General features: G+C 39.7%; 1 protein-coding gene and 5 long non-coding RNA genes across 10 annotated transcripts; 5 read left to right on the top strand and 1 right to left on the bottom strand.

The window, feature by feature from the left end:
• Positions 1–6,232: 6,232 nt before the first annotated feature.
• Positions 6,233–6,857, top strand: LOC124265330. The gene is made up of 3 exons (XR_006895424.1): positions 6,233–6,313; positions 6,489–6,494; positions 6,827–6,857. It is a non-coding gene; the product is annotated as an uncharacterized LOC124265330 (long non-coding RNA).
• Positions 6,858–11,615: 4,758 nt separating this feature from the next.
• On the top strand, positions 11,616–14,362 carry LOC124265328. Of its 4 annotated transcripts, XR_006895421.1 has the most exons (5): positions 11,616–11,752; positions 11,899–12,008; positions 12,587–12,690; positions 13,167–13,326; positions 13,473–13,705. It is a non-coding gene; the product is annotated as an uncharacterized LOC124265328 (long non-coding RNA). The 4 variants fall into 4 exon arrangements; XR_006895419.1 differs by lacking the exon at positions 11,616–11,752 and having other exon boundaries at positions 11,800–12,008; XR_006895420.1 differs by lacking the exons at positions 11,616–11,752; positions 11,899–12,008 and adding an exon at positions 14,157–14,362 and having other exon boundaries at positions 12,340–12,690; positions 13,473–13,636.
• Positions 14,363–14,394: 32 nt separating this feature from the next.
• LOC124265329 lies at positions 14,395–16,393 on the top strand. 2 transcript variants are annotated; one of them, XR_006895423.1, is made up of 4 exons: positions 14,395–14,896; positions 15,043–15,206; positions 15,728–15,831; positions 16,308–16,393. It is a non-coding gene; the product is annotated as an uncharacterized LOC124265329 (long non-coding RNA). The 2 variants fall into 2 exon arrangements; XR_006895422.1 differs by lacking the exon at positions 14,395–14,896 and having other exon boundaries at positions 14,944–15,206.
• Positions 16,394–31,202: 14,809 nt separating this feature from the next.
• On the top strand, positions 31,203–32,336 carry LOC124265321. The gene is made up of 4 exons (XR_006895412.1): positions 31,203–31,264; positions 31,364–31,486; positions 32,007–32,141; positions 32,274–32,336. It is a non-coding gene; the product is annotated as an uncharacterized LOC124265321 (long non-coding RNA).
• Positions 32,337–33,886: 1,550 nt separating this feature from the next.
• Positions 33,887–36,629, bottom strand: LOC124265318 (nuclear apoptosis-inducing factor 1-like). Its single transcript, XM_046700110.1, has 6 exons — positions 36,463–36,629; positions 35,902–35,967; positions 34,979–35,075; positions 34,734–34,803; positions 34,349–34,414; positions 33,887–34,080 (listed from the first exon to the last, which is right to left on the bottom strand). The coding sequence occupies exons 1-6, from the start codon at positions 36,627–36,629 to the stop codon at positions 33,887–33,889; spliced, it is 660 nt and encodes a 219-aa protein (XP_046556066.1).
• Positions 36,630–45,029: 8,400 nt separating this feature from the next.
• On the top strand, positions 45,030–46,617 carry LOC124265320. The gene is made up of 2 exons (XR_006895411.1): positions 45,030–45,261; positions 46,539–46,617. It is a non-coding gene; the product is annotated as an uncharacterized LOC124265320 (long non-coding RNA).
• Positions 46,618–51,097: the final 4,480 nt, after the last annotated feature.

Below are 51,097 nucleotides of genomic sequence, written 5' to 3'. Positions count from 1 at the left end.
TTTATGGTCAAAGGGAAATAAACCCTCGCTTTTTCATTGTTGCATTTTGCATGATGTGAGTATAGGTTCTGGGGTTTAAACATCATAGCTTATCCCAGCCAAGTTGCAAACAAAAAGTAATTCGTGTTGACATCTAGCTCGAATTGAGAGTACTAATCATTGACATTATTCAAGGGAACCCTTTACTTGCATTTATTTTCAATACATGCTGGAAACGCACCATGTTTGCTAACCAATAACTCAATTAGTTCAATGGTCAGCAAAGTCCTTAAGCATTTTGTGTACGAAACAAAGTTGGTGCCTCACTCTGCAGATATGTGGGCTCCTATCCCTGATGGAACTCATTCCCAAAGTACTAGAAAATGCTAAAAACATTATATTTAGCATCACTTAGTTGCCAGGACCAAGCTGCTTGAGAACACACTTGATGGTGTAAAGAAACCCCATGCTTGTGTCAAAGTGAAACCCTCATGCTGTATTGAGATCTGCTGCTGTTGGTGCGAAGGGGTACTTCCCTCCTGCTGCTGAGAACATCCCTCCTGCTAAAGGCCGAGTGGTGTCAAAGGTAAGCTTGTCGATGCAGGCTACGGTAGGTGGCATTAACGGTTTGCATAATTTCCACTCATCATAGTGAAGAGGCCTTGTCATCCAAGTCCCCCTACTTCTCGGCTTAGCAGGCTTTTCTGTTAGAGGTATTCGCTTTATCACATGATTGTCAGGTCCCTGCTGGTTATTGGATACCTCCTGCTGCTGTGAAGGGAAACTTGCTGCCTATGTAGACTGAACCATCCTGCTAAATTTAAGGGTAACCTCCTGCTGGTGTGAACTGAAAGTATGCTGCTTGTGTGAAGCTGGACATCCTGCTAGAATCAGGGGATAATCTCCTGGTTGTTTCTTACCTGCTTGCAATATTTACTTGAGGAAGTATTTGGATTGCCTTTCCAGGTTATCTCGGACTACGGGGGTTAGGGTTAAGAACAGCTGTTTGTTGAAAGACTGGTTTGATGAGTTTTATTCAACTGATGGAAAAGAAGTTTGTTTTCTACCGTTCTCGACAAATATTTAAAATACCAGAACATCCCTGGCTGGTTAATATGGATTCTGATATTTCTTCAATTTGTATGTTTGTTTTGACCTCATGGTGGATGTAAACTCATGATTTTGATTCTTTGATCGTCTGATACTTTCATATTCTCTCATGTGATCTGGTGTGAACTAGTGGCCTCTATTTAACGTTGTTTCAATAGACGTGAAGCATAATTCAGTAGAGATCTCCATTTGGTTCTTTCATTTGGTTGATTATCCTTTTTTTGTTTGTTCAATCCATACATGACACTTTAAAGGGGTATCCAGCATGTTCGTTTAATGTTCTGAAGGTGTGAGAAAAGAATCTGTTATGTGTCTGCAAATTGTGCCTCAAGGTGCTGAGAGAATCCCAAGAGTGCTGAGAGGTGTTTTCCTTCCTGTGTGCTTCACGTCTTCAGTTGCAGTGAAAGAGAATCTTCGGAGTACAGATATGTAGTGAAGTGTAAGTCTACATTCTCTTTCTATAGTCACCACTTGTTCCGAGGCTTATATACATACATTGGTGCCAGTTATGGGTCCATGACAGAATCTTTGTTGATGGTCAAGAGGAAATAGGCTCCCATATTTTTCATTGTTGCATTTTGCATGATGTGAGTATATAGGTTATTGAGATTTAAACATCATAACTATCAGCCATGTTTGCAAACAAAAAAGTAATTCGTGTTGACATCTAACTCGAATTAATCCTAATCATTGACATTATTCAAGGGGAACCCTTTTCTTGCATTATTTTCTAATCACATGCACAAACATACCATGTTTGCTAACCAGCAGCTCAATTAGTTAATGGTCAGCAAGTCATAAGCATTTTGTGTACGAGCAAGTTGGTGCCTCACTCTGCGAATGTGGGCTCTAATCCTGATGGAACTCATTCCCAAAGTACTAGAAAATGCTACAGAAACCGATATCATTGTATCGCTTGTTTTGCCAGGACCATGCTGGCGAGAGAACACACTTGATGGTGTAAAGGGAAACCCCATGCTTGTGTCAAGTGTGAAACCTCATGCTGTGATGAGAGATCTGCTGTTGGTGCGAAGGGTACTTCCTCCTGCTGCTGAGAACATCCTCCTGCTAAAGGCCAGTAGTGTCAAATGGTAAGCTTGTCGATGCAAGCTCCTGGTAGGTGGAATTAACGGTTTGCATAATTTCCACTCATAGAAAGGAGCCTTGTCCTCAAGTCCCCTACTTCTCGACTTAGCAAACTTTTCTGTTAAGGTATTCCTTTATCACACTTGATTGTCCAGGTCCCTGCTGGTGTGGATACCTCCTGCTGCTGTGAAGACACTTGCTGCCTATGTGAACTGAACCATCCTGCTAAATTTAAGGGTAACCTCCTGCTGGTGTGAACTGAAGTATGCTAGCTTGTGTGAAGCTGGACATCCTGCTGAGAATCAGGGGATAATCTCCTGGTTGTTTCTTACCTGCTTGCAATATTTACTTGAGGAAAGTATTTGGATTGCCTTTCAGGTTATCTCAGACACAGGGGTAGGGTTAAACAGCTGTTTGTTGAAAGACTGGTTTGATGAGTTTTATTCAACTGATGGAAAGAAGTTTGTTTTCTACCAGATTCTCGACAAATGTTTAAAATACCAGAACATCCCTGGCTGGTTAATATGGATTTCTGATATTTCAATTTGTATGTTTGTTTGGCCTCATGGTGGATGTAAACTCATGATTTTTGATTCTTTGATCGTCTGATACTTTCATATTCTCATGTGATCTGGTGTGAACTAGTGGCCTCTGTTTAACGTTGTTTCAATAGACGTAGAAGCATAATTCGAGTAGAATCTCCATTTGGTTCTTTCATTTGGTTGATTATCCTTTTTGTTTGTTCAATCCATACATGACACTTTAAAGGGAGTATCCAGCATGTTCGTTTAATGTTCTGAAGGTGTAGAGGAAGAATCTGTTATGTGTCTGCAAATTGTGCCTCAGGTGCTGAGAAGAATCCCAAAAGAGTGCTGAGAGGTGTTTTCCTTCTGTGTGCTTCGTCTTCAGTTGCAGTGAAGAGAATCTTCGGAGAAGTACAGATATGTAGTGAAGTGTAAGTCTACATTCTCTTTCTATAGTCACCACTTGTTCCAGGCTTATACATACATTGGTGCCAGTTATGGGTCATGACAGAATCTTTTGTTGATGGTGAAGGAAATAACTCCCTATTTTTCATTGTTGCATTTTGCATGATGTAAGAGTATAGGTTCTGAGATTTAAACATCATAACTATCCCAGCCGTATTTGCAAACAAAAAGTAATTCGTGTTGACATCTAACTCGAATTAATCCTAATCATTGACATTATTCAAGGGAACCCTTTTCTTTGCATTATTTTCCTAATCACATGCACAAAACATACCATGTTTGCTAACCAACAGCTCAATTAGTTAATGGTCAGCAAAGTCATAAGCATTTTGTGTACGAGCAAGTTGGTGCCTCACTCTGCGAATGTGGGCTCTAATCCTGATGGAACTCATTCCCAAAGTACTAGAAAATGCTAAAACCATTATCATTTGTATCCACTTGTTTGCCAGGGACCATGCTGGCGAGAACACTTGATGGTGTAAAGGGGAAACCCCATGCTTGTGTCAAGTGAAACCTCATGTAACTGTGATGAGAGATCTGCTGTTGTTTGTGCGAAGGGAATTTGCTTCCTCCTGCTGCTGAGAACATCCTCCTGCTAAAGGCCAGTAGTGTCAAAGGTAAGCTTGTCGATGCAAGCTCCTGGTAGAGTGGAATTAACGGTTTGCATAATTTCCCCACTCATAGAAAGGAGCCTTGTCCTCAAGTCCCCTACTTCTCGACTTAGCAAACTTTCTGTTAAAAGTATTCCTTTATCACATGATTGTCAGGTCCTGCTGGTGTGGATACCTCCTGCTGTTGTGAAGGAAACTTGCTGCCTATGTGAACTGAACCATCCCTGCTAAATTTAAGGGTAACCTCCTGCTGTGTGTGAACTGAAGTATGCTGCTTGTGTGAAGCTGGACATCCTGCTAGAATCAGGATAATCTCCTGGTTGTTTCTTACCTGCTTGCAATATTTACTTGAGGAAAGTATTTGGATTGCCTTTCCAGGTTATCTCAGACACGAGGTAGGGTTAAACAGCTGTTTGTTGAAGACTGGTTTGATGAGTTTTATTCAACTGATGGAAAGAAGTTTGTTTTTCTACCGTTCTCGACAAATATTTAAAATACCAGAACATCCCTGGCTGGTTAATATAGTCGCCAAGGATTTCTGATATTTCAATTTGTATGTTTGTTTTACCTCATGGTGGATATAAAACTAATGATTTTGATTGTTTGATCGTCTGATACTTTCATATTCTCATGTGATCTAGTATGAACTAGTGGCCTCTGTTTAACGTTGTTTCAATAGACGTAGAAGCATAATTCAAGTAGAATCTCCATTTTGAAGTTCTTTCATTTGGTTGATTATCCTTTTGTTTGTTCAAATCCATACATGACACTTTAAAGGGGTATCCAGCATGTTCGTTTCCAATGTTCTGAAGGTGTGAGAAGAATCTGTTATGTGTCTGCAAATTGGCTGCCTCCAGAATTTGCTGAGGGAATCCTAAGAGTGCTGAGAGGTGTTTTCCTTCTGTGTGCTTCGTCTTCAGGTTGCAGTGAGAGAATCTTCGGAAGTACAGATATGTAGTGAAGTGTAAGTCTACATTCTCTTTCTATAGTCACCACTTGTTCAAAGGCTTATACATACATTGGTGCCAGTTATGGGTCCAACTGACAGAATCTTTGTTGATGGTCAAGGGAAATAACTTCCCGATTTTCATTGTTTACATTTTGCATGATGTGAGGTATAGGTTGTGAGATTTAAACATCATAACTATCCAGCCATGTTGCAAACAAAAGTAATTCGTGTTGACATCTAACTCGAATTAATCCTAATCATTGACATTATTCAAGGGAACCCTTTTCTTGCATTATTTTCTAATCACATGCACAAGAAGCATACCATGTTTGCTAACCAGCACAACTCAATTAGTTAATGGTCAGCAAGTCATAAGCATTTTGTGTACGAGCAAGTTGGTGCCTCACTCTCTGCGAATGTGGGCTCTAATCCCTGATGGAACTCATTCCCAAAGTACTAGAAAATGCTAAAACCATTATCATTGTATCCTTGTTTGCCAGGACCAAGCTGGCGAGAACACACTTGATGGTGTAAAAGGGGAAACCCCATGCTTGTGTCAAGTGAGGAGCCTGTATGCTGTGATGAGAGATCTGCTGTTGGTGCGAAGGGGATGCTTCCTCCTGCTGCTGAGAACATCCTCCTGCTAAAGGCCAGTAAGTGTCAAAGGTAAGCTTGTCGATGCAAGCTCCTGGTAGGTGGAATTAACGGTTTGCATAATTTCCACTCATTAGAAAGGAGCCTTGTCCTCAAGTCCCCTACTTCTCGACTTAGCAAACTTTCATTTAGAAGTATTCCTTTATCACACATGATTGTCAGGTCCCTGCTTGGTGTGGATACCTCCTGCTGCTGTGAAGGAAACTTGCTGCCTATGTGAACTGAACCATCCTGCTAAATTTAGATGGCTAACCTCCTGCTGGTGTGAACTGAAGTATGCTGCTTGTGAAGCTGGACATCCTGCTAGAATCAGGGGATAATCTCACTGGTTGTTTTTCTTACCTGCTTGCAATATTTTACTTGAGGGAAAGTGTTGGATTGCCTTTCAGGTTATCTCAGACACGGGGGTAGGGTTAAACGGCTGTTTGTTGAAAACTGGTTTGATGAGTTTTATTCAACTGATGGAAAGAAGTTTGTTTTTCTACCGTTCTCGACAAATGTTAAAATACCAGAACATCCCTGGCTGGTTAATATGGATTTCTGATATTTCAATTTGTATGTTTGTTTGGCCTCATGGTGGATGTAAACTAATGATTTTGATTCTTTGATCGTCTGATGCTTTCATATTCTCATGTGATCTGAGTGTGAACTAGTGGCCTCTGTTTAACGTTGTTTCAATAGACGTAGAAGCATAATTCCAGTAGAATCTCCATTTGGTTCTTTCATTTGGTTGATTATCCTTTTTGTTGTTCAATCCATACATGACACTTTAAAGGGGTATCAAGCATGTTCGTTTAATGTTCTGAAGGTGTGAGAAGAATCTGTTATGTGTCTGCAAATTGTGCCTCAAGGTGCTGAGAGAATCCCAAGAGTGCTGAGAGGTGTTTTCCTTCTGTGTGCTTCGTCTTCAGTTGCAGTGAAGAGAATCTTCGGAAGTACAGATATGTAGTGAAGTGTAAAGTCTACATTCTCTTTCTATAGTCACCACTTGTTCAGGCTTATACAGACATTGGTTACCAGTTATGGGTCCCACGACAGAATCTTTTGTTGATGGTCAAAGGAAATAACTCCCTATTTTTTCATTGTTGCAGGCATTTTGCATGATGTGAGGTATAGGTTGTGGTAATTTAAATATCATAGCTATCCCAGCCATGTTACCCAAACAAAAGTAATTCGTGTTGACATCTAACTCGAATTAATCCTAATCATTGACATTATTCAAGGGAACCCCTTTTCTTGCATTATTTTTCTAATCCGTGATGCACAAACATAGGCCATGTTTGCTAACCAACAACTCAATTAGTTAATGGTCAGCAAGTCATTAAGCATTTTGTGTACGAACAAGTTAGTGCCTCACTCTACAGATGTAGGCTCTAATCCTGATGGAACTCATTCCCAAAGTACTAGAAAATGCTAAAACCATTATCATTGTATCACTTGTTTGCCAGGACCATGCTGGCGAGAACACACTTGATGGTGTAAAGAAACCCCATGCTTGTGTCAAGTGTGAAACCTCATGCTGTGATGAGAGATCTGCTGTTTTGGTGCGAAGGGGGTACTTCCTCCTGCTGCTGAGAACATCCTCCTGCTAAGGCCAGTAGTGTCAAGGTAAAGCTTGTCGATGCAAGCTCCTGGTAGATGGAATTAACGGTTTGCATAATTTCCACTCATAGAAAAGAACCTTGTCCTCAAGTCCCTACTTCTCGACTTAGCAAACTTTCTGTTAAGTATTCCTTTATCACATGATTGTCAGGTCCCTGCTGGTGTGGATACCTCCTGCTGCTGTGAAGAGGGAAACTTGCTGCCTATGTGAACTGAACCATCCTGCTAAATTTAGGGAGTAACCTCCTGCTGGTGTGAACTGAGAATGTATGCTTGTGTGAAGCTGGACATCCTGCTAGAATCAGGGGATAATCTCCTGGTTGTTTCTTACCTGCTTGCAATATTTACTTGAGGAAAGTATTTGGATTGCCTTTCCAGGTTATCTCAGACACGGGGGTAGGGTTAAACAGCTGTTTGTTGAAAAACTGGTTTGATGAGTTTTATTCAACTGATGGAAAGAAGTTTGTTTTCTACCGTTCTCGACAAATATTTAAAATACCAGAACATCCCTGGCTGGGTTATTATGGATTTCTGAATATTTCAATTTGTATGTTTGTTTTGGCCTCATGGTGGATGTAAACTAATGATTTTGATTCTTTGATCGTCTGATACTTTCATATTCTCATGTGATCTGGTGTGAACTAGTGGCCTCTGTTTAACGTTGTTTCAATAGACGTAGAAGCATAATTCAGTAGAATCTCCATTTGGTTCTTTCATTTGGTTGATTATCCTTTTTGTTTGTTCAATCCATACATTTACATCTTTAAAGGGGTATCCAGCATGTTCGTTTAATGTTCTGAAGGTGTGAGAAGAATCTGTTATGTGTCTCTGCAAATTGTGCCTCCAGGTGCTGAGAGAATCCCAAAGGTGCTGAGAGAGTGTTTTCCTTCTGTTGTGCTTCGTCTTCAGTTGCAGTGAAGAGAATCTTCGGAAGTACAGATATGTAGTGAAGTGTAAGTCTACATTCTCTTTCTATAGTCACCACTTGTTCAGGCTTATACAGACATTGAGGTGCCAGTTATGGGTCCACGACAGAATCTTTTGTTGATGGTCAAAGGAAATAACTCCTATTTTTTCATTGTTGCATTTTGCATGATGTGAGTATAGGTTGTGAGATTTTAAATATCATAACTATCCAACCATGTTGCAAACAAAAGTAATTCGTGTTGACATCTAACTCGAATTAATCCCTAATCATTGACATTATTCAAGGAACCCTTTTCTTGCATTATTTTCTAATCACATGCACAAACATACCATGTTTGCTAACCAACTTTAAGCTCAATTAGTTAATGGTCAGCCAAGTCATAAAGCATTTTGTGTACGAGGCAAGTTGGTGCCTCACTCTACGAATGTGGGCTCTAATCCCTGATGGAACTCATTCCCAAGAGTGCTAGAAAATGCTAAAACCATTATCATTGTATCACTTGTTTGCCAGGACCATGCTGGCGAGAACACACTTGATGGTGTAAAGGGAAACCCCATGCTTGTGTCAAAGTGAAACCTCATGCTGTGATGAGAGATCTGCTGTTGGTGCGAAGGGGTACTTCCTCCTGCTGCTGAGAACATCCTCCTGCTAAAGGCCAGTAGTGTCAAAAGGTAAGCTTGTCGATGCAAGCTCCTGGTAGAATGGAATTAACGGTTTGCATAATTTCCACTCATAGTAAAGAAGCCTTGTCCTCAAGTCCCCTACTTCTCGACTTAGCAAACTTTTCTGGTAGGAGTATTCCTTTATCACATGATTGTCAGGGTCCCCTGCTGGTGTGGATACCTCCTGCTGCTGTGAAGGGAAACTTGCTGCCTATGTGAACTGAACCATCCTGCTAGAATTTAAGGGTAACCTCCTGCTGGTGTGAACTGAAGTATGCTGCTTGTGTGTGAAGCTGGACATCCTGCTAGAATCAGGGATAATCTCCTGGTTGTTTCTTACCTGCTTGCAATATTTACTTGAGGGAAAGTATTTGGATTGCCTTTTCAGGTTATCTCAGACACACGGGGTAGGGTTAAACAGCTGTTTGTTGAAAGACTGGTTTGATGAGTTTTATTCAACTGATGGAAAGAAGTTTGTTTTCTACCGTTCTCGACAAATATTTAAAATACCAGAACATCCCTGGCTGGTTAATATGGATTTCTGATATTTCAATTTGTATGTTTGTTTGGCCTCATGGTGGATGTAAACTAATGATTTTGATTGTTTGATCGTCTGATGCTTTCATATTCTCATGTGATCTGAGTGTGAACTAGTGGCCTCTGTTTAACGTTGTTTCAATAGGCGTAGAAGCATAATTCAGTAGAATCTCCATTTGGTTCTTTCATTTGGTTGATTATCCTTTTTGTTTGTTCAATCCATACATGACACTTTAAAGGGGTATCCAGCATGTTCGTTTAATGTTCTGAAGGGTGTTGAAAAGAATCTGTTATGTGTCTGCAAATTGTGCCTCCAGATTGCTGAGAGAATCCCAAAAGAGTGCTGAAGGTGTTTTCCTTCTGTGTGCTTCGTCTTCAGTTGCAGTGAAGAGAATCTTCGGAAGTACAGATATGTAAGTGAAGTGTAAGTCTACATTCTCTTTCTATAGTCACCCTTGTTCAGGCTTATACAGACATTGGTGCCAGTTATGGGTCCATGACAAAGAATCTTTGTTGATGGTCAAAGGGAAATAACTCCTATTTTTCATTGTTGCATTTTGCATGATGTGAGTATAGGTTGTGAGATTTAAATATCATAACTATCCCAGCCATGTTGCAAACAAAAGTAATTCGTGTTGACATCTAACTCGAATTAATCCTAATCATTGACATTATTCAAGGGAACCCTTTTCTTGCATTATTTTCTAATTGCATGCACAAGCATGCCATGTTTGCTAACCAGCAGCTCAATTAGTTAATGGTCAGCAAGTCATAAGCATTTTTTGTGTACGAGCAAGTTGGTGCCTCACACTCTACGAATGTGGGCTCTAATCCCTGATGGAACTCATTCCCAAAGTACTAGAAAATGCTAAAAAACATTATCATTGTATCCTTGTTTGCCAGGACCAAGCTGGCGAGAACACACTTGATGGTGTAAAGGAAACCCATGCTTGTGTCAAGTGAAACCTCATGCTGTGATGAGAGATCTGCTTTTGGTGCGAAGGGTGCTTCCTCCTGCTGCTGAGAACATCCTCCTGCTAAAGGCCAGTAGTGTCAAAAGGTAAGCTTGTCGATGCAAGCTCCTGGTAGGTGGAATTAACGGTTTGCATAATTTCCACTCATAGTAAAGGAGCCTTGTCCTCAAGTCCCCTACTTCTCGACTTAGCAAACTTTCTGTTAAGTATTCCTTTATCACATGATTGTCAGAAGGTCCCTGCTGGTGTGGATACCTCCTGCTGCTGTGAAGGGAAACTTGCTGCCTATGTGAACTGAACCATCCTGCTAAATTTAAAGGGTAACCTCCTGCTGGTGTGAACTGAAGTATGCTGCTTGTGTGAAGCTGGAAATCCTGCTAGAATCAGGGATAATCTCCTGGTTGTTTTCTTACCTGCTTGGCAATGTTTACTTGAGGAAAGTATTTGGATTGCCTTTCAAGGTTATCTCAGACACGGGGGTAGGGTTAAACAGCTGTTTGTTGAAAGACTGGTTTGATGAGTTTTATTCAACTGATGGAAAGAAGTTTGTTTTCTACCGTTCTCGACAAATATTTAAAATACCAGAACATCCCTGGCTGGTTAATATGGATTTCTGATATTTCAATTTGTATGTTTGTTTGGCCTCATGGTGGATGTAAACTCATGATTTTGATTGTTTGATCGTCTGATACTTTCATATTCTCATGTGATCTGGTGTGAACTAGTGGCCTCTGTTTAACGTTGTTTCAATAGACGTAGAAGCATAATTCCAGTAGAATCTCCTTTTGGTTCTTTCATTTGGTTGATTATCCTTTTGTTTGTTCAATCCATACATGACACTTTAAAGGGGTATCCAGCATGTTCGTTTAATGTTCTGAAGGTGTGAGAAGAATCTGTTATGTGTCTGCAAATTGTGCCTCCAGGTGCTGAGAGAATCCCAAAGAGTGCTGAGAGGTGTTTTCCTTCTGTGTGCCTCGTCTTCAGTTGCAGTGAAGAGAGAATCTTCGGAAGTACAGATATGTAGTGAAGTGTAAGTCTACATTCTCTTTCTATAGTCACCACTTGTTCAGGCTTATACAGACATTGGTGCCAGTTATGGGTCCACGACAGAATCTTTTGTTTATGGTCAAAGGGAAATAACTCCCTATTTTCATTGTTGCATTTTGCATGATGTGAGTATAGGTTGTGAGATTTAAATATCATAACTATCCCAGCCATGTTGCAAACAAAAAAGTAATTCGTGTTGACATCTAACTCGAATTAATCCTAATCATTGACATTATTCAAGGGAACCCTTTTCTTGCATTATTTTCTAATCGCATGCACAAACATGCCATGTTTGCTAACCAGCAGCTCAATTAGTTAATGGTTAGCAAGTCATAAGCATTTTGTGTACGAGCAAGTTGGTGCCTCACTCTCTACGAATGTGGGCTCTAATCCCTGATGGAACTCATTCCCAAAGTACTAGAAAATGCTAAAAACATTATCATTGTATCACTTGTTTGCCAGGACCATGCTGGCGAGAACACACACTTGATGGTGTAAAGGGAAACCCCATGCTTGTGTCAAGTGAAACCTCATGCTGTGATGAGAGATCTGCTTTTGGTGCGAAGGGGTACTTCCTCCTGCTGCTGAGAACATCCTCCTGCTAAAGGCCAGTAGTGTCAAAAGGTAAGCTTGTCGATGCAAGCTCCTGGTAGATGGAATTAACGGTTTGCATAATTTCCACTCATAGTAAAGGAGCCTTGTCCTCAAGTCCCCTACTTCTCGACTTAGCAAACTTTCTGTTAAGTATTCCTTTATCACATGATTGTCAGGTCCCTGCTGGTGTGGATACCTCCTGCTGCTGTGAAGGGAAACTTGCTGCCTATGTGAACTGAACCATCCTGCTAAATTTAAGGGTAACCTCCTGCTGGTGTGAACTGAAGTATGCTGTTTGTGTGAAGCTGGACATCCTGCTAGAATCAGGGATAATCTCCTGGTTGTTTCTTACCTGCTTGCAATATTTACTTGAGGAAAGTATTTGGATTGCCTTTCCAGGTTATCTCAGACACGGGGGTAGGGTTAAACAGCTGTTTGTTGAAAGACTGGTTTGATGAGTTTTATTCAACTGATGGAAAGAAGTTTGTTTTCTACCGTTCTCGACAAATATTTAAAATACCAGAACATCCCTGGCTGGTTAATATGGATTTCTGATATTTCAATTTGTATGTTTGTTTTGGCTCTCATGGTGGATGTAAACTCATGATTTTGATTGTTTGATCGTCTGATACTTTCATATTCTCATGTGATCTGGTGTGAACTAGTGGCCTCTGTTTAACGTTGTTTCAATAGACGTAGAAGCATAATTCCAGTAGAATCTCCATTTGGTTCTTTCATTTGGTTGATTATCCTTTTGTTTTGTTCAATCCATACATGACACTTTGAAGGGGTATCCAGCATGTTCGTTTAATGTTCTGAAGGTGTGAGAAGAATCTGTTATGTGTCTGCAAATTGTGCCTCCAGGTGCTGAGAGAATCCCAAGAGTGCTGAGAGGTGTTTTCCTTCTGTGTGCCTCGTCTTCAGTTGCAGTGAAGAGAATCTTCGGAAGTACAGATATGTAGTGAAGTGTAAGTCTACATTCTCTTTCTATAGTCACCACTTGTTCAGGCTTATACAGACATTGGTGCCAGTTATGGGTCCACGACAGAATCTTTTGTTTATGGTCAAAGGGAAATAACTCCCTATTTTTCATTGTTGCATTTTGCATGATGTGAGTATAGGTTGTGAGATTTAAATATCATAACTATCCCAGCCATGTTGCAAACAAAAGTAATTCGTGTTGACATCTAACTCGAATTAATCCTAATCATTGACATTATTCAAGGGAACCCTTTTCTTGCATTATTTTCTAATCGCATGCACAAACATGCCATGTTTGCTAACCAGCAGCTCAATTAGTTAATGGTTAGCAAGTCATAAGCATTTTGTGTACGAGCAAGTTGGTGCCTCACTCTACGAATGTGGGCTCTAATCCCTGATGGAACTCATTCCCAAAGTACTAGAAAATGCTAAAAACATTATCATTGTATCACTTGTTTGCCAGGACCATGCTGGCGAGAACACACTTGATGGTGTAAAGGGAAACCCCATGCTTGTGTCAAGTGAAACCTCATGCTGTGATGAGAGATCTGCTTTTGGTGCGAAGGGGTACTTCCTCCTGCTGCTGAGAACATCCTCCTGCTAAAGGCCAGTAGTGTCAAAAGGTAAGCTTGTCGATGCAAGCTCCTGGTAGGTGGAATTAACGGTTTGCATAATTTCCACTCATAGTAAAGGAGCCTTGTCCTCAAGTCCCCTACTTCTCGACTTAGCAAACTTTCTGTTAAGTATTCCTTTATCACATGATTGTCAGGTCCCTGCTGGTGTGGATACCTCCTGCTGCTGTGAAGGGAAACTTGCTGCCTATGTGAACTGAACCATCCTGCTAAATTTAAGGGTAACCTCCTGCTGGTGTGAACTGAAGTATGCTGCTTGTGTGAAGCTGGACATCCTGCTAGAATCAGGGATAATCTCCTGGTTGTTTCTTACCTGCTTGCAATATTTACTTGAGGAAAGTATTTGGATTGCCTTTCCAGGTTATCTCAGACACGGGGTTGGGTTAAACAGCTGTTTGTTGAAAGACTGGTTTGATGAGTTTTATTCAACTGATGGAAAGAAGTTTGTTTTCTACCGTTCTCGACAAATATTTAAAATACCAGAACATCCCTGGCTGGTTAATATGGATTTCTGATATTTCAATTTGTATGTTTGTTTTGCCTCATGGTGGATGTAAACTCATGATTTTGATTGTTTGATCGTCTGATACTTTCATATTCTCATGTGATCTGGTGTGAACTAGTGGCCTCTGTTTAACGTTGTTTCAATAGACGTAGAAGCATAATTCCAGTAGAATCTCCATTTGGTTCTTTCATTTGGTTGATTATCCTTTTGTTTGTTCAATCCATACATGACACTTTGAAGGGGTATCCAGCATGTTCGTTTAATGTTCTGAAGGTGTGAGAAGAATCTGTTATGTGTCTGCAAATTGTGCCTCCAGGTGCTGAGAGAATCCCAAGAGTGCTGAGAGGTGTTTTCCTTCTGTGTGCCTCGTCTTCAGTTGCAGTGAAGAGAATCTTCGGAAGTACAGATATGTAGTGAAGTGTAAGTCTACATTCTCTTTCTATAGTCACCACTTGTTCAGGCTTATACAGACATTGGTGCCAGTTATGGGTCCACGACAGAATCTTTTGTTTATGGTCAAAGGGAAATAACTCCCTATTTTTCATTGTTGCATTTTGCATGATGTGAGTATAGGTTGTGAGATTTAAATATCATAACTATCCCAGCCATGTTGCAAACAAAAGTAATTCGTGTTGACATCTAACTCGAATTAATCCTAATCATTGACATTATTCAAGGGAACCCTTTTCTTGCATTATTTTCTAATCGCATGCACAAACATGCCATGTTTGCTAACCAGCAGCTCAATTAGTTAATGGTTAGCAAGTCATAAGCATTTTGTGTACGAGCAAGTTGGTGCCTCACTCTACGAATGTGGGCTCTAATCCCTGATGGAACTCATTCCCAAAGTAATAGAAAATGCTAAAAACATTATCATTGTATCACTTGTTTGCCAGGACCAAGCTGGCGAGAACACACTTGATGGTGTAAAGGGAAACCCCATGCTTGTGTCAAGTGAAACCTCATGCTGTGATGAGAGATCTGCTTTTGGTGCGAAGGGGTACTTCCTCCTGCTGCTGAGAACATCCTCCTGCTAAAGGCCAGTAGTGTCAAAAGGTAAGCTTGTCGATGCAAGCTCCTGGTAGATGGAATTAACGGTTTGCATAATTTCCACTCATAGTAAAGGAGCCTTGTCCTCAAGTCCCCTACTTCTCGACTTAGCAAACTTTCTGTTAAGTATTCCTTTATCACATGATTGTCAGGTCCCTGCTGGTGTGGATACCTCCTGCTGCTGTGAAGGGAAACTTGCTGCCTATGTGAACTGAACCATCCTGCTAAATTTAAGGGTAACCTCCTGCTGGTGTGAACTGAAGTATGCTGCTTGTGTGAAGCTGGACATCCTGCTAGAATCAGGGATAATCTCCTGGTTGTTTCTTACCTGCTTGCAATATTTACTTGAGGAAAGTATTTGGATTGCCTTTCCAGGTTATCTCAGACACGGGGTTGGGTTAAACAGCTGTTTGTTGAAAGACTGGTTTGATGAGTTTTATTCAACTGATGGAAAGAAGTTTGTTTTCTACCGTTCTCGACAAATATTTAAAATACCAGAACATCCCTGGCTGGTTAATATGGATTTCTGATATTTCAATTTGTATGTTTGTTTTGGCCTCATGGTGGATGTAAACTCATGATTTTGATTGTTTGATCGTCTGATACTTTCATATTCTCATGTGATCTGGTGTGAACTAGTGGCCTCTGTTTAACGTTGTTTCAATAGACGTAGAAGCATAATTCCAGTAGAATCTCCATTTGGTTCTTTCATTTGGTTGATTATCCTTTTGTTTGTTCAATCCATACATGACACTTTGAAGGGGTATCCAGCATGTTCGTTTAATGTTCTGAAGGTGTGAGAAGAATCTGTTATGTGTCTGCAAATTGTGCCTCCAGGTGCTGAGAGAATCCCAAGAGTGCTGAGAGGTGTTTTCCTTCTGTGTGCCTCGTCTTCAGTTGCAGTGAAGAGAATCTTCGGAAGTACAGATATGTAGTGAAGTGTAAGTCTACATTCTCTTTTCTATAGTCACCACTTGTTCAGGCTTATACAGACATTGGTGCCAGTTATGGGTCCACGACAGAATCTTTTGTTTATGGTCAAAGGAAATAACTCCCTATTTTTCATTGTTGCATTTTGCATGATGTGAGTATAGGTTGTGAGATTTAAATATCATAACTATCCCAGCCATGTTGCAAACAAAAGTAATTCGTGTTGACATCTAACTCGAATTAATCCTAATCATTGACATTATTCAAGGGAACCCTTTTCTTGCATTATGTTCTAATCGCATGCACAAACATGCCATGTTTGCTAACCAGCAGCTCAATTAGTTAATGGTTAGCAAGTCATAAGCATTTTGTGTACGAGCAAGTTGGTGCCTCACTCTACGAATGTTGGCTCTAATCCCTGATGGAACTCATTCCCAAAGTAATAGAAAATGCTAAAAACATTATCATTGTATCACTTGTTTGCCAGGACCATGCTGGCGAGAACACACTTGATGGTGTAAAGGGAAACCCCATGCTTGTGTCAAGTGAAACCTCATGCTGTGATGAGAGATCTGCTGTTTGGTGCGAAGGGGTACTTCCTCCTGCTGCTGAGAACATCCTCCTGCTAAAAAGGCCAGTAGTGTCAAAAGGTAAGCTTGTCGATGCAAGCTCCTGGTAGATGGAATTAACGGTTTGCATAATTTCCACTCATAGTAAAGGAGCCTTGTCCTCAAGTCCCCTACTTCTCGACTTAGCAAACTTTCTGTTAAGTATTCCTTTATCACATGATTGTCAGGTCCCTGCTGGTGTGGATACCTCCTGCTGCTGTGAAGGGAAACTTGCTGCCTATGTGAACTGAACCATCCTGCTAAATTTAAGGGTAACCTCCTGCTGGTGTGAACTGAAGTATGCTGCTTGTGTGAAGCTGGACATCCTGCTAGAATCAGGGATAATCTCCTGGTTGTTTCTTACCTGCTTGCAATATTTACTTGAGGAAAGTATTTGGATTGCCTTTCCAGGTTATCTCAGACACGGGGGTTGGTTAAACAGCTGTTTGTTGAAAGACTGGTTTGATGAGTTTTATTCAACTGATGGAAAGAAGTTTGTTTTCTACCGTTCTCGGCAAATATTTAAAATACCAGAACATCCCTGGCTGGTTAATATGGATTTCTGATATTTCAATTTGTATGTTTGTTTTGCCTCATGGTGGATGTAAACTCATGATTTTGATTGTTTGATCGTCTGATACTTTCATATTCTCATGTGATCTGGTGTGAACTAGTGGCCTCTGTTTAACGTTGTTTCAATAGACGTAGAAGCATAATTCCAGTAGAATCTCCATTTGGTTCTTTCATTTGGTTGATTATCCTTTTGTTTGTTCAATCCATACATGACACTTTGAAGGGGTATCCAGCATGTTCGTTTAATGTTCTGAAGGTGTGAGAAGAATCTGTAATGTGTCTGCAAATTGTGCCTCCAGGTGCTGAGAGAATCCCAAGAGTGCTGAGAGGTGTTTTCCTTCTGTGTGCCTCGTCTTCAGTTGCAGTGAAGAGAATCTTCGGAAGTACAGATATGTAGTGAAGTGTAAGTCTACATTCTCTTTCTATAGTCACCACTTGTTCAGGCTTATACAGACATTGGTGCCAGTTATGGGTCCACGACAGAATCTTTTGTTTATGGTCAAAGGGAAATAACTCCCTATTTTTCATTGTTGCATTTTGCATGATGTGAGTATAGGTTGTGAGATTTAAATATCATAACTATCCCAGCCATGTTGCAAACAAAAGTAATTCGTGTTGACATCTAACACGAATTAATCCTAATCATTGACATTATTCAAGGGAACCCTTTTCTTGCATTATGTTCTAATCGCATGCACAAACATGCCATGTTTGCTAACCAGCAGCTCAATTAGTTAATGGTCAGCAAGTCATAAGCATTTTGTGTACGAGCAAGTTGGTGCCTCACTCTACGAATGTTGGCTCTAATCCCTGATAAAAATTCATTCCCAAAGTAATAGAAAATGCTAAAAACATTATCATTGTATCACTTGTTTGCCAGGACCATGCTGGTGAGAACACACTTGATGGTGTAAAGGGAAACCCCATGCTTATGTCAAGTGAAACCTCATGCTGTGATGAGAGATCTGCTGTTGGTGCGAAGGGGTACTTCCTCCTGCTGCTGAGAACATCCTCCTGCTAAAGGCCAGTAGTGTCAAAAGGTAAGCTTGTCGATGCAAGCTCCTGGTAGGTGGAATTAACGGTTTGCATAATTTCCACTCATAGTAAAGGAGCCTTGTCCTCAAGTCCCCTACTTCTCGACTTAGCAAACTTTCTGTTAAGTATTCCTTTATCACATGATTGTCAGGTCCCTGCTGGTGTGGATACCTCCTGCTGCTGTGAAGGGAAACTTGCTGCCTATGTGAACTGAACCATCCTGCTAAATTTAAGGGTAACCTCCTGCTGGTGTGAACTGAAGTATGCTGCTTGTGTGAAGCTGGACATCCTGCTAGAATCAGGGATAATCTCCTGGTTGTTTCTTACCTGCTTGCAATATTAACTTGAGGAAAGTATTTGGATTGCCTTTCCAGGTTATCTCAGACACGGGGGTAGGGTTAAACAGCTGTTTGTTGAAAGACTGGTTTGATGAGTTTTATTCAACTGATGGAAAGAAGTTTGTTTTCTACCGTTCTCGGCAAATATTTAAAATACCAGAACATCCCTGGCTGGTTAATATGGATTTCTGATATTTCAATTTGTATGTTTGTTTTGCCTCATGGTGGATGTAAACTCATGATTTTGATTGTTTGATCGTCTGATACTTTCATATTCTCATGTGATCTGGTGTGAACTAGTGGCCTCTGTTTAACGTTGTTTCAATAGACGTAGAAGCATAATTCCAGTAGAATCTCCATTTGGTTCTTTCATTTGGTTGATTATCCTTTTGTTTGTTCAATCCATACATGACACTTTGAAGGGGTATCCAGCATGTTCGTTTAATGTTCTGAAGGTGTGAGAAGAATCTGTTATGTGTCTGCAAATTGTGCCTCCAGGTGCTGAGAGAATCCCAAGAGTGCTGAGAGGTGTTTTCCTTCTGTGTGCCTCGTCTTCAGTTGCAGTGAAGAGAATCTTCGGAAGTACAGATATGTAGTGAAGTGTAAGTCTACATTCTCTTTCTATAGTCACCACTTGTTCAGGCTTATACAGACATTGGTGCCAGTTATGGGTCCACGACAGAATCTTTTGTTTATGGTCAAAGGGAAATAACTCCCTATTTTTCATTGTTGCATTTTGCATGATGTGAGTATAGGTTGTGAGATTTAAATATCATAACTATCCCAGCCATGTTGCAAACAAAAGTAATTCGTGTTGACATCTAACTCGAATTAATCCTAATCATTGACATTATTCAAGGGAACCCTTTTCTTGTATTATTTTCTAATCGCATGCACAAACATGCCATGTTTGCTAACCAGCAGCTCAATTAGTTAATGGTCAGCAAGTCATAAGCATTTTGTGTACGAGCAAGTTGGTGCCTCACTCTACGAATGTGGGCTCTAATCCCTGAATGGAACTCATTCCCAAAGTAATAGAAAATGCTAAAAACATTATCATTGTATCACTTGTTTGCCAGGACCATGCTGGCGAGAACACACTTGATGGTGTAAAGGGAAACCCCATGCCTGTGTCAAGTGAAACCTCATGCTGTGATGAGAGATCTGCTGTTGGTGCGAAGGGGTACTTCCTCCTGCTGCTGAGAACATCCTCCTGCTAAAGGCCAGTAGTGTCAAAAGGTAAGCTTGTCGATGCAAGCTCCTGGTAGATGGAATTAACGGTTTGCATAATTTCCACTCATAGTAAAGGAGCCTTGTCCTCAAGTCCCCTACTTCTCGACTTAGCAAACTTTCTGTTAGGTATTCCTTTATCACATGATTGTCAGGTCTCTGTTGGTGTGGATACCTCCTGGTGCTGTGAAGGGAAACTTGCTGCCTATGTGAACTGAACCATCCTGCTTAATTTAAGGGTAACCTCCTGCTGGTGTGAACTGAAGTATGCTGCTTGTGTGAAGCTGGACATCCTGCTAGAATCAGGGATAATCTCCTGGTTGTTTCTTACCTGCTTGCAATATTTACTTGAGGAAAGTATTTGGATTGCCTTTCCAGGTTATCTCAGACACGGGGGTTGGGTTAAACAGCTGTTTGTTGAAAGACTGGTTTGATGAGTTTTATTCAACTGATGGAAAGAAGTTTGTTTTCTACCGTTCTCGACAAATATTTAAAATACCAGAACATCCCTGGCTGGTTAATATGGATTTCTGATATTTCAATTTGTATGTTTGTTTTGCCTCATGGTGGATGTAAACTCATGATTTTGATTGTTTGATCGTCTGATACTTTCATATTCTCATGTGATCTGGTGTGAACTAGTGGCCTCTGTTTAACGTTGTTTCAATAGACGTAGAAGCATAATTCCAGTAGAATCTCCATTTGGTTCTTTCATTTGGTTGATTATCCTTTTGTTTGTTCAATCCATACATGACACTTTGAAGGGGTATCCAGCATGTTCGTTTAATGTTCTGAAGGTGTGAGAAGAATCTGTTATGTGTCTGCAAATTGTGCCTCCAGGTGCTGAGAGAATCCCAAGAGTGCTGAGAGGTGTTTTCCTTCTGTGTGCCTCGTCTTCAGTTGCAGTGAAGAGAATCTTCGGAAGTACAGATATGTAGTGAAGTGTAAGTCTACATTCTCTTTCTATAGTCACCACTTGTTCAGGCTTATACAGACATTGGTGCCAGTTATGGGTCCACGACAGAATCTTTTGTTTATGGTCAAAGGGAAATAACTCCTTATTTTTCATTGTTGCATTTTGCATGATGTGAGTATAGGTTGTGAGATTTAAATATCATAACTATCCCAGCCATGTTGCAAACAAAAGTAATTCGTGTTGACATCTAACTCGAATTAATCCTAATCATTGACATTATTCAAGGGAACCCTTTTCTTGCATTATTTTCTAATCGCATGCACAAACATGCCATGTTTGCTAACCAGCAGCTCAATTAGTTAATGGTCAGCAAGTCATAAGCATTTTGTGTACGAGCAAGTTGGTGCCTCACTCTACGAATGTGGGCTCTAATCCCTGATGGAACTCATTCCCAAAGTAATAGAAAATGCTAAAAACATTATCATTGTATCACTTGTTTGCCAGGACCATGCTGGCGAGAACACACTTGATGGTGTAAAGGGAAACCCCATGCTTGTGTCAAGTGAAACCTCATGCTGTGACGAGAGATCTGCTGTTGGTGCGAAGGGGTACTTCCTCCTGCTGCTGAGAACATCCTCCTGCTAAAGGCCAGTAGTGTCAAAAGGTTAGTTTGTCCTGGTAGGTGGAATGGACTGTTTGCATAATTTCCACTCATAGTAAAGGAGCCTTGTCCTCAAGTCCCCTACTTCTCGACTTAGCAAACTTTCTGTTAGGTATTCCTTTATCACATGATTGTCAGGTCTCTGTTGGTGTGGATACCTCCTGGTGCTGTGAAGGGGAAACTTGCTGCCTATGTGAACTGAACCATCCTGCTTAATTTAAGGGTAACCTCCTGCTGGTGTGAACTGAAGTATGCTGCTTGTGTGAAGGAGGACATCCTGCAAGAATAATCTCCTTGTTTTTTGTTATCTGATTACTATGTTTACTTGAGGAAAGTATTTGGGAAAGGTTATCTTAGGCTTGGAGGTAAGGTTAAACTGCTTGACTACCTTATCAACCTAAGATTAGTAAATGTCTAAAAGTTTAGCCTCCCGTTGCACGAAACAACCTTAGCGTCTCTAAGGTTGCGTAGGGAATATGGCGACTGCTTTTATTTTATACAAGGAGATTGAGAGAAGTTTGAGGATGCAGAGAGTCTACAGAGACAAGACGAATCAGCTGGACACGCTGAATGATTTCGAACTGATTTCTCGCTACCGTTTGTCACGCGAAGCTATTATAGCTCTTGTAGAAGAAGTTGAGCCAATAATCGGAAGTAGTACACAGCGTTCACACGCCATTTCTGTAGAGTCACAGGTGCTCTTGACTTTACGCTATCTCGGCAAAGGTGGCTTCCTGTCCGAGATCGGGGACCTTCACGGCCTTGACAAGTCAACCGTTTCGAGATCCCTGCACAGCACAGCCAGTGCTTTTTGCACAGTGCTAAATAATATTCATTTTCCATGGGGACCACAAGAACGGATAGCAGTTAAAGAGGGTTTCTACAAACTATCCGGGTTCCCCAAAGTTCTTGGAGTGGTTGACAGGACTTTGATCCCAATAAAAAGACCACCCATCGCCGAGGAAGCAGCGTTTGTTTGCCGTAAGGGCTACCACGCCGTGAATGTTCAGGCTATTTGTGACAGCTCTCTTCGGTAAGATCTTTTCTTCACTTTTTTAATAAACAAAAACTGGAAAAGCATAATGATTTCAGTATTTTCCTATTCTAGTACGACCGAAAGGTAAAAATATCCCGATGCGTAACGGGTTTGTTTACATTAGCAACGACCTTCACCTGACATATTGATGCTAATCCCCTGTCCAGTTAAAAATAGTCTATCAATTTTACTGTTTTAAAAGACACGTTATCATGTTTATTCTCTCATATTTCCGGTATGCTACTTTTTGTTAAAAATCTTGTTGACGTATTAAAAAACTTACATTGTTTTATCATAGACTAGAACTACAAACGTAATGGCAAATATTTTGTGAATATTACACACTGTAATGTACAGGGTAATCGATAATAATTACCCTATATAGATATCTTTACTACTTATGACGTATTTTGGGTATACTAATTCCCGCGGTATCAGTTACACTGTCCATGTAGTGTTGTTCCGTGCCAGTGCACTGCAGCATATAGTTAACCGTGATCTTAAGATTACGAGAGCTCATACCTTTGGAATTAGTATGTAAAACAGATCCAAGCCTTCTCTTCACCTCGTTCCATCAGTCTACCTGATGTGGCGTAATGTATGTAACGACTTTGGTGTTGACTTGTGCTGCCTCAGGTAAGCTATGTCTCGACATGGGCGCCGCCATGTTGTGACGTCATAGCGAGGTGTTTTAGAAGGTTTCGTATCTAGGATTTTACGTCACAATAGAAATAAAGGAGACGAGGAATTCTTCGATTAATGGTTGAAAAGGAGTGACGAATCACTGAGAGTTGGATGGTTGCATCTCCATCGCAGGGAAGAAAACCATGAATAACCTGTAAGTTTACACCCGGCTTGCCGGAGGCACTCTACTCAAAGAAGTAGATGTAAAATCTTTCTACCGTTGTAACTATATATAATTGTACTGTATCTTATAACTTGTAGAGTAACGCTTTGGGCGGCGTGATTGCATATTGTCTTTACTGTTAGAAGTTTGCTATTGTATATAATAAATTTTGCTGTTGGTAAATTTTAATGACTTGTGAAATCATTTACTAGTTAAAAATGTTGTGTTGCCGTGATTTGAAGAGAGTGATCCACATACCCACATTGTCGTAGTACATACCTCTCCAGCCACCCCGTCGACCATTACAGTTTTATGATGGCAGTGGTGGGATCCATTTTGGATCACCTAGTTAATTGTGACAAGTAAATTAATTTATTATAAATGTCAAGTAATATAGTGAGTAATTTGCTGTTTTATTAAATCATTTGTATAGTACTGAATATATTAGTCATGGCAAGTCCTTTGAGTAGTGCTGATCCTTTGGATGGTCCTGCTGGAAACTTACGTTTTCGCGGATGCAAATCAATCCAGAGTTAAACTCTGAGTTAAATTCGGGAACATTCTCCCCAGGTTACATGAACAACTCCCCTGTTCATAGGCAATCTTTTGTTGAACCTGTACCACCACCAAACACACCACCTGCCATGGTGAGCTCAGATTCAAACTTATTGGGTCTTGTGTCACAGCTGTCGAGCTGCATGATAAGTCTATCACAGAGAATTGATTCTCTAGATCGCTATGCTAAGAATAATTCTGTGGGAAGAATTTCGCTTCAGCTGCCAAAATTTAATGGTACCGGTGATTAGCGTGTGTTTGAGTCACAGTTCTCAAACCTTGCAGCCCAGTCAGACTGGAGTAATGCTCAAGCCGCCCAGATGATGGGTTGCGCTCTGGAGGGTGTAGCTCAGAAATTCTATTCCTGCTTACCTGAGACACAAAGAAGTGATTCGTCTCTCACCCGTGTTCGCCAGCCAGGAAAACGAATTGCTGATTTGCGGGATGAAATCTGGAGTCTTGCTCAAGGTGCTTACCCGGATTTGTCGTACGAACTACAAGAACGGTTTGCTTTTGATGCGTTCAAGAGGGCTGTAGGGAAGGAATTACGACTTCGATTCATGGACCGTGGGGTCAGTACAGTTCAAGAGGCAGTTGATGTTGCTGAGGTGTAAGAGTCCATCGTAGGGAAGCCTGGTCAGAACGAACTGGTGAGAGCTCTTAGTCCTCATCCTTCTTCTGGGAGAAGAGTTCACTTCAAGGCGGAGGAAGATTCAGAGGACCAGCGCTTTAAGATGTTGACTGATCAATTGTCGGAGCTTCAGAAGACAATTGAACGTTTGGCCTCTGTACAGCAGCAGCAGTTGTATTCAAGACGTCACCAGTCTCAGTCTAGAGGCCGCCCAGGTCACCAAAGATCTGGAGATAAGAATAAATATGTCAATGGTTCAGAGCATCATCAATCTTTTTCCCGAGAGAGAAGAAGATCAGGGGAACGAGGCACTCCTCTCTCTCGTTAACCGAGTACAGGCAGACACTCCAGTACCTGATATAAATGCAGTGGGACTGGACACTGGGAATCCGAATGTCCAAGTGAATGCCACATTACCAAGCAATCGGGAAACGATCACCCACCTTCCCGGGTTTAGGTCGGGATTTGGTGGAGTCTGATAAAAATGGAGCCGCAAATCCTAAAATAACAAAAACAAGAGGTCATATGGAGGGAGAGATTTGTTTGGTTCCTGATCAAGGGGGGACAACTCCTTCAACACTCCATCTGACCCGATTCCTGTCAAGGCCAATTTCCGAGCCTGTTTCAATATTGGCGATAAAGGCCAACTCGTCAATCTTAAGATTGGAAAGGCTTACTTCACCCTGCTGGTGGATACAGGTAGCCAGGTATCTCTAGTGTCCCCTGCCGCGAGTAAACGATTGCCTTCATCTGTAGCTATCAGTTCTGTGGATTTAATGCTTGAAGCTTTAAATGGAAGTCTGTTTAAAACCCATGGTCTTTTTCAAGCACCTGTTCATGTGTGTGATGATATTTACCCCACTGTGGAGGAATTCCAGATTGCAGAGGTGGATAATTCCCATGAATGTGATGGTATTCTTGGAGTAGATGTGTTGGAGAAACTTGAGGGTCTGATTGACGTCGCTTGGTCGAGAATCCGGTTGCTTGGCAGTTGGTTGCCAATGGTTGGATCAGAAACCACTGTCAGCATTGCCGATGACGTTCACCTACCACCTCACTCCGTTTCCTACGTCCAAGTTTCCTTGTAAGGAGTTAATAAAAAACCGTCCTCAGTCCTTGTTGAACCCTGTAAAGACATACTTTTTACACAAGGTTTAATGATGAGTAACTTCATAGTTCATAATGAAACTAAAGCAGCCACAGTTAAAGTCATTAATGTTTTAGACAGCGAATACACTTTAACTAAGGGGAAAATTATAGGTCAATTTTATGGGACTAAAGTCATAGAACCTAACATAATCCCAAAGAGAGTTTCTAAGGTTAGGGTTGCAAATCCTGAGGTTCCCGAACACTTAGTAGATTTGTTCGAGAGAAGCCAAGATAATCTTACCCTGGAACAACAGGAAAAACTCAGAGATCTCCTGTATACTTACAGAGATATTTTTGCTAAGAACGATGATGACCTAGGTCGTACAGGTCTGGTGAAACACCGTATCGATACTGGGGATGCTAGACCCATCAAGCAAGCTCCACGTCGCCAAACTCTTGCTAAGCAGGAAGCAGAGGAGAAAGAGGTTGCCCGAATGTTAGAGCAAGGTGCTATTCGTTAATCGAATAGTCCTTGGTCTTCCCCAACGGTATTAGTGCAACGCGCTGATGGTCGTTGGAGATATTGCTGTGATTTTAGGATGCTCAATGGTGTTTCTCGTAATGACAGCTATCCCCTTCCTCGAATAGACGATTGTATTGATTGTCTAGGAGGGGCAACCATGTTCTGCACGATATACCTTCAAGCAGGCTACTGGCAAGTGGAGATGGACCCTCGAGATCGAGAGAAAACAGCTTTTGTCACTCGTTCAGGACTCTACGAGTGGAATGTCCTCCCATTCGGTGAGTGAGTGAGTGAGTTAGTATTTAACGTCACATCGGCAATATTTCAGCCATATCGTGACGAGAACATTTGATTCCTCCCATTCGGACTTTGTAATGCTCGGAGTGTTTTTGAGAGACTAATGGAAACAGTCCTGAGAGGCTTACAGTGGAGTGAATGTCTCTGTTTTCTTGACGATATAATTGTCTTTGCAGATTCCTTTGATGAGGCACTTTTACGTCTAAAATCTGTTTGGGACAGGCTGACTGTAGCAGGTTTAAAGTTAAAGCCTAAAAAGTGTCATCTCTTCAGAGAGAAAGTCAACTTTCTGGGCCATGTCATTTCCACTGATGGGGTTCACACCCAGCCAGAGAAAATTACCTCTGTTAGATCGTGGCCTACTCCTAAATCTCGCAAAGAGATTTTACAATTCCTGGGGCTTGCAAACTATTATCGGAGATTTATCAAAGACTTCTCCAGAATTGCAAGACCCGTTACCTTGCTTACCAGTCCCTCAGTTGATTTTGAGTGGACTGAGTGTACTGACCGAGCATTCATGAATCTGAAAGATGCTCTCACCTCAGCACCCATACTTGGTTTTCCTGCCCAGGAAGGCGCCATGACCTTGGACACTGATGCTTCCGGTGAGGGAATTGGAGCAGTCCTGTCCCAAGATCAGAATGGCAGGGAAGTGATTTTAGGTTACTACAGCAAGTGTCTCACCCCGGCAGAGAAAAACTACTGTGTTACACGCCGGGAGCTCCTAGCTGTGGTTACAGCATGTCGGTACTGGCATCCCTATGTCTTTGGCAGGCCACTAACTGTGAGAACAGACAACTCTGTGGTAGTCTGGGCCAAGCGAATAAAGCCACCAGTGAACCGAATGGCTCGTTGGCTTCAAGAATTTGGTAATTATGATTAGACCGAGGTTCACCGACCTGGCTGGAAACATTGGAATGCTGATGCCTTGAGCCGTCGTCCCTGTGAGCAATGCCCACAATGCAGGAGAGTGGACGGACCATGCAGTGTAGAGGTTCCTGACATCAAGGCTTTCTGTTCTGCTATCACCAGATCCCAATCTGCAAAACAAAAGGATATGGGTTTCAGTTGTGAAGAGATGAGAGAGTTGCACCTCCAAGACCCAGATATCAGCCCAATTGTGAAAACTAGACAACAAAACAAGCGCCCCGAGTGGGAGGCAGTTTCTGCACTGTCTGAAGCATGCAAAGCCCTATGGGGTCAGTTCCACCGTTTGTCAGTTAGGCAAGGTGTGTTGCATAGGACTGACTGACTGAGTTTAGTTTTACGCCGCTTTTAGCAATTTTCCAGCAATATCACGGCGGGGGACACCAGAAATGGGCTTAACACATTGTGCCCATGTGGGGAATCGAGCCCGGGCCTTCGGCGTGACGAACCAACGCTTTAACCACTAGGCTACCCCACCGCCCGTGTTGCATAGGAGATGGGAGAGCGCAACGATGGAAAGGAGTGGCGATGGCAAATAGTTATACCATCCATCAGATGTAGAGCAATCCTTGAAGGTTGTCATAACTCACATTTAGGAGGGCATCTTGGCATCCTGAAGACATTCGCCAAAGCTGAGCAGTCTTACTACTGGGTAGGGTTGAAGATGGCTGTCCGAGATCACTGCCTTCTGTGTGACAAGTGTGTCGCCAGGAAGAGTCCAAGGAAACAAAAAGCTCCTATGAAGGAGTATACCACCGGCTCCCCAATGGAGAGACTAACCACTGACATCATGGGTCCAATGGACCGCACATCAGCTGGCAACAAGTATATACTTGTTGTTACTGACTCGTTCACTAAGTGGACAGAAGCCTTTGCCATCCCAAATATTGAGGCAAAGACAGTGGCCAAGAAAATTGTTGAGGAGTGGGTGTGTTGTTATGGTACCCCTAAATTCATACATAGTGATCAGGGTAGGCAGTATGAAGCCAATTTGTTCCAGGAACTATGCAAATTGTTAGGAGTGGCGAAAACAAGAACCACTTCTCTCCGACCTCAGGCAAATGGCCAGGTCGAGCGTTTCAATCGTACCCTAGCTGCCATGTTGAGCATTTACACAGACGAGAAACCACGATATTGGGACAAACATCTCCCCTTTGCGATGGCGGTATACAGAAGCTCAAAGCATGAGTCAACTGGTCAAACCCCAAACAAACTCATGTTAGGTAAGCAAGTGTGCATGCCCTTCCACCTGGTTACTGGGGATCCTAACGACCAGTAGCTCACCAGGGATGAGTATGTAGATGAGGTCAAGCAGCAGTTGGAAAAAGCTTTCGAATCAGCACGGAAAGCACTTAAGCATTCTTCAGAGGTGCGAAAGAAGCGTTATGATGTTGGAACAAGAGAGTCACGACTTAAAGTTGGTCAACCTGTGTGGTTGTATAACCCCCACAGAAGTACCAAGTTAAGTTATAAACTGACTCCAAAATGGTCGAAAGGTTGGGTTGTCACCAAGGTGATTGATGACATCACCTACCGCATTCAAAACGACATCAACAATCCTCCCCGGGTGGTTCATGTAGACCGTCTACTGCCATACCTAGGGAAGGACCAACCAAACTGGTTCCATTCCAAGCAGAATGCTTCAGGCAGTTCACTGCCTCTATGGTCCATTGTCCTGAAACACTCAGAGATAAAAATATTATACCCATTTGATGATAGTGGGGTGTAATTTAAGAGAAGATATGAATTGCTGACGTCACGAATGAATTCTGTATATTCAGTTATCTAGATATCTATCAAGATTTAAAATTTAGGCGTGTTGGACGCTGTCTGATAGAAATTAGGTGATTGAGGAAATAGAATGACTGGTTCATAGGCTTAATAGCGAGACTAAAGTGTAGATGGTGGATCAACCATTAGTACCCTAAGAGCCTAAAAGACATGTTGTTGTTGGAATAACATGGGGAATGGATCTCTCCCTCTTGTTGCCCCGTTCATAACAAACATTTTTGTTTATATTATATCATCCTACCTACTATGTAATATGTAAATTCTAATCTTCATGACCGAAAAATCTGTCACCTCACCCTCCCCAGGGGAGGAGGTGCTCATCCTGGATGAGAACACAAACATCGATATGGACCTTCCGGCAGAAGCAGAGCAGGACATACATATCCAGTCTGGAATGGATTGCCCGGCATGTTCGGAGAGAAGCATATTCACACACTTTCCGGCATTTCAGCGCCATTGGACAATGAGACATAGGCCCCAGTTGACCATCTTCCATTGTCCTGTCCTGGATTGCCGAGCGACCTACCATATGTTCCGGGACTTGACCTGGCACTATATGAGGCATCACACCAGCAAGCGGGCCAACCCAAAGAACATGATACAGGCTTGCAGGAAGGCTAGGACAACTGTGGTTCATGGACCCAGGGAAATGGACCTTCCCGGCTCGGAAGTCAAAGAAGGCAGCCAAATTTACACCGGCACCTTCCCAATCATCACAGAAGGAGTTACCAGCAGAACCAGTAGATGTCCAGTCCGCTCCTGAGCCGACTGAGAAAGAGAGTAGACCAGTTTCCGTTGGTGAGGTTATTCCTAACCAGTGGGAACTGGTCTATGATCGGGCCCAGCTTGAGATACAGGCCCTGAAATGTCAGGTTTCTCAGTTGGAGAGACAGATAGCCAGGTCAGTTCCGAGCTGGCCTACCACCTTCGACATTCCTCTGACCAGACCGACACTGGATGATTTTATCCGGTCTGGCAGAGAAGCTATGGCTGTCCTTCACGAGGCAGAGGACGGACGGTTCAACGAGCAGTTAACTTTGCGCAGACAAGCTGATGCCTACATCCGAATAATGACTAAGTAAGCTGCCGTTATACTTCGCAACTCTAGAACTATCTCTGGATCTCTCTGGAACTATCTGTGGAGCTCTCTGGAACTATCTGTGGAGCTCTCTGGAACTATCTCTGGATATCTCTGGAACTATATGTGGATCTCTCTCTGGAACTATCTGTGGATCTCTGCTGAACTGGGTGGATCTTACTATTTTGCACTGTATTTAGTCTGGAACTGTGGAAGATATATTATATATGTGATGATTGTGTATAATTTTTGGGAATGGTAAGTAGGTAAGTTTTCTTGATTGTATGCTATATGAATTCCACATTATGCCAGTATTATTATCTGTATGAATGTACTGTATATATCATAATTACCATACCTTTGTATATATGTATATCCTCTTATGTCAGTAAATCGAGACGATTTAAAAATAAAAGAGGGGATATTGTAATGTACAGGGTAATCGATAACATTTACCCTATATAGATATCTTTACTACTTATGACGTATTTTGGGTATACTAATTCCCGCGGTATCAGTTACACTGTCCATGTAGTGTTGTTCCGTGCCAGTGCACTGCAACATATAGTTTACCGTGATCTTAAGATTACGAGAGCTCATACCTTTGGAATTAGTATGTAAAACAGATCCAAGCCTTCTCCTCACCTCGTTCCATCAGTCTACCTGATGTGGCGTAATGTATGTAGCGACTTTGGTGTTGACTTGTGCTGCCTCAGGTAAGCTACGTCTCGACATGGGCGCCGCCATGTTGTGACGTCATAGCGAGGTGTTTTAGAAGGTTTCGTATCTAGGATTTTACGTCACAATAGAAATAACGGAGACGAGGAATTCTTCGATTAACCGTTGAAAAAGAGAGACGAATCACTGAGAGTTGGATGGTTGCATCTCCATCGCAGGGAAGAAAACCATGAATAACCTGTAAGTTTACACCCGGCTTGCCGGAGGCACTCTACTCAAAGAAGTAGATGTAAAATCTTTCTACCGTTGTAACTATATATAATTGTACTGTATCTTATAACTTGTAGAGTAACGCTTTGGGCGGCGTGATTGCATATTGTCTTTACTGTTAGAAGTTTGCTATTGTATATAATAAATTTTGCTGTTGGTAAATTTTAATGACTTGTGAAATCATTTACTAGTTAAAACTGTTGTGTTGCCGTGACTGGAAGAGAGTGATCCACATACCCACATTGTCGTAGTACATACCTCTCCAGCCACCCCGTCGACCGTTCCACACACCTAAATAGCGAAGTGTCACTAGCACCTGCCGAGACACCTAGACATGTAAATGAACATACGAGATCAAGATGTAAGTAAAACCAGCATCTTGAGTTCTGATACTGGAAGACTATAATATTTTAAATCCATTTAAATGAGTATTTATAATCCCTTGTTTTCTTGTCTACAGCTTCACAAATGTAGTAGTCAAGTGGGCGGGGTCGACCCACGACTCGCTTATTTGGAGCAGCTGCAGCATTGCCACTAAGATGGTACAGCAGACACCGGATGGGTGGCTCCTTGGTGATTCTGGGTAGGTTGTGGAGGTTTTAACCCCCTTATTGTGACACTCTAGCTTACATTTGTTGGGGGGTCATATATTACTGACTAATATCATTTTAATGCTCGCTATAGCTGGTCCAACATAATGACATGATATAAGTATAAGTAAGGATCTATGATTGAAAAGTGGACATTTCATTTTCACTTCCGCACATGTATATGAGTCGGTTTTCGAATGTATCAATAATTTCATATATTTGGTAATTGGGTATGTATATATATATATGTGTTGATTTAAATCAAGAACTCCTCTTCCAGCTTGCATATATACATATATATATGCAAGCTGGAAGAGGTGTTTTGAATATAATTCAACACATGTGGTAATTGGTATGTCTCAAAACAAAAAATAAAGTGTCTAGGAATTTGGAAGTGTCACTTTAATTGTCATATACATACAGAGAGTACACAATGATTTTTTGTAACTATCAATCATGACATCATTGATATGTTGATATATTGGTATAACAATCAAGTAATGAATTTTTCAGATATGAATGTCGACCATGGCTTCTAACACCCTTTACTGAGCCGCAGACACGCCCCCAAGAGTGGTTCAACTCCGCCCACACTAGAACAAGAAACACCATTGAGCGTGCGTTTGCTGTTTTAAAGGCAAGGTTTAGGTGAGTTTAACCTGAATATAATGTAATCAGAATTTAAATCAGTACTTGCAAACTAAATTATGATCAGGATTATTTTAAACCCCTGTTGCCAGAATATTGTTGTAAGATTTGATTTGTATGAAAATATTCCAGGTGTTTGCACAAGTCCTCTGGATGTCTGTGGTTCAGCCCAGACAGGTGCTCTGTGGTAATTATTATTCCATGCCTTAAGCTCCATAATTACTTCATCACCAAGGGAGTGCAGGTACCACCGGGAGATGTACTGGAAGAGGCAGAGGCGGAGACCAACACCCCACCCGCTCCCAGGCAGTGTGTAGATGGCAACACCGCTAGGCAGAACCTTGTCAACGAAAGATTTTCATGAAATGTAAGTAAAAGCAACTCCATTGTATATCACATAACATTAAATTTAATAACGGTAAAAAATTATCTTGATACAAGTTTGAAACAAAGTGAACAACAAGAAGTTATGAAGCATAAAAAGCATAAAATAGTTTGTTTGTTTTTTTGTTCCCATGCATAATTCAGATAAGCTAGTGAAAAAGGTAATACATGTACAGCAGGTGTGAGTTAAAAACTCATCAATATCATTTGTTTAAGTTTGTCAAAGATTGAATATTTGGATGAAAGGCCACCATTTATTTATAAAGTTATCAAAGCTGTTATTTCTTCTTGCTATGAATCTTTCAACAGCAGATATATCTTTCAAAACTTGTAGGAATTGATTAGTTGATAAGGTGAAAGTATAAATTAAAATAATTGCAGAAAACATTATGTGGTTTAGTAATTGTTATTGCCTAAAATGTCAAACCATACTGCAGATTTTGTTATTTTAAAAGTCTGTATATTTTTGATAATATAACTTTCGATTTCTTTCCAAAAACTTTGGGTTGCATTACACTCCCAATATACATGGCATAGAGATTCATTTTCAACATTACAAAAGCTACATACAAGATTATCAACAAATTTCATTCAAACAAGCTCCAAAAAAGATTATCTCATAATTAGATAATGAATTTGATTACAATTCATGCAGAAACTGTATTACGGAAGAAACAGTTTTGTATTCTGGTAGGTTAATTACACTTTTTTTAAATTCAAATTTCTCTCTTTCCAGGGCCAGCCTGTCAGTCTCCACCTGAAGTCGCTGTTCCGAGACAGCTCGGATTTTTCTTTGTACGTCAAGGAGGACCTTCAGTATTCCAGTCCTTTCCTTTTCCCTACAAGGATGGCAGTCACGCCTGGCTGAGCTTCCCTTTCTGTAGAAAAGGTAATAATTTCATAATTGCGATTTGTTTTATTGTTGTATGGAATTAAACTGTTATGTTAAAAAATCTTGTTTGCTATTTATACTACACTCTGAATTAAGGCTTGGAGGGGTCTAAATTTACTACCTGGGCACGTTGTTGTGGTAAAACAATACATTCTTCACCTTGGTCCTACTCAGTACCCACCCGTCCCAGCCCTAATCTAAATCTAGTAACTTTTCTTACTTGAAAATGTCCTACCTACCAGATTTTCTTGACTTTTGTGTAACTTTAGTCCTTGAATGGATTTCAGTTGCTGCAAAAAATATCATTAATATTTAGTTTTTTATAGAGATAAATTATAACCAATACATTTAATATGAGTACACATTTATAGTGTTTGTTTTGCCATAAAATTATACTAACATATACTTGAAATTACAATGCACTATGTTTGACATGTTTCTGAATACATTCTGTTTATTCCAAACTGCTTTATCTTATTTTGCCATTTACAGTTGTTTGGGGCCTTTCACTATCAGGTTGTTCGGCTGCCTGCTCTGTTGATGGCTGTGATGTGGAGGGTACTAAGTCAAGCTCTGATGTAGCAATTAATGGCTGCTGTACTGATGTTGATGGTACAAACGCACTTGATACCACAGGGAGGCTGGTCAATGTCAGTCCTGATTCTGAAAATACATAAATATGTTTTAAATTTAAAAAGAAGTTTTTTGTGAAGTAGGTGTAAGGTTCACATTATGTATACCATGATATGCCAAACCCGGCTAGGTTGTGCAATTCTGAATGTTGCCATGATACAGTATTACTTCTAAAGCATTGATCAATTGAAGATATTTTCTTTTCAAATATGAATTTGATTCAATTGATAAATATTGCTTTAATACATACAGACAGACAGACAGACAGACACACAGACATACAAATACACATATTTACCAAATGCTTCATCTATTTCCACAACCGTGCATACTGGTGCATCTTTGGTTTCCAAGGTGACGCAAACTGCAAAAAAGTTTTAAAAGTAAATTAATGTATCATTTACATCACACAAACTATTTTCCTTTGTCGAACTGTGAATGGAAGACATCATAAACCTGCAAATGACATTACCCTTAAAAAACAACATTACCCTCATTATACTGCAATGTGCAACCTAATAATTAAAATAGTGAATTCCTGTAAATATTTAGTTTCAAAACAAAATTGATTTGTTATTGAGTGTGATTCTTTTGCAATTGATGTTGAAATGTTGATATGAATTTGACATACATATTCATAGATATATGTATGGTATAATAGTAGTGTATTATTTATCACATACTTTCCTCCACTTCACTCTCTAATCCACCAGTTATTCCTTCAATCTGGCACTGAGGAATCATTGACACAACCTACAAACATGAAAACACACAAATATTACGTAAATGTTTTTGATATGCTGGAAATGTTTGAGACTCTGGAATGGGATGAGATAAGGATTTACTAACTTTAACTATGTAAGACCAAAATGAGATAAATTTCATCACCTTTTTAATAACCATTTTAATAATCGATCACAAATCCAACCTTGTGCTCCAGGTCAGACAGACCAACTGGTGCTGGACACCCGCCTGTCTTGCAGCACTCACGCCGCACATCAATGGCTTTCTTCTTCACCTGGGATCTAGAAAATGCCACCATTTATACTATGATGCAAATACAGCATAAAATTAGTTATCAATTTGTTTTCAAGTGTTCTAGTAAATCGCATTTATATCAATTTTCATGTAATTTACACACCTTTTATTGCTGTGATAGCTTGCAACATTTTTATTAAGGTTATACCTCATTATGTAAATATTTCTGAACATTAATGAAAACTTTATTTTCAAAAAGAATTATAAAAGAGGTGCTAATTGTATACATGGGAATATATCTGGTAATGTGTTACTGTGTGTAACAACAATACTCTATGTGTTAAATCTCATACTGATTTATTGTTAAAATATATATTTCAATCATTTGGGAAACAACAAAATGAGTGTTTTGTCATTTATCATTGTTGGTGATGATCAGGATTATTTGCCACCTACAGTTGAAATCAAAATTCTTCAACCCCCTATTTCAAAGTCAGAATAATTTTGAAACTGTTAAAATCAATGAAAGCATGACATTGAATTAATTTACACTTTTCCTTTGTGTTTGTTTGTTAAAAATACTGAAACCATACTTGTGTCACTATATCATCACAGACAATAAGTACTGTCTCTGCAATAAATGTGATTGCATGTTTTGGCCATGAGGGTTGAATAATTCTGACTCCAACTGTACAGTAATAGGATAAAAAAAAATCAAATTAATATCACATGATTATATTGAAATCTTGATGTGTCTGTATATTTCGAGTATGGTTTAAATTGCTGATAATTACTTTAGCCAGTAAAACACACATATATTAAACACATATTTGAATTGGCTATCGATATAAAGAAAATCAGGTAATTACTCACTTGTAATCGTTCCATTTCTTCCGTATCTGGGCTCCAGATCTCTGGACGGACGAACAGGCGTTTAGTCTTAAAATAAGTAAAAAAATCAATAAATGTAAATCTCTTTGTTTATATGATTGATATTCACTTATATTATACAGGGTTCGTACAGGCCATGGAAACCTGGACAAGTTTTGGAATATAAAAACTTGACACATGGTGGGCACAAGTTTGCTGTGATTTTTCTAATAAGTAAAATGTGCTATTATTTTTTTCATGTCATTTGGGTCATACAATATGTGTCCACTCAGAGTCTTATGGCCTTCAATTTCACGTTTAACAATTTATAAATGCACTTGGTCGCTGTTTGTCTTGTGATGGAAAAGTTGCGAAACATCCTGCAGAAATCACGGAAAAGTCATGGATTTTGATGGTTTTTCAAGTATATAAACCCTGATACTATAAGGGTTCTATAGGTTTGTTGTCGCTCATGTTCCAGACTAGTCACTACACATTTTATAAATATTCACTTTCAATCGATGTTGAAAACGTTTTGTGATACAACCCGGAAGTAACACTTACTTGGTTGCGATTTCATCCCATTCCCGTATTTTGGCCGTGTTGGTTACTGTTGATGAAAACGGGCCGAACAAAACACTCTGTCGCGCCTTCACCTCTTCAGCTAGCAAACTTATCTCGGAAGGAGAAAAGTTTGAATGCCGATTGTGCTTCCGCTGGGACATTGACATTGTTGTCGTCTGCAGGTGCGAGCAGGGGAGATAATTCACGTGGTAACTAGGGACGGTTCCGTAACTCCAGCGCCGAAGAGTTCACCCTTAGTTAAGGTTACTGCTAAGGTTCGAGTCCGACTTAAGGTTGCCCAAAGATTGTATAGTGCAACAGGCGTAACTTTTTCTTAAGGTGATCGTAACTCTAACCTTAGTCTTTAAGGTTGACCTTAGCAAAGGTTCCTTTGATCAACGGACCCCTGTTTGTTGAAAGACTGGTTTGATGAGATTTGTTCAACTGATGGAACGAAGTTTGTTTTCTACCGTTCTCGACAAATATTTAAAATACCCAAACATCCTTGGCTGGTTAATATGGATTTCTGATATTTCAATTTGTATGTTTGTTTTGCCTCATGGTGAATGTAAACTCATGATTTTGATTGTTTGATCTTCTGATACCTTCATATTCTCATGTGATCTGGTGTGAACTAGTGGCCTCTGTTTAACGTTGTTTCAATAGACGTAGAAGCATAATTCCAATAGAATCTCCATTTGGTTCTTTGAATTGGTTGATTATCCTTTTTGTTTGTTCAATCCATACATGACACTTTGAAGGGGTATCCAGTATGTTCGTTTAATGTTCTGAAGGTGTGAGAAGAATCTGTTATGTGTCTGCAAATTGTGCCTCCAGGTGCTGAGAGAATCCCAAGAGTGCTGAGAGGTGTTTTCCTTCTGTGTGCCTCGTCTTCAGTTGCAGTGAAGAGAATCTTCGGAAGTACAGATATATAGTGAAGTGTAAGTCTACATTCTCTTTCTATAGTCACCACTTGTTCAGGCTTATACAGACATTGGTTCCAGTTATGGGTACATGACAGAATCTTTTGCTTATGGTCAAAGGGAAATAACTCCACATTTTTCATTGTTGCATTTTGCATGATGTGAGTATAGGTTGTGAGATTTAAATATCATAACTATCCCAGCCATGTTGCAAACAAAAGTAATTCGTGTTGACATCTAACTCGAAGTATTCCGAATCATTGACATTATTCAAGGGAACCCTTTTCTTGCATTATTTTCTAATCGCATGCACAAACATACCATGTTTGCTAACCAGCAGCTCAATTAGTTAATGGTCAGCAAGTCATTAGCATTTTGTGTACGAGCAAGTTGGTGCCTCACTCTACGAATATGGGCTCTAATCCCTGATGGAACTCATTCCCAAAGTACTAGAAAATGCTAAAAACATTATCATTGTATCACTTGTTTGCCAGGACCATGCTGGCGAGAACACACTTGATGGTGTAAAAGGGAAACCCCATGCTTGTGTCAAGTGAAACCTCATGCTGTGATGAGAGATCTGCTGTTGGTGCGAAGGGGTACCTCCTCCTGCTGCTGAGAACATCCTCCTGCTAAAGGCCAGTAGTGTCAAATGGTTAGTTTGTCCTGGTAGGTGGAATGGACAGGTTGCATAATTTCCACTCATAGTAAAGGAGCCTTATCCTCAAGTCCCCTACTTCTCGACTTAGCAAACTTTCTGTTAAGTATTCCTTTATCACATGATTGTCAGGTCCCTGCTGGTGTGGATACCTCCTGCTGCTGTGAAGGGAAACTTGCTGCCTATGTGAACTGAACCATCCTGCTAAATTTAAGGGTAACCTCCTCCTGGTGTGAACTGAAGTATGCTGCTTGTGTGAAGCTGGACATCCTGCTAGAATCAAGGATAATCTGCTGGTTGTTGTTTCTGACCTGTTTGCAATATTCACTTGAGGAAAGTATTTGGATTGCCTTACCAGGTTATCTTAGGCACGGAGGTAGGGTTAAACAGCTGTTTGTTGAAAGACTGGTTTGATGACTTTTGTTCAACTGATGGAACGAAGTTTGTTTTCTGCCTTTCTCGGCAAGTATTTTAAATACCAGAACATCCCTGGCTGGTTAATATGGATTTCTGATATTTCAATTTGTATGTTTGTTTTGCCTCATGGTGGATGAAAACTAATGATTTTGATTGTTTGATCTTCTGATACCTTCATATTCTCATGTGATCTGGTGTGAACAAGTGGCCTCTGTTTAACGTTGTTTTGATAGACGTAGAAGTAGAATTCCAGTAGAATCTCCATTTCGTTTTCTCATTTGGTTGATGATCCTTTTTGTTTGTTCAATTCATACATGACACTTTGAAGGGGTATCCCGTGTGTTCGTTTAATGTTCTGAAGGTGTGAGAAGAATCTGTTATGTGTCTGTAAATTGTGCCTCCAGGTGTTGAGAGAATCCCAAGAGTGCTGAGAGGTGTTTTCCTTCTGTGTGCTTCGTCTTCAGTTGCAGTGAAGAGAATCTTCGGAAGTACAGATATAGAGTGAAGTGTAAGTCTACATTCTCTTTCTATAGTCACCACTTGTTCAGGCTTATACAGACATTGGTGCCAGTTATGGGTCCATGACAGAATCTTTTGTTTATGGTCAAAGGGAAATAACTCCCTATTTTTCATTGTTGCATTTTGCATGATGTGTATAGGTTGTGACATTTAAATATCATAACTATCCCAGCCATGTTGTAAACAAAATTAATTCGTGTTGACATCTATCTCGAAGTATTCCGAATCATTGACATTATTCAAGGGAACCCTTTTCTTGCATTATTTTCTAATCGCATGCACAAACATACCATGTTTGCTAACCAGCAGCTCAATTAGTTAATGGTCCGCAAGTCATAAGCATTTTGTGTACGAGCAAGTTGGTGCCTCACTCTGCGAATGTGGGCTCTAATCCCTGATGGAACTCATTCCCAAAGTACTAGAAAATGCTAAAAACGTTATCATTGTATCACTTGTTTGCCAGGACCATGCTGGCGAGAACACACTTGATGGTGTAAAAGGGAACCCAATGCTTGTGTCAAGTGAAACCTCATGCTGTGATGAGAGATCTGCTGTTGGTGCGAAGGGGTACCTCCTCCTGCTGCTGAGAACATCCTCCTGCTAAAGGCCAGTAGTGTCAAATGGTTAGTTTGTCCTGGTAGGTGAAATGGACTGTTTGCATAATTTCCACTCATAGTAAAGGAGCCTTGTCCTCAAGTCCCCTACTTCTCGACTTAGCAAACTTTCTGTTAAGTATTCCTTTATCACATGATTGTCAGGTCCCTGCTGGTGTGGATACCTCCTGCTGCTGTGAAGAGAAACTTGCTGCCTATGTGAACTGAACCATCCTGCTAAATTTAAGGGTAACCTCCTGCTGGTGTGAACTGAAGTATGCTGCTTGTGTGAAGCTGGACATCCTGCTAGAATCAAGGATAATCTGCTGGTTGTTGTTTCTGACCTGTTTGCAATATTCACTTGAGGAAAGTATTTGGATTGCCTTACCAGGTTATCTTAGGCACGGAGGTAGGGTTAAACAGCTGTTTGTTGAAAGACTGGTTTGATGACTTTTGTTCAACTGATGGAACGAAGTTTCATATTTTCTACCTTTCTCGGCAAGTATTTTAAATACCAGAACATCCCTGGCTGGTTAATATGGATTTCTGATATTTCAATTTGTATGTTTGTTTTGCCTCATGGTGGATGAAAACTAATGATTTTGATTGTTTGATCTTCTGATACCTTCATATTTTCATGTGATCTGATGTGAACAAGTGGCCTCTGTTTAACGTTGTTTTAATAGACGTAGAAGCATAATTCCAGTAGAATCTCCATTTCGTTCTTTATATTCATTGATCATTGTAGTGCTGAAATCCATCTTGATGAAAATATGGCTAATTTTAGACTTGTGCGTTTTAAATGATGTTCAGTATATAATCCTAAATATGTACTATGTTATATTTCACGTCTGTGATTAGTAGATTATCCAATAGGTACCAAAAAAACAACAAATAGTGCTGCTCGACACCGTTACTGACATACACATTCTCGCATCGAACACGTGTCTTAGTACTTGGTGTAGGCATTTATACAATTCACGACCCACAACTTTCCTACATAGTACATACTGATGTTACAATCATTACATGTAGTACACCCAGACCAGGGGAGTACTATCCCGTTCATGCACACACACGTTTCATAATGCACGAATCAGAGTACAGTTATTTCAACATGAAACTACTACTACAACTTTATTGCCCCTTCTTAAACCAACACATTTCAGACGTCTAACATCTTGCAATGCATAGCAAAATGACAGCGGATACCGATTGTTCAAAGTGATATAATTGTCGAGAACATTTGAGATAATGTCTGACAAAAGATATTGTATAAATTAATGTCATCATATGTTTTGTCTCCATCAACAACTCGTCATGTTTCACATGTCAGAAAACCCTTTATTAAAAACTTTAAAACAACCCTTTCGTCCTTCTTTTGCCTTATCGATGCATTGGTCAAAAACATGAAGCGTGTGATTCATGTGAGCACACATGACTATGATTTTGTTTCCTCATTTGTATCCTATGCTTGGCCCGTCAGCTGAACTGTGTGATTATCACAGTGGACATATTTCCAATAGTTGTTCACTGGCAGATTATATTTTCACGATAGTCACAGTTTTTTTCCTCGTCACACGCATCGTCACACTTTCATAAGTCAAGGTAAAAGTTAAGGCCTAGATTTTATAGGCTCTCTTAGCGCTAAGATAGTCGTAAGTTAATGTTAATGAATGATACTGAATTGTTTTCCTCAGTCTTTCAGTTAATTCCAGACAGCGTCCAACAAATGATTCAACGATGCCTGTATCAATGCACGAGCTTCAATGACGTCCATCCCGTTGTATGTTATAAACAGACGAAATAAGTTCTGCTGTTCTTTTAATACCTGAAAATAAGAATACTTGTTGCATTGTTGCGATACATAATGTCATAATGTCGTAGTGCTTTTGCAATTTTAGCGTTATCAATTGATTATACTGTTTGTGTCGATTACGCATAATGTGACATGTCCAATATTCTATTTTGATCCGCTACTAGTCAACATTAGTTCACTAACATTAAGCCCAAACCCCAGCCCCAGTCCCAGCCCCAGTAACCCTAACCAAAAACCACACAAGTAAAGCATGACTAAATCTTTTATAACTATCATTTCTTAATTTTATGAGTGGTCGACAAATTCTGCAGTTTCGCTAAATAGTATGATATTATTGATACTTACAAATTGACTTTGGTAATTTTGGGGAATGTTGGCTCCCATTTGCTCCACCATATTAGCACAATCCTGACTTCTGTCGCAGAGATAATTCCTGACTCTTTCTGCATTTTCCAAGAATGCGTTTTGGAGGACATTTCTTTCAATATCTTCTTTATACTGCAGAGCTCTTGTGATCTATCGTGGCAAATAAAAGTGCAAAAATCGTGACTCAGAGAGAATGTACTTGGCATTTTATCCTTACAGCATATTACCTTTCTTACACCACCATATATTGCTGAGTGCAGGGTTACACAACAAACAAAAGCTTTGTTACTAGCATCTGTTACAAAGTCTTGACTTATATTCATGCATTTAGGTATGTTGGCAAACGTGTTTGATATCATCCAATGACTTTAAATTTTATCGCATGTATATATACATACGTTCTACAAACGCTCCCACTGGTATTTTCCAATTTAAATAGTTGATGGAGACCCGAACTGGTTTGGGACACATAAACACCTGTTATATAAATATATATTTAATCATATATTTCCAGGGCCGCCATCTCAAAGCAGGAGTATAATGAGCGTAAACAGGCAAGCACCTACAAAACGTCAGTGCAGAAGAATGCCGACTTTTGACTCTAAATTTATCGTGTACTTCCTTGCACATTGTGTGACTGCCGGGTGCTGCCGGTAGTACAACCTTACCATTCTTTAGTCGACCACCCCGTCCAAGCGCAACACGGATACTCAATATCAGGAATTCTCTAGCTTTGGTGCATTCATGTTTTATTGGACTGGAGAAACCACCACCACCAAGTGATGCATTCAAAAGGACATGGACAAAAGTTGTCATTTCTGTCTGTAATAAAACATCATCTTCCTTGGAGTAATCACCAGATGCCAAGTGATGAATTCAGAAAGATATGGACAGAAGTTTTCATTTCTATCTGTGATAAAACATCACCTTCCTTGGAATTCACAATTCGCCAAAAAGGATACGGAGTTTTTACTTTTCTCTCTATGAGATAAACATAATCTTCATTGGCATTCGCAACTCACCAGAAGAGTTTTCATTTGTTTCTGTGATAAAACATCATCTTCCTTCGAAGTGGTGCATTACGCTCTCCCTTGGATTTAGGACCAATCTTTATCTGTGATATCTTTCTCAATGGATATACATACTCGTTGCACGTGAGTATACTTTTACGTTTATTTGTGTTTCTTGCGTACATGCACAGAATATGATATGAATTTCAACCTTTTTCATTACAAAAGCACATCTCTAAGCTACTTCCTTATTCACGGTCAAATGCAGGGGATTTGTGTCATTTACATCTGAATGGTTAATCACTGTTATGCATTTGTAGTAGAACCTAGTTAATCCGGACGAATGCGATCCAAGTGAAATCGTCCGATATACGAATCAAAGTGGGAGTGCATAAGCTTCACATTGACATTTCACATCGTTTCTAGACTAAACGGGTTCTCGTTATCTTTTCAAAAACTGTCATTACATTACATGATTTTGAGTCTCTCCCAGTTTCACTACTATCAGATAGTGTTAACTGTAAGGGGCGTAGCTACCATTATCAAAAAAGCCCGGGTTTACACGTGGTGTTTGCTAAAGTGATATAGATCACCTTGAAAGTTGAGCAAGCCCTCAATACCATAAAGCCTTGCAACCCATTTGGCTTACACGAACAGAAATGGCTTGCTAAACGCCTGACTGCTGGTTTAATCACGATGGCTGACTAAACTAGCTATTTATCGGTCGTATTCGTCGCTATCTGCCCTGTTCCGTATCCACTGGTAGGGAACTTGGTAACAGTGAGAGTGGAGTCTTTGTGCTTTTTTTGCGACAGAACTTTTATGATTTGAGACAGTCTTTGTGATTTGACACAGAGTCTTTGCAATGGTACGTGTTATAATAAGACAGAATGGTAATTACAGCTTTAGTTTGTGGTATTAAAGACTATAATTGTCCTTATCAACACATGATATCATCTTGCAACTTTAATAAATCTAGCAATAGCATAGAAAATAATAATATGCGATGAAAGTTATTGTGATAATATGTATGAGTAAAACATCAAGGACCCAAGAAGGACAAACTATTCACAACAAATTATGTCAAGCTATCCACATAAAATTGCTCTGTTGTATATAAACATTTCTTTAGCCAATAATGGTGTGTATCATGCAATTTCAAGTCGCCCAAATGAACCATCCATTAGATTTAATGATTTTTATATTATCCCAAGGGAAATCTGGTGTACATCATGTGCAGTTCTCTAGTTTTTGCATCCTTAAAGCATGTCTATATTACATTTTTAATGAGTACCTGCAAGTCCCAATATCATTAGCTCTCAAAATGGAACACACACAAATAGATAGTACAAAGCTCCATTCACAATGCTTAACTCACATAGTCTGTACAAAAACAATTATTTTCAGACGACAATCTAGTCAATGTTCATGATGATTTTGATGATGATTGTGATTTACACACTGTTGTAGATAATGGTGACTATCTGTCAGAATGCTTAACTCACATAGTCTGTACAAAAACAATTATTTTCAGAAGACAATCTAGTCAATGTTCATGATGATTTTGATGATGATTGTGATCTACACACTGTTGTAAATAATGGTGACTATCTGTCAATCATAAATAGACTTCAACATGTAAAGTGGTGTCTCCTGTAACACTATATGTGAGTAAACTCTACAGGCTTGAGGAATAGACTGAAGTTTTACACCCCTCTTCAAGAAGCGATTCATGGTTATTTTAATCCCATCAGTGGATTCATTTACTGAAATATATATTTCACGAAAACTGAAGTAAATCTAAGCATAGAGAAAACTATGCGCGAAAGGGAGGTAGCACAGGTCCGCCTTACACCAATAGTTATGCCTGGAGATTTTCAACTAGAGTGGACCGATTCTGCACAATTCTACTATAAGTAATTCACGCAAAATTCTCACGCTTCATAGTGGAATTTATTGGGACAAATATCACCACATTATACTTAACAACTTATGTTGATCTAGTCAACATTGGAACAGTTGAGATATGAAACATGAAAATGAAAATTTATTATCCTGTTTTAATCACCCCGAATATAGCTTCACTTTTAGACACCTTAAATACATTGATAGAAACGTCTTATTCCGATTCATGAACACGATTTTACACTTTCTGTCCCTTCAATTCTATTTTTGCGATATTGAATTATGTGTGATCACCAATGAATTTTCCGTTACATCATTTTCATGATCACAAATTGTCATTAGACCAATTCACCCAGATAGCATTCCGACGTTGGCGCAACGTTGGCAATGGTTGGCAACGTCGCGGTCGGATTTCAGACGTTGACCCGACGTTGGCCCAACATCGGGGAACCATGGCGGATATTTTATTCAAGGGACGCTACTCCAAACTGTTAGCTTTTCCAAGAGGGCGCTCAGATTCTTCGAGCAGACGACGCGACATGATAACAAGCTTGGCCATCGGAGTACAGGTTTCCTCGAATATATAGCGGTAAGTGTTTCATGTTGTGGTTATATTATGTTCAACTCTATTTCCGAACTGTGCCAGCCGGAAAACAGTCATGGTTCATTCAGAAATACCAACGTGAATGATAATTATTTACTTGAAATCGAAAACATGCCATGACTGTTAAATGACCACATCGCGGTTCTCGGCTAAGGAAATTCATGACTGAAGCCCAAAAGATACATGTATGTGATCACACTGGTGGCTTTGAAAATGCAGCATTCCAGCATCAAAAGAAAATCGAGCTTGTCAGTATCAGTTAGTTGGTTGTGATCGAGAGTGCATATAAGTTTAAAGTTTACAAGTCGGCGAGTAACCCTCGCCTGCTCGCTGTATCGCGTGTAAATACAATGTGGATCTAACTTTTAAATACAGTCCGGAGATCACGAGCCGTACATCCACCTACATGACCACCGAATGATCACGAGAGTGGCATTTGTTATATGATGGTTGATTGTGGCAACGGTAAAACATTACATTTACAGTAGGCTAGCAGTCATCCACGTAATCGACGTGCGGAGCTTCACTGGTGTAAGCGAATCGCGAGTTAGGTTTTCGATCACTGTCTGGGCGTTTACAGACTCGTGCCGGTTATATTCGGACACTTCACGTAATTTCCATAGGCTAACATGTTATTTCAGTGCAGCATAAATAATTTTTATGAAGTGAGTTTAGGATGGATCTTTGTAAAATTTGACACTCAGACAAGCAAATGTGAAGTCAGCTTGGCTCTGCGCACATAATTTCAGTTCAATTTTCCGACCAGTATTTAAATAATTGTTGCCATTCGATAAATAAGCAGCAGAAAATTAAACAGAAATTATGTGATCGTAGGTAAGATGATTCCTCACGAATGTGCAACATTTGACTTGCATCTTACAAAAATTAAATCAATGAAAATTATTTATGCTAAACTGAATTAACACGTATGTCTATGGAAACAAAGTCGCTTCAGTATGCAAACATATATAGTTGAAACGACTGCATTGTGCTTTCCACATTTTCTGATATCATCTTAGCTATGCTATTTTACAAATTTCCCCAACATCTGAATAATACCAAAACATTTTTTATTTTGATTTATTCTCTATTTGAATTACCAGTTTTAATAGAATGTAAGATACAATAGAAAGGTAAATTTACTGGTTTACAGTAATCACCATATCTACTTAAACTGACACCGGTTACGTCATTATTTTAAGAAATGGGGTTAATCTGCATTGGTTAAAGTAAGAAAGTGATAACTTGTGGTTTCTCTGTAGGTGATGTTTACAGTTTGTGGCAGCATATTCACTTGAAGTACAGAACATGGAGTGGTGATTCCAACTGCTGTACCCATACCAAAGTTATGGACAATGCAAAAATAATGGAAACATCTTCCAGAATGAAAATATCTAAATAAAACCTGAATTTTAAAACTTGATATATCCAAATTATTGAAGTATTTTTCTCCTGTGAGTCAGTGACACCAGATATCCATTGATGTTTTAAAAAGTAGCCAAAGTTTATCAATAATAGATGTCTTGTGAAGTCATTAGATGTTTATGTCATAATTGTTTTTTTCAGAGGCCAAGGCACAAGCACAGGCCTTGTATACAGATGAAGATCTCCTGTGATTATTTCTTTCTCCTCCTAATCTGATAACTGAAAATATAAGGATGCCCTGCCACTCAGTCCAAGTCCTGACTTGTAATTTAAAAAATAAATTAAGAATATCTAAACCAGAATTATCTTTTGTTCATTTTGTTGCTGTCATAATCAAACTTTTAACTGATCAAGAAAATGGATTTCTTCAGATGCAGAGACTATTTTGCTGCTCTCACTCTTGCCCTTGGTGTTACTGACTGACTGAGTTCAGTTTTACGCCGCTTTTAGCAATATTCCAGCAATATCACGGCGGGGGACACCAGAAATGGGCTTAACACATTGTGCCCATGTGGGGAATCGAACCCGGGTCTTCGGCGTGACGAGCCAACGCTTTAACCACTAGGCTACCCCCCCCCCCCCTTGGTGTTACATGTCTGGGGTAAGGCCAAGAAACATTTTAATGTTTCAAATCATTGTGTTGGGATTTCTTCCAGGGTCTGTTGCCTAATGGTTATCTTTTTAAAAATCAACTATTTTTAATATCGTTTGTGATATATATAGACTTGAAAGTTGTTTTGAAATATGCATAATATTTTAACTAATTGTATTCAGACACACTTTAAATTTTTCTTGAGCCTACATAAAGTTGTCCTGAGGTGTCCTGCTAAGACAGAGAGTGAATTCAACTTGAAGAATGTATTGCTTGCTATGTGATAGTATTGCGAGATTTGTACAAACATTTCAGGGTAGGTAAGAGGTATTGAGGAATGAAACAGACGTTGATCCAACGTCAGAATGCTATCTGGGCAGTACTATAGATACTATAGATGAAAAAGCACATGCTTCTTTGTAGTGGGAGATGAACTCAATTAAACTGCTGACTTTTTATGTTACAATAATTTATTCAATCATTTTATAAAATATATCAATTCATTATTGAAAAAGTATGAAAATTTAACAATGTATGACTTTACATGATTATTAAGGGTTTTCAGAGTAATAGAACTATATTCGCTCCTAACGGAACACAGCACTGAGGTAAACATTCCCTTATAAAGTTGATTTTGGACGTCTACAGGACATTTATTGCACCTTACCCTCGCCTTGAAGTTACTAAAATCACAAAGACTCTGTCACAAATTATAAAGTTCTGTCGCAAAAATCACAAAGATTCCACTCTCACTGTAACCAAAGTTCCCTGTCAGTGATATCGGTTTGTGCCATTGGTCACGAATGCAATCATGGCTGCCGACATCCTTGGAAAAATTGTGGTTTGCATGACCACAAATAGACTGATATTACATATGTAAGACAAACAGAAACAGAACACTATATTTTGCTGTATTAGCAGTGATAAATCTACAAATTCAACTGCCTGAGTCCCAGGACGCACTGAGCTGAATAACTATGAGTCCCTCAGAACTTTTATGAGTCCCTTACAAAACTAAATGCCACAAATATTATTCAACCTGGTTTGTTACTATAGGTTGCACAGGTGAGTCTGACCGGTCTGGGATATTTCACAGAACAGAACTGGTAGTACCTAAATCGTAACAAATGGAGACTCTTCCATTTTAACTTGTAGTTCATACCCTATCACATCAGACACAGATGTTAACAGATCACTGGCAGTGGTTGGAGAATCACAGCTGATGTTACCTTCCTTGAGAATTTCAACGTCTTCGTTTTCAAATTCATATAAAAAGTCAACAAAACGTTTAAACTTTGTCAGTGGGGTGTTTTCACAAGGTAACCAATGAACAGATTTCATCACGGCGACAGCTGCTTTGTCTTGTTTTTCATACCTACGTGTAGTTGCAACCTGGAAATCATTAGAAAGTTTTGGAGCCCTAACGGACAGTTTTTTATTATGATGATGAGATGTCTGGTCAAAGTTATATTTTAAAACTTTCTGCATTTAGCATCTTGTGTCATACCATTTTCAGTACATAGTTTAGAAAATATTAAATCACCTTCCCTGTCATAAGTCAGCCATAACCGATGAGTATTCGGCCAATCTGACTGAAATGTCCTAACTCTGTGTTTTCTGATAGTATCTATCTGGGCGGCATGTCGACTGCTATATTATCAAAATAACAGCAGGGCTCTACATGACCTTTGACAAGCAAATGTTTTCTTTCACTAGAAAAATAAAAACGTTACTAGCCAGACCCATGTAATTTCACTGTAATATTTTGTGAATAAAGTTCTACAATTCCAACCAAAGTTTTGTTGTTTTTTTTCACTCTGTTCAGTGATTCAAAAACAAATTACATCAAAAGAAATATGCCAACTGGAAGCCACTTTAACAAGTATGAACACAAATAGTAACTGTCTTACATTAACTATTAACATTGAACGAATTATATCATAAATGTCATCATAATTATAAATGAAATGATTCACTTATATGATTACTTTCCCAGGACTTGAGATTCAGAAACCTTAAACAACAGAATGACATTCCATTTCAGCAGAACTTTAACCCTCTCAAATGCCACTTTCACTTTCAAATTACATGCAGATAGATTTCACAGTTGTTCAGCTACTGACTATAATAAAGCTTCCTGCTATTCTCTAACTGGTACTGAGAGCTCAGATTTTGTCTTCACACTGTGGATTCAGGGTCACAATGTTCATTGACCAATCAGTTTATCTTGAAAAAGCTCATTTGCTTATCGCAATAATAATTAGGAATGACCTAGTAGCATGTTCAGTACAATTAAGACACACGTGTAACCGACAGTAGAGAACACACGTGCTACCGACAACAGAGAGAACATGTGTGGAGACTCAAGGCATGCATTGTCATTTTAAAATATATCAGTGTTCAATTACAAGTACCTCAAGATTGACTTCAAGTCGTTCCATAGCGCTGTTCGGTGTTTTTAGTGCTGACGAAAGTAGTAATATCACATAAATCCTTAGACAAGTACGCGAAACGGTTTGTCTCACCCTGGACCAAAATGGCGATGGTCGGCGTATAAATATCTTATATCATCATGTTCATCTGGATTGAATTTCTTTTAACTGATACTAACTGATTCATCCACTTAACTTAATAAAGACATGAGTTCTTATTGCATGACGTTTACTGAAAAAGGCAGTACCAGTAACATAAAAGGGTCCACTTTGTTGACGCGGAAGCATCGAAGCGGTTATGTGTTATAGTCTGTACTACTTCTTTAGCCCTTTACAGCTAATTGAGTTTGTAACAGTGGATAATCACGACTGGTTATTCACATTTAAAGATTTAAAGTAACTACGTATATTACTAAGTGTGTGTGTGTGGGGACAGACAGCCACACTAAGAGAGACAGAGACAGAGCGAGAAAAGAGAGAGAGAGAGAGAGAGAGAGAGAAAGACAGACAGAGAGACAGACAGACAGACAGAGAGAAGCAGAGAGAGACACAGAGAGGGGGGGGTAGGGGGATTGAGATAAATTCCGATCAAAGACGCATGTGCCTTTGAAAGTTTTATAAGTTAATTTAAATGCACAACCTGTTTACTGCAAATGTATCCATCTTTTGTTACTTGCATCATAAATAAAAGAGACCAAACATTTTCTATTATGACAATACACCTCTGGGACAATTGTCCATTGTGCAAATCAGACTACATCATAACCATGGTTGAAGATACAGAAATGTTCAAACGAAGTACGGTTATATATAGTTCCAAATACTCTCTCTTGCTATGGACGATTACTTCTGATTATTGTGATGTGGATAACATTTTGGTCATGAGTAGATATTGTCATGGTATGACATTTCAATGTGTTCTTTGATATAGTGATGTCGTCACAATCATAAGATAGACTTTGGTTATAGCAGATAGTTACTACAATTATGGACAATGTTTTGTCATTAATATTCGTTATTAGCACTGGTACTTTACAAACTGACATTCATAAATATTACACATGGTGTGCTTATTGTTATTATGCCAGTTTGTTGTTTCTTGTTTCCAAATAGTTAAACATGTTGTTTATATATTTATTCTTGTGTTTGTTTATTGGGTAGTTTTTAATTGTTTTGCATCATATTAAAGATGTATAGTTGTTTTACACACATAGTTTGGTGTGGTTTATTTCCCAAAGTGCCTATTTAGCTCAGACGACAGAGGTTGAAGGTTGTTCTTCGCTTTCTTTTGCAAACTAAACATGTAAATGTATGCATTTCTATAGCTTATCACGGTACATATATGGTGTATGTTTGTACCTAAATTGAACAT

Source organism: Haliotis rubra, unplaced genomic scaffold, assembly GCF_003918875.1.
Source record: "Haliotis rubra isolate DU_JTF1 unplaced genomic scaffold, ASM391887v1 Scf970, whole genome shotgun sequence".
In the NCBI taxonomy this organism is placed as follows: domain Eukaryota; kingdom Metazoa; phylum Mollusca; class Gastropoda; order Lepetellida; family Haliotidae; genus Haliotis; species Haliotis rubra.
This window is presented reverse-complemented; position numbering and strand designations above follow the sequence as displayed.

Bases quoted from the DNA above. Each gene is read 5' to 3' on its own strand.
- LOC124265318 (XM_046700110.1), bottom strand. From the start codon at position 36,629: ATGTCAATGTCCCAGCGGAAGCACAATCGGCATTCAAACTTTTCTCCT. The intron at 35,076-35,901 runs GTGAGTAATTAC...GGCATTTTCTAG, and splicing joins AAGAAATGGAACGATTACAA to ATCCCAGGTGAAGAAGAAAG. The intron at 34,081-34,348 runs GTAAATATGTGT...ATGTATTTTCAG, and splicing joins GGAAATAGATGAAGCATTTG to AATCAGGACTGACATTGACC.